Genomic DNA, 69,882 nt, shown 5'->3' on the forward strand with positions numbered 1-69,882 from the left:
GAGTCACAGGTGGCCTAGAGACCCAGGGCCCAAGCCCTGTGGGCCCCATTCTTGGTGCAAACACGGAGGAAATCATCTCAGAACGGAGGGGGGCAAGTGGAGCTGGGGCACCCGCCGAGGGCATGCGTGGCCATGCGTGGCCACCCCAGACGGTGCTCAGGCTGCTGACGGTCTCCAGAACCTCTGGGAGCAGTGGGTGGGGAAGAGGCGAGGGGGCAAGGAGGGCCATCCTTCTCGAGCTGAGTGTGCCGTGACCCTCCCTGTATCCTGGTACCCCGTGGCGACCAGTACGCTTGGGGGCGCTCAGAGGAGGCGTGCACAGCCCCCCGAGGATGGCGGCCAGGTGGAGGCTCTTCACGCTGGCTGGCTTCCCTGGCGGGGGGCCGGGAGGACGCTGGGTGGGCCGGCTCAGGGCACCGCGTGCCACCATTTGAAGGGGAAGGGCTTCCGGCGCACATTGGTGCCGCAGTGGACCTCCCCGAGCAGCTTGTGGTAGGATAAGTAGTCGTCAATGAAGACACAGCGGAGGCCCAGCGGCTCCAGCAGGGACCGCACCTCCTCCTCCAGGCAGCAGCGGCCATTGATGATGGGCCCAAAGGGCTTGGGGATGCCCAGGTGCCTGCCTAAGACCACCATGTTCACCTGCAAAGGGGGCGAGAGAGAGGCCTCGCTGCTGGGGCCGCACTACACCTGGGCCCCTTCTTGGTCCAGGGTCGGGCAGACCCACCCCCAGGGCCTGCTCGTCTCCTCTCATCCCTGGGCACCAAGCGTGGCCCTCGGAACTAGGGCCTCTGGAAGCAGCAAAGATACAGATTCTTATTTGGAAGAGAGGGTTGATAACAGGCAGGGCTTGGGATTTCCCTGGCGGTCCCGTCGTTAAGGTTCTGCACTGTCGTGTAAGGGGCATGGGTTTGATCCCTGGTCAGGGAACTAAGATCCCAACTAAGATGGCCAAAAATTAAAAGTAGTAATAATAACAGGCAGGGCTGCCAGTAACATACATGGTAACGTCACATCAATAAAAGTCACCCTTCCTCCAACACTTTCCTCCTATCAGAAGATTGGATAACAGCTCTGTTAGAACAAGACTTCACCGTCATCTGCCAGAAAACTTGTCGAGCAAAAGTGCCCATCCGCAGGTGCGCGGGTCACAGGTGTGGAGCGTCTGTGCAGAACACACCTGCTCAGCGGTTCCCGGAGCCCTGATCATGGTTACCGTCTCCCGAGCATACGCCAGGTGCCAGGTATAGCATCAGAAACCGCACAGCCTCGCTGTGAGGCCACACCTTGGACAGGTTACATAGCATAATAAGGCACACAACCAGAGGGCAGGGAGACAGAACTGTGACTCAGGCCTGACTCACGCCAGTGCCGCGTGCCCTTTCCTCTGCCAGAGCGCAGCGCTGCGGCTGCCAGGGGCTCTCAGGGGTGGGGGGAGGGGGGCAGCTGTGTTTGTCTCCCTGGAGGGGCCGTAACGAGCGGAAGGGAAGTCTGCCCATTGCAGCCAGCCAAGGCTTCTCAGAGGTAGCATCGGGCCCCAACGGCGGGCCCGAGGAGCCGTCCGTGGTGTTCAGGGGGGACACTGGCTCGCTGGGTCCTCTCGGGGTCGGGTGGGCGGTCTGACATGTGCCTTGCCCCTGGCCCCACTCCCTCCAGCCTGCCCTGCAGGGCCATCCACCGCCAGGACCGATGTGGAGCTTGGAGGTCCAGTGGTGTCAGGCCCATGGCCTTGCTGGGAGCTGCCTCACTGCCCGCCAATGGGCTGGAACATCAGGGGTGGAAGTGGGGCATGCAGAGGGGCACAGGGCGGGGGGAGGACCGGGGGTGGCATTCAGGGCTGTGGCCAGCCCGGCCCTGCTCCCCGAGGACTCGGGGGACAGCAGGCCGATCCATTTGCTCCCTGGAGACCCCAGGCAATGACCTCTGCTCCAACGGCCTCTCTCCACGTCTGACAAACGGGGGGTTAACCAAGCGTTCCCTGAGAGTCCTCCAGTGAGGACACACTGGGATCCTCTAGCTGGGCCTGCCCTGAAGGCGGGAGATTCCCATAAAGGGCGGTGTTTCGGGGTGGGGGTGCCTCCCAGCAGGTGTGGACAAGGCCACAGCCCAGAGAGGGTAACCACATTTGAAGCACTCAGAAGCCACACGTGGCGGCTTCCACGTTACACTGGCATAAAAGGCTTTCGTCGTCCGAGAAGGTTCTGACAGCGCCGCCTCAGAGCAGCGGTTCTCAGCCGGGCTGACGTTACCTTTCGGGGTGCTTTGCAACCATCCTATGATGCACAGGACATCCCCCACCCCCAGCAGACTGTCTTCAGCTTCGAATATCAGCGGAACCAAGGGTGTGAAGGCCTGTCTCCAGAGGCCCTACAGGGAGCCCATAGCGAGGGGTGAGGAGTGAACGTGGTCCTGCCTGAATCCAATCAGGATCTCATGATTCACACCCCGTCCTTGGCTTGTCCAGCGATGGGGATTCGAGCTAGAGGCCCCAGGCTGAAGGGGGAGGGTCTCCCGTCCTGGGAGCCCCCACTCGCTGTTGCTGATGCCTCCGCATCCTTCCCCGGGGGTGGAGGGGCACTCTGGGCAGCAGGGGCCCCGGCCGTGAGACCCCAGTGGCTCATCTGCTGCTCAGCTGCCCGCGTTGCTGACAGCCAGGGTGCCCCTGGGGAGCAGGACAGGGAGCCAAGGCCCCGAGCGAAGGCCAGGGGCACTGGATCCAAGCCAGGCTCCCGCTCTCCATTTTCAGGGGAAAAGTGCTCCGGCCTGCGGCCGCCCTGGGCACCACAGGGTGTCTGGCCGTCCGTGGCCTCCACTCACCAGATGCTGTGGCGTCCTCCTCGTGGGGCAAAGTGCCCCGAGGCAGGCAAAGTCATCCTGGTGGGAACTAGTGATGGAGATGCTCTCTATCTGCCCCCACAGGTGAGCCCTGCAGAGGCCCTCGGACAGGGAGGGCTTCTCCCCCAGACCCCTGACTGACCGCCCACCAGGACCCCCGCGCCCCCAGGGCGGAAGGAACCCCACCCCCCTCAGCGCCCTCACCATGTCGGGGAAGAAGGCTTCTGCGTAGGCGCCGTTCAGGGAGAACAGCTGTGGGACGTCCACAATGTCCTGCTCAGTGAGGCCCAGCTCCCGCTTCAGCACCTCCCGGTTCCAGTCAATGCACCTCTGGGGGGCGAGGGGAGAGGCCCCGGAGCCCAGGGAGCCGGGAAGGGGCAACGTCAGCTGAGTCCTTCAGCTCAGGCCACCCCCACGCAGGCCCCCTGCGCCCTTCAGCTGGTGTGAGCCTCACAACAGCTGTCTGCCACTGCTACCCCAGATGGGACCCTGAGGCTCGAGAGACCTGCCCAAGGGCACAGAGCGAGGAAGGCATGGGCCTGGGGTCTGCACCCCGCCGGTTTCTGGTTCCCTGAGTGCCTGCTGCCACCCCCCGACCACAGCCAGGCTCATCCTCTTGCCCAGCTCCGTGGGTAGGGGAGAAGGGGGCCACCTCCCACTGACTGCGTGGACTGTGCCAGGCCTGCCCCGGGCACACTCAGGTATGAGCCCCCCACTCCTGGGGCCTCCTCCCACCCCATCTCCTCACTAAGTCTCCCGGACCCCCACCACCCCATCCCTCACCCCTGCAGACCCCCACCTCTCCCGTCTCACAACACTTCTCGGGGGAGTCAACGTTACCCCATAGAAGCCCATCGTTTCCCCAGAATGGACCAAGGTCTCCCGTCAGACTAGCACAGTGGTGCCTATTCCATCAGACTGTGGGTTCCCAAGAGAGAGGCCCTGCCCGGCCCACAGGCCTCTGCAGTCCCCAGGAGAGTCAGGGGTCCCGGCGGAACCCCTCGCCCCACCCCAGCGGTTCCCGGGGCTGCTCCCCCCTCCGCTCCCCTCACCTGAGCATAGAGGTTGTCGTTCCTGAGACGCCTGTCTGCCAGCATCTCGTTAATGCTTCTCTTTACCTGGTGCTGTAAGCCTGCGAGAGAAGCAAGACTGTAGCCGGCTCAGCGAGTCCTGGCTCAGGCCACCTTGGGCCTGGCTAAATAATCTGGGCCACAAGCTTCTTCCACCCCAGCCCCAGGGTCTGAAGCTAGGACAGAGAAAACCAGGAATCGGAAACCCTGATGGGGCTAAGGTTTGGCATCACAGGGGACTGGAATGCAAAAGTAGGAAGTCAAGAAACATTTGGGGTAACAGGCAAATTTGGCCTTGGAATACGGAATGAAGCAGGGCAAAGGCTAATAGAGTTTTGCCAAGAGACCAGTTTTGCACTGGTCATAGCAAACACCCTCTTCCAACAACACAAGAGAAGACTCTACACATGGACATCACCAGATGGTCAACACCGAAATCAGATTGATTATATTCTTTGCAGCCAAAGATGGAGAAGCTCTATACAGTCAGCAAAAACAAGACCGGGAGCTGACTGTGGCTCAGATCATGAACTCCTTTTTGCCAAATTCAGACTGAAATTGAAGACAGTAGGGAAAACCACTAGACCATTCAGGTATGACCTAAATCAAATCCCTTATGATTATACAGTGGAAGTGAGAAATAGATTTAAGTGACTAGATCTGATAGACAGAGTGCCTGATGAACTATGGACTGAGGTTTGTGACATTGTACAGGAGACAGGGATCAAGACCATCCCCATGAAAAGAAATGCAAAAAAGCAAAATGGCTATCTGGGGAGGCCTTACAAATACCTATGAGAAGAGAAGTGAAAAGCAAAGGAGAAAAGGAAAGATATAAGCATCTGAATGCAGAGTTCCAAAGAATAGCAAGAAGAGATAAGAAAGCCTTCCTTGGTGATCAATGCAAAGAAATAGAGGAAAAGAACAGAATGGGAAAGACTAGAGATCTCTTCAAGAAAATTAGAGATACCAAGGGAACATTTCATGCAAAGATGGGCTCGATAAAGGACAGAAATGGTATGGACCTAACAGAAGCAGAAGATATTAAGAAGAGGTGGCAAGAATACACAGAAGAACTGTACAAAAATGATCTTCACAACCCAGATAATCACAATGGTGTGGTCACTCACTTAGATCCAGACATCCTGGAATGTGAAGTCAAGTGGGCCTTAGAAAGCATCACTACGAAGAAAGTTAGTGGAGGTGATGGAATTCCAGTGGAGCTATTTAAAATCCTGAAAGATGATTCTGTGAAAGTGCTGCACTCAATATGCCAGCAAATTTGGGAAAACTCAGCAGTGGCCACAGGACTGGAAAAGGTCAGTTTTCATTCCAATCCCAAAGAAAGGCAATGCCAAAGAATGCTCAAACGACCGCACAATTGCACTCATCTCACATGCTAACAAAGTAGTGCTCAAAATTCTCCAAGCCAGGCTTCAGAAATACATGAACCATGAACTTTCTGATGTTTAAGCTGGTTTTAGAAAAGGCAGAGGAACCAGAGATCAAATTGCCAACATCCACTGGATCATGGAAAAAGGAAGATAGTTCCAGAAAAACATATATTTCTGCTTTATTGACTATGCCAAAGCCTTTGACTGTGTGGATCACAATAAACTGGAAAATTCTGAAAGAGATGGGAATACCAGACCACCTGACCTGCCTCTTGAGAAATCTGTATGCAGGTCAGGAAGCAACAGTTAGAACTGGACATGGAACAATAGACTGGTTCCAAATAGGAAAAGGAGTACATCAAGGCTGTATATTGTCACCCTGCTTATTTAACTTCAATGCAGAGTACATCATGAGAAACGCTGGGCTGGAAGAAGCACAACGGGAATCAAGATTGCTGGGAAAAATATCAATAACCTCAGATATGCAGATAACACCACCCTTATGGCAGAAAGTGAAGAGGAACTAAAAAGGCTCTTGATGAAAGTGAAAGAGGAGAGTGAAAAAGTTGGCGTAAAGCTCAACATTCAGAAAACGAAGATCATGGCATCTGGTCCCATCACTTCATGGGAAATAGATGGGGAAACAGTAGAAACAGTGTCAGACTTTATTTTGGGGGGCTCCAAAATCACTGCAGATGGTGATTGCCGCCATGAAATTAAAAGATGCTTACTCCTTGGAAGAAAAGTTATGAGCAACCTAGATAGCATATTCAAAAGCAGAGACATTACTTTGCCGACTAAAGTCCATGTAGTCAAGGCTATGGTTTTTCCACTGGTCAGGTATGGATGTGAGAGTTGGACTGTGAAGAAGGCTGAGCGCCGAAGAATTGATGCTTTTGAACTGTGGTGTTGGAGAAGACTCTTGAGAGTCCCTTGGACTGCGAGGAGATCCAACCAGTCCATTATGAAGGAGACCAGTCCTGGGTGTTCATTGGAAGAACTGATGCTGAGGCTGAAACTCCAGTACTTTGGCCATCTCATGGGAAGAGTTGACTCATTGGAAAAGACCCTGATGCTGGGAGGGACTGGGGGCAGGAGGAGAAGGGGACGACAGAGGATGAGCTGACTGGATGGCATCACTGACTTGATGGACGTGAGTTTGGGTGAACTCCAGGTGTTGGTGATGGACAGGGAGGCCTGGCGTGCTCCGATTCATGGGGTCACAAAGAGTCGGACATGACTGAGCGACTGAACTGAACTGAACTGAAATCCTGGTGATGGATTATAAGCTCCTTGGGAAAGGACTCCTGAGCTCTTGGAGGCCCTAAATAATTGCAATGTGTGTGCATGCTAAGTCGCTTCAGTCCTGTCTAACTCTTTGGGACCCTATGGACTGTAGCCCTCCAGGGTCCTCTGTCCATGGGATTCTTCAGGCCAGAATACCAGAGTGAGTTGCCATGCCCTCCTCCAGGGGATCTTTCCAACCCAGGGATCGAACCCACGGTTCTTACGTCTCCTGCATTGGCAGGCAGGTTCTTTACCACTAGCGCCACCTGGGAAGCCTAATAATTACAATGCAGCCACCATTATTGAGCACCCGCTGTGCTCTTGGCCTCCTGTTATATTTATTATTGATGATCCTTCCAGCAATGCTGGATCGGGTTGGTTATCACAGCACATTCAGAAAGAGGAAACAGAGGCACTGGGAGGTTCGGAACGCACCCTTGAGCCCAGAGTCAGCAAGCGGAGGCCAGGCTCTGGATCCAGACCTGCCCTTGCTGAAGGCTGTGCCCCATGCCTTCCAGTGCTGCACGCCCCAGGTGAGGACACTGAGCTCCATGGTGGGGAAGGCGGAGATGCTCAGGGGCCAAATGGGTCTGTAGAGGGGCCTCCGCAGAGAGGCCCCGAGCACCCTCCTGGCTCCGCACCTCTCCCGCTCTGTGCTGCACAACCCTGGGCCAGCCGCTTCTCCCCTCTGAGCCTCAGTTTCCTCCTCCGTGGAAGGGGATACAGAGAAGAGGGCGGATGATCTGATTGGGCAAGCGGGCGGAAGTGTCTGCAGACAGGCACGAGGGAGGGCCCATAGCTTCCTGCTTCTTTCTCCTCTTGGGCTGTGGCCAGAAGCAGCCCTGCACTGGAGGGGGCCACCGTGCCTAGGGCAAGCCGCGGCCCATTGGCTTCCATCCCTGGCCCAAGCAAGGAAAAGCCCCCATCTTTGGCTGCCATAAGAGGGAAGATCAGATACGGACTCTGAGCTGAGAGTTGGCAGACAAAGGGCCTGTAAGCACAGCCTGGCCATGACTGGCATCAGCAGTGCCCAGGGCTGGCAGCTGGAGGACAGGGTCTGGTGGGGTAATGGGCTCGCTGGCACTCACCGTCAAACTGGGCTGCTTCCCCATAGCCCTCCTCTTTCTTCTCTTGGAACAGCCTGAGGCATGCACTGGGGCTGGCCAGGAGAAGCCGGAAGCCCTGGGACAGAGGAGGAGGAATGGCTCGGTAGACAGGTCCCCCTGAGGCATGCGCCCCCGACCCAGGAGGGGCCTGGGTTCCCAGGCCACACTGCACATGGCGCTCCCCTGTCCATCTCCCCCACCAGGCACAGGCATGTCTGAAGTTCTGATCCTCCAAGCCACGCCACACTTCCAGACCTTTGTCCATGACCTTCTGCTCGCCTGGAAGCCCTTCCCCATTTTGTCCTCCAAGAAACTCGACCACTGGTCACTAGGAGGCCTCCCCTCCTGGCTGCCTGCCCCCCGTGGGCTGTGCCCTCCTCCGTCACCTCTGTAAGGAAGTGAGTGTCTGACGTGTTGGCCCAGAGCCTGCCATCTGGAAATCTCACCCTGCTAGTTAACTACCCTTCTGAGCCTCGGTTTCTCCATCTATAACATGGGGGCAATGATGACAGTGCCCTCTTCTTGGGCTGCTAGAGGAGTAAACACTTTAAGACATGGACACCTAATACATGCTCAGTGAATGTTGCCAGTTATTACCAGTGCCATTCCTGGGTCTTGGCTGAGAGGTTCGGATCAGAGCAAATACCCAGTAAGTGTGAAAATGGGTACATGAATCATCAGAATATGAGTGCCCTGCTGACCTGGGCCCTGACCTCCTCCAGGAAGCCTGCCCCGATGCACACTGGCTGGCCCAAAGGGCATCTGACCCCAGGCTTTCTGTGGACGGAGGTCATGACCTAGCTTCAGGTGGCCTTGCCTTATCCCACCCCATCGGGTCAGGGTGGGGCAGGGTGGCTCGGGCAGGACGGGGGGGACTTACCTTTTGGTCGGAGGTGGGCACGAAGCTGAGGAACTCGTCCACGTGGCCCACAGAGAGCCAGTCAGAATAGACCTCCACGGGCGCCTGCACCTGCTGGGCACCCAGGAAGTCCCGCACCACCTTGGCCATGCGCCGCCCGCCAGACCTGCCGGGGGGAGAGCGCAGGGTGCCCTCGTGCCCGCCGTGTGCCAGCACGCTGCAGGCCCTTCCCGAGCCCCGCCCAGGCCTCCATCAGCCCTCTGAACAGGCCTCTTCGGTCCCCGCGTCCCAGCCCCCGTCTCCAGCTGCTTCTAGGGACCGTCCATCCTGAGCACCACCCGAGGGCCTGTCCCTCCCTCACCCCGAGGTACCCTCCCCTGCCCACAAAACAGTCAAACGAGAGCCCTCCCTCTGCCAAAGAGAACTGGAGACCCTCATCTCAGCTCCCGAGACGCAGAAAGGGTCAGGTCCTCACCAAGGCCCTCAGCCTTTGGTTCCCAGTACAACCAGAACCTGGCGAGCCAGCCCCACCTGCTCGGTCCAGCGGGTCCCCTTGGTGCCCGTCTCTCACTTTCTTCATATTTAACTCCAGGGCCACCTTCTTTCTCTCCATGGACTTTGGAAATGGCGATGACCCTTCCACTCATTCCCTAGCTCTGTTTTTCTTTATAGTCCTTGGTGCTATTTGGCATACTGGACATTTCGTTTGCTGTCTGGCATCTCACTAAGCTCCGGAAGAGCCTGTATTTCCCTGTATCCCTAGCACCTCTTACAGAACAGATGCTCAAACCTATTTGTGAAAGTCTTTCGGACAGCTGTGTGAGAGCCCACAGTCTATATAACTCGAATGCCTCATCGACCGAACTAGAAGGCGCCCCAACCCGCGGTGACACGTGACGACGTTGATTTGATTTGGGGGATGGGAACGTGGAAAATGTCTTTCCTGTATCTCTATTATTTTAACATAGTGTTGGCAGTTTTAAAAGACCTCTTCAAAAACAGTGAGATGGTGGAGAGGAATGAGACTTCAGAAATTATTCGTGGGCACAAAGCAGGAATTGGAAACGAATCAGGGGGAAGCGGGCAGAGCCCTAACCTAAGCCTGGCCCTCCCTGGGGCTCTGCAGCCCTCTGCCTGGTGGCCGGGGGATGGGCCGGATGACTCCCGCTCTAGGAAGCGTCGGACCTGGTCTCTGAGTCACATCAGAGCTGCCACCAGGAGGCAGCATCGCCCCAGATCTTTTTAAATGTGACGCGCAGAGCATGGAGAACCCGGGGCAGGAGGGCAGGAGGGCCTTTGCTGAGCCCCTCCTGCACGTCTGCCCGGGGCTCCTCACACTCGGCATCTTACTTCACCCCCGGGGCGACCCTGTGAGGTGTGTACAAGCAACAGGTCCGGGTCCTGCTCTGACCTCAGCCCCACGCACCCTCTGTTCACTCTGCTCCCCGCTGGCCTCCTTGCTGGTCCTCTGCCGTCTCCAGCGCATCCCCGCCTCAGGGCCTTTGCGCTCGCTGTTGGCACTCGCTTCACATTCTCCTCCCAAACTGCCCCGTCTCTGGCCTCTCACTTCCTCCAGGGAAGTGTCAGCCTCTCAGCGATGCTTCTTCTCTCTAGCGCACTGTATTTGGTTTGCTCATCTTTTATGGTGGTCTGTTGTCTGTCTCTCTCTGCTAGAATGTATGCAGGTCATCCGTTCTGTTCACCGCTAAGGTCGGAAGCCAAGACGGGAACGCAGGACAGCGGCCTGGAGTTAAATTTTGATTTGGGGTCCACACGGGAGTCTGGTTTCCGACTCTTGGCTCACTTGCGGTGTGATCCTAAGTGGTACAGGTCCCTCTCTGAGCCTCAGGGCCCCATCTGTCCACCAAGAGCTTTGCTCCTGGTTTTCAACACGATGGCCAATGGGCTGGGACCCAAATGTGCTGGAGAGCCTGCGTCTTCCTATCTGGGGTCCTTGCTCTGGGCCTGGGAGTTTCTAGAACATTTTTTAAATCCCCAGCACTGGGCCTCAGGCCTGGCGTATGAGAAGTCTCAATCCATACTCACTGAATTGACAGATGCGTCATGAACGAGTGTGCTCACTTCTCTTACCTAAACCCCAACTTTCTCATCTGTAAAATAGGGATCACAGTCCTCCCAGCCTCATAAGGCTGTTGTAAGGATTAATGGGTGTGATCTGGGTAAAGCGCCGTGTTCATGGCGTGTAGGTGACCAATGACTTTGATCCACTGAGTTCCAACCTGCTTCATGGCAGACCCACTGCTAGGGGTCCAGCTAAGTAATATCTAAGCATCTAGAAGGTGCTTAACCTGAGTCCTTTTATCCCCAGGAACAGCTATTACACAGCTTCAGTTCAGTTCAGTCGCTCAGTCATGTCTGACTCTTTGCGACCCCATGAACCGCAGCATGCCAGGTCTCCCTGTCCATCACCAACTCCTGGAGTTTACCCAGACTCATAGGACAGGGTTTTTCTTTTATAGCCCCATTTCACTGATGAGGAAACTGAGGAATGAAGTACAGAATAATTTGTTCATTTAATAATGTGCCTGATTTATCCCCAGTTCCTTCACCAGTGCCTGGCACATAGTTGCTGTTAAGTCGCTCAGTCATGTCTGACTCTCTGCAGCCCCCTAGACTGTAGCCCACCAGGCTCCTCTGTCCCTGGGATTTCCCAGGCAAGAATGCTGGATTGGGTTGCCATTTCCTCCTCCAGTGAATCTTCCCCACCCAGGGAGCGAATGCGTCTCCTGCATTGCCGGCAGAATCTTTACCACCGAGCCCCCAAGGAAGCCCTGCACATACTAGGCATATAATAAATATTTTTAAATGAAGTAATCAAGCACCTACGAGGTGCCAGGCCCTGTGGCAGGCACCGGTCAGGTGATGCACCCCAAATCGTATGGCCAGTGAGTGGCAGAGCCAGGACTCAAACCCAGGTGCACCGGATGTGCAGAGCCTGTGCGCCTTCCCCTCGGAGCCCTCTGGGAAGCTCAGGATGACTGCCCAGACAGGCAGGGCCTTCTGTGCCCGGGGCTGTGGGCAGGATCCGGCCCCAGGGCGGTGCTGGGCTTGAGTCACCAGCAAGATGAATTGGCTCCTCCAGTCCTGGCCAACCTCAGCCCGGGGCATCCAGCCCAGGCACCCAGCTTCACACCTGGGTTGGCACCAGGAAGCCTCACCTGACCCAGAACGCTGAGGCTGCCAAGGTCACCATTTGAGGCTGGGTGACCTTCCCTCAGCATCTGAGGCTGCTCCAGGCCCAAGGCCAGACAGCCAGGGCTTGGAGAGGCAAGCTGGGGTACACCTGGGCTCCAGGCCAACCCCACACACAGGGAAAGGCGGCCCCTGGGGCCTGTGGTGGGCTCAGTCTTTAGGCAGGAAGCAGGGGCTTACACTGGGATCCCTGGGCTACACACCCCATTCTTCAACTTCCAGCAGCCTGGGTGGGGATCCTGGGGACCCTCCCAAGAGGGTTTAGCCGACACTGTCATCTGTCTGGAGCCCTAAACCCTAAACACCTGTTTCCTGCTCGATGACAGCTGCCCAGGGTGGGGCCCATCGATCACCTCTGTCACCCAGGTGTCCTGACTACAGCCACGTGGTGATGCCTGCACCCTTTCCAGCTGTTGCCAGGACAACACTTATTTTATCTCCTCCCCAGAGAAGTCGAAGGATCCATTTCTACTTCCGTGCCGGATTATATATCACCTCCTCGCTCTTCTGATGTTTCCAAAGCAGCCAGAAATTTGCTTTTTATATGAAGGTTCCTGATATATATATATTTTAATGTTGGCGACTGGGTTTCCCACTGGCTCAGTGGTAAAGAACCCGCCTGCCAGTGCAGGAGACTGGGGTTCAATCTCTGGGTCAGGAAGATCCCCTGGAGAAGGAAATGGTGACCCACTCCAGTGTTCTTGCCTGCAGAATCCTACAGAGGATCCTGGCGGACTACAGTCCACAGGGTCACAAAGAGCTGAACATCGCTGAGCAGCTAAGCAGCAGCAGCAACGTTGGGGCCAATTATGCCCATAAAATTCTAGGCAGCTCAGAAGGCTGTGGCCACTAGTGTGTTCTTTCCAAAGATTCTGTGAGCTTTTCGATCTAAGATTCCAGTCCTCTGAGTCCTTGATTCTAGGAGTCCATGCAGCAAGTTAGGACCACTTCTCAGACTGGAGAGCTGTGTCTGTGTCTGTGGTGGGGGTGGGGGGTAGATGTCGCCTTGCATGCCCCGGGGCCCTCCCCGCTCCCCGGCTTCTCACCTGGGGAGGCAGCTGCCGATGAGGATCCGGCCCAGGGGATACTCCTTGCCCTCCACCACGACTGGCGGGCTGACGTCCAGGTTGCCGAAGGAGTCAAGGCCAGAGGCACCGGCGACCTGGATTTCCCGGGTTACGTATCCAAAGTCGGGACCCTAGGGGAGAACCGGGAAAATCCACACCCCCCGCCCCCCAAAGGAGGGGTCAGTTAGAACAGGAAGAGGCCGCTCTTGGGGTGGGGGCTGAGTGGTGCTTCTGCGGGAATCTACTCCCTAAAACAACCTCTGCTGGATTTTCATAAGGTCTCCCTAACCCTGAGCATTGTGCTATTGAAACCCCCCCCCCCGAAAAAAAACCCCGATAGATTCAGGCACGTGCACAGCTGAGCCGCTTTGCTGCTCGCCTGAAGCGAGCACAGCACTGGTCACCGACTACCCTCCAATAGAAAGAAAAAGTTAAGAAAGTAATTCCACTTGGTAAGCAATACCCAAGCCAACAACAGAACCGTAAGTAGAAAAATCTCAAATGCTTGGAAATGAGACAACACGTGGGTCAAAGAAGAAATCAAAGGGGAGATTACACCGTATTTTGAAGTGAGAGGTAATAAGCAAGCACGTTAAAACCTGTGGGCATGCCAGTGAGCAGCATTTCTTGGGAATGACACAGCTCTAAACACATTAGGAAGAGAAAGGGTTGAAAAATCTTCGTTTCCGTTTCCAGCTAGGAAGAGAACGGCAAATTAACCCTAAAGGAAGCAGAAGAAAGGACACAATCAAGACAGACCAGAAAGACAGTCGCTCAGTCACGACCGACTCTGTGTGACCCCATGGACTGTAGCCCGCCAGGCTCCTCTGTCCATGGGATTCTGCAGGCAAGAATCGTGGAGTGGGTTGCCATGCCCTCCTCCAGGGGACCTTCCCGACCCAGGGATGGAGCCCGCACCTCCTGTATCGCAGGCAGAGTTTTTACCGTCTGAGCTCCCAGGGTAGAGCAGAGCTCAGTGGAAAATACGATGGACGGGTCAAGCCCGGGGCTTGGGGTCAGGCCCTTTGTTGATGCAGACTCAGCCTGCAGGGCTCACGGTCACCTCCCCGGGACTCGCCTCTGACCCCTCTAGGATGGGGTGACGCCCCTGTTCTGTGTGACCAGGAGCTCCTGGACATCCCTAGCGGAGCATTGTCCTGGCGGTGGGGGAGGGCGCTGGTAAACAGGTGGAGACAGGTGCTCTGGGGCAGCGACCCACTCAGAAGGCGGCTTAGCCTAGCGGTCAAGAGCAGGGGCCGTGAGGCAGCCCCTCTGGTTCTACATCTTGGTGCCGCTGCTGCCCAGCTGTGTGGCCTCGAGTAGGTTGCTTAACCTCTCTGAGCCTCAGTAAGGAGGGAATAATAATCGTGCTGGTTCACAGGAGTCCATGCGGATTAAATGAGCAGCTGTGAGAAGCTGCGGGGAGGGCCTGGAACTCAGGGCGTGGTCGCTGGAGCGGCTCTTACTGCCCTCCTGTGCCCGGCAGGCGGCGTGGGGCCTGGCACGTAGTACGTGTTCAGAAAACACCGTTACCAAGGAGAGGCCCCGGCGCACGAGCAAGAGCTGTGAGGGTCACTAAGGATGCGTGCCCTCCAGAGGGCAGTTTGCTCTCCCCGGAGCTGACTCGTCTGTTCACAGCCCCTGGGGGAGACCAGCGCCCCTCCCAGAACAGGGGTGATTTCCGTTTCATCCACATGCTGCTCCCCAGCCTCCCCCTAACTCCCCCTCGCCAGAGCCCTGCTCCTGCGTCCCTTCGCAGCCCCTGAAGCATAGGGTCAGGCAAGACGGAGGAGCAGGTCCCGCGGGGCAGGCGCCCACGGTGGCCACACGCTGCCCTCTGCCACCTACCAGTATCCTCTTATAAGGGAAATCCTTCAGGCCTCTGTTTCGGGGGGAGTCGAAGACCACGGGGAAGGCTTTGTGTGGGGCCTCAGTGTAGCCAAACTCCATCTCATCCTGGGAGGGCGAGAAAAAGGCCTCCGTGACTACCTCGGTCTCACATTGAGAAGGGGCTGGCACCCCAGGCCCGGGGCGGGCAGGGCAGCAGACCTTCCCCAAGGCCTCAAGCGGGCAGGAGGTCCCTCAGGGACCCAGCAGGGGAGGGCTCTGCGCCCGGGGGGGAAGCAGGGGACACGAGTGATGCCAGCGGTGCGAGGAGGGCACTCCCAGGCCGCGCCCACCCGCGTCCTGGCGCCTGGCCCAGCTTCTCTAGGGAGACGGAAGCCGGGCGAGAGCCACAGAGGCCACTGCCCGGAGCCGGGGTAGGGGACGGGGCTCGGGCTGCCCCCGCGCCCGGGCTGCTCCTCGCCCACCTGGATCCAGCGGTCATTTCGGTTCTCAACCCAAGGGCAGACCATCAGCTTGCAGCTGGCCTTCAGCGCCAGATCGGACATGTCACTCAGAAACTTCGCGTTCGAGCCGTGAGAGTCTAGGACACTGCAAATCACAGGAGAGGGCGGGGAGGCAGGGCTGCTGGAGGCAGCCTGGGGGAGTAAGGAGGGGCCTGAGTACCCTCTGTGCTGGGACGCTGCAAATCACAGGAGAGGGCAGGGAGGCAGGGCTGCTGGCCGCAGCCTTCGCGGGGGGACAGAGGGGCCTGCCCCGGGCTGCCCCCGGCTTCAGACGCAGTCCCCACGCTGGAGAGGCTCGTGGGCGAGAGACAGAGACGGACCCCGTCTCCAGATCCTGTCAAGCTGGAGTGACGGGCAACGGCAGGCCCTGGGCTCTGGGCCCTGCTGAGGGGACCGGGGACCGAGTCTCATGGCCACGGGGACAGTGAGGGGGAGGCGCCCATTTCCTCCCGTCTCTCACAGCTGGCCTCAACAAAGGCGAGTGAGCAAAGGGCAAGAAAGGGCCCCTCCTGTCTGAACACCTGAGCCGGGCCACCAGGCAGACCCGCCTGACCTCAGCCTTCCTTCTGACTTAAGCTCCAAGTCATCTGCGGCCCCTTCTGGTGGTCTGACCTCCTCTGCAGGGCCCTGGAGTAGCCGTGCCAGTCCAGGCTGCCCTGCCCATCCAGGGGCTTGATGAGGATTCTGAGAGATGGCAGAACGACCAGGGACCCAGGTATGCCCAGGGCTCACAGACAGTCCTGGACGCTGAGTTCTCACGTGCTCTGCAGGCCCAGGGGCACAGCCCTGTCAGAGGAAGGCTGGGACTCCTGCCACCCCCAGGAACCTGAACAGGGCCTGGCCCCTCTGCCTGGGATAAACCCAGGATGTTCCGGGACTGCTCCAGGCAGGGCACAGTAAGGATGGGGAGCTGCGGCTGGGCCGCTCAGAGCCGGCGGGCTGATGGCTCAGCCAGCTCACCGCTGTCCCGTACCCAGGTGTGCCCGTGGGAGCCCCTCGGTGAACCCGGCCGGCGAGCGTGCAGGACCAAGCCCGGTACCGCGCTCTGCTCCCGTCTCTGGGAGTCCAGAGGCGATGGGAGAGCTGCAGGAGGGAGTGGCCTCACCTGCACACATACACCTCCAGGGGGGGCTGGGTGTTGGGGGTCATGATCCAGGGGGCCATCCGGAAGGCCACGGTGTCTGTGAAGAGGGGCACCTCGGGCAGAGTCTGGGGGGAGAATGGGGACTCAGTGGGCCCTGCAGGGAGCCCCATCGGGCCTCGGGAGCCCCGGCCCCTAGCCTCCCAGCCCTGGAGCCTCCGTGGGCCCTGAAGTTCCCCGACCCCGTCTCCGCCCCCAGCACCGCACCTACCTTGGTGTCTACCAGGCTGACGCTGAGGGAGACCAGCCCCAGGAAGTTAGCGTCGGGAAAGCTGAGCCCCTCCACATAGAGCTGGATCCTCCGCTCCCCAGGCTGACGGGCCACTTCGTACGACGGGTGCTGGGGTCCCAGCACCTGCTCATAGTCCAGGAGGGAATTCCCGCCTAGAGAGACCCGAGTCAGCACGGGGGCAAGGCTGGCGCAGGGCCATGTGGTAGCTGGGGGGCACCCACTATCACCGTAACTCTGGCTGCCCAGCGCTGACGCAGGGGTGTGGGGGCATGGGGCAGGAGACCCGAGGCCAGGAATGCAGGGGCGGAGCCAGTCTGTGTCAGAGAGACTCGGGCTCCTCTCCAGCAGTGTTGAGTGCTAGCTGAGTGACTTCAGCTCCACAACTCAACCTCTCTGCACCTCAGTTCCTCATCTGTAAAATGGGCTAACGTTACGTTTCTCACGAGGTCAGTGCAAGCTTTACATCGGGCAAGGAAATAAAAGCAGCTGGCCCCGAAGGTGGAAACAACCCAAATGTCCATCAGTGGATGAACGGATAAACAGAACGCCCACGTGCCGGCGTGTCCTTCATCCGTGAAAAGGAACATAGTAGCGATGCGTGCTGCAGCAGAGATGACCTTGAGGACACTGCGCTACGTGACAGGAGCTCGACACAAAAGGCAAATACTGTGTGGCTCCATTTGTAGGAGCAGGTCCGTAGGCTCAGAAAGCAGATTAGCCGTGGCCTAGGGCTGGGGATTCGGTGGCGCTAGTGGTAAAGACCCCACCTGTCAACGCAGGAGGTGTGAGAGGCACGGTTCAATCCCCAGGCCGGGAAGATGCCCTGAAGGAGGGCACGGCAACCCCCTCCGGTATTCTGGCCTGGGGAATCCCACGGACAGAGGAGCCTGGCGGGCTACAGTCTGTGGGGCCACAAAGACTCGGACGCAGCTCAGGGCTGGGGTCGGGGGATGGGACTGTCGTTGTTTAGCCGCTCAGGCGTGTCCGACTCTTGTGATTCCACGGACTGAAGCCCATCAGGCTCCTCTGTCCATGGAACTCTCCAGGCCAGAATACTGGAGGGGGTAGCCTTTCCCTTCTCCAGGGCATCTTCCCAACCCAGGGTCAAGCCCAGGTCTCCCGCACTGCAGGCGGATTCTTTACCGTCTGAGCCCCCAGGGAATGTCACTAAATTCTTTACTTGAAAATGGTTACTTCTATGTTCTGTGAATGTCATCTCAATTGTTTAAACAAAGCTCCTGGCGCTTAGCAGTTCTGGCCCGCCTCCTTTCCCCGCCCCTCAGGGTCGTCTGGGAAGCGGTACCCTAGCCTGTTCTTACAGCAGGAAGGCTTGTCAGCTCACCTACGGAGACGGAGCTCATGTCCCGCTATCACAGTGAGTATTTCCAAGCCAGACCCCCCCAACTTTCCACCGCGGGGGAGAGAGGCAGCATTCTGGCTCCTGCTGGAATTAAGCTGCAACGAGTTCTGAGTCAGTGTGAACAGAGAGAGAAGAGGAAGAAGGAAGAGGCAGGCAGGGCTCTTGCTGTTTATAAAGATGAGTAAGGGCACCTCAGAGTTAAGGATTGGTTTTGTTTGGTTCTAAGCCACAGAGTTTGATTAATAAACTCTCCGGCAGAATAACTGGATTCCAAAGGCAGGGCTGGGCCTTGGCTTTGCTGGTCCCTGCCCCCACCTAGCCTGGACAGCACTTGTCAGGCCTCGAGAGCTCAATCTGTGCTGACTCAGCAGAGGAGGGATGGGGTCGGCGGGAGGGCCAGGGCCGTGGAAAGAAAAGGGGCTTTGGTGCCCAGGAGACTGACTTGGAATGCCTGCTCCACTCCCAGCTGGTTGTGTGAACATAGGGAAGTGAATTCACATCTCTGAGCCTCAGTGTTCCCGTCTATAAAATGGGTCTAGCTTGAGACCCTCTTCCTTGGGCCAGTGGCTGCTTTTAAGTGGTAGTGAGAATTACAAAATGATGATGGAAGAAGGGAGAAATGAGGATAAGAGAAGAAAGAAACAATTCGGGAAGCAGAGGCTGGAGCAGGGAGGGAAGAGGCCCCTCCAGGCCACTCACCCCGGGCGCAGAAGACCCGCATTCTTTTGGAATCAGAAAGCGGCGTGTTCAAGACCAGCTTGTAGGTGTCAAAGAGCGCATCAGGGGCGTCGCAGGTCAGCACCACTGGGGACATGTCCTGCAGGTCTGGAGAGCGTGGTCCCCATGAGACAGCCCCGCGCCGCCCCGCGCGCCATCCCGGGCAGCCCGTCCCGTCTGTTGCTCACCATCCTGCGAGGCCAGCTGGGTGTCGGTGAGGTCCGTCCCCGTGGACCTGAGGCCGTCCCGGTCGCAGTTCACCAGCAGGATGGCCCCATAGCCCTCAGGGCCCCAGCGCCAGCTTTCCTGTGCAAAACGAGAGGCCTTAGGGCCAGCGGGCCCCAGCAGTCTCTGGGAAGGGGTTCTGGACATGGCTGGAGCTGTCTGCCTTGTTAGCTTGGAGTCTTGTATTCCAGGTTTACTTGAAGATTTAAAGAGGGAAAACAGATTTGGGGACCGGAGCTCCAGCTCTCCAGACCCAGAGTCACTCCATGCTTGTGTGGTGAGCAACCTAAACAGCCGTACACAGCAGCCTCTCCCAACCATCACACTGCAAAAGGAAGGGCGGCAGCGGCAAGCCCAGAAATGGCCTCTGCCAGTCTCCTGAGTTTTGGCCCTGCCTGGGGGCCGAGACTGTGAGCGAGTGAGAGAACTGCTGGGACTCTCCCCACCCGGGTCCTCTCCTGGGGCCTGTCCCAGAGGTCCCTGGTGTTCACTTGTGACCCTGCAGGCCCTGCAAGGAGGATGGAGCTGACAGGAGGGGAAGGTGGCTGGAGTCCTGCCTCTGTGATCAAAGCTCTTTCTGACCTGCCTCTGCTTTATTCTCAACAGACTCCGCAAGTCAGAGCTTATTTTCCCCATTTACAAGAGAGGGGAAAGAGGCTCTGGGGAGGTGAACCCTAAGTCACAGAGGTGGGATTCAAACTTGGGTCTGGGGGACCTCTGCTAACCTGCATGGCGCTCTTGTCCACCGTCTCTGTATCAGGGCCCAAGGCATGCTTTGCGTCACAGGCCGCACTCACTGCCTTGCTCAGCAGCCTTGTGCAGTGAGCAGCCTGCACACCCTTCCAGGGCGGTCCTGCCCCATCTTGTCCACAAAGTCTTGCGTGTGATCCAGGCTTCCTCCCTGGGGTCCTTCCTCACAAGTTTTACTGTCTCTCCTCCCAGGATAGGCTTCAGACACTTCCTGCGGGAAAATGCCTGGAGCCCACCCCACCCTCCCTCTCTCTCTTCGGAATCTAGCCAGGGTAGTCCACGCAGCCTCCTCTACCGGAAGCCTTCATTCAGCCACTTGACAACCTTTTATGAAGCACCTATCACGCTTAGGGGTCCAAATACAGCCCAGGAAGTAGAAAAGACCTCAAGCAAAAGATCCTAGGTGCAAGGTGGCACTAGAGACACCCAGAGAGGGTTAGCTATTTTCCAGGAGTCACACAGCACGCTGATCACACACGGTCAGGCCCACATGCTGGTTGGGAGTCCTCAGATGGCTTCCCCACACTGCTGGATACACAGAGCCCAGGAATCCATCACCCTTCTGGAGGCAGAGCCGCCCCGCCCTAGGACCACCCCCAGGTCTGCCTGTCGACCCTGCCATCTTGGGATAGCTAGAGGAGGCCCACCTTGTGGCCTTGGCTCCTTTTCACCTTGCCCGTGCGGCCAGTGTCAGCATCGAGGGAGATGTCTGAAAAGAGATGGGGAGAGGTTAGCTGGGCTCCCCGGTCCCCCGCCCCACCATAGTGTCCAGGTCGGGGCAAGCTTTGACCCCACCCCAAGCGCAGGAGAGCTGGGCAGCCCTGTTCTGGGGACCACACCCAACGCCTGGGAGGCCCGCCCCTGTGGCTCTGGGTTTCGAGGGACCCGACACTTGGGCTCCTGACTTTCTCACTCGTCTGCATGCCCTGAATTGCTAGCCCTTGGGGACCCTGACTCTGGAGGCCAGCACGAGGCCTGAGCTTCCAGCTGCTGGCTCTGCAGTTAGGGCCGCTGCGCGGGATCTGGCTGAACGCAGCGTGCATCTCCCCACGTTTAGTGACAAGCCTTGAGGCTCCGGGACTCTGGACGGAGGAGGCCTGCTGTGGTCTGGCTGGAGACCCGTGGGCCGTGCAGTTTCTAGGTTCCTGTGGCTGTAAGAACGGCTGGGGCTCCATGGCTGGGGGTCTGGAGCAGATGCATGGCCTCTGAAGAAGCCGAGCTCCTCGGTGGACGAGGAAGATGGCCATGGGCCTCCCTAAGCCCCTCAAGCAGCCAGCGTGGCGGGGAGAGGGCAGGGACGCGTGCTGGACCACACGCGGTACTTACCGGCGCCCGTGAGGTAGAGCACGCTGTGGCCCAGGACCCGGCCCACCGGCTGCCCGAAATAGGAGATCTTCACCTGCAGGGACATGGTCAGCCCTGCGGGGGTGGCTGAGGCGGGGGGCGGAGGGGGCACCCCAAGGGCCCTGCGTAGATGGGGGTTGGGGGCCCCAGCTGCTCCCTGCTGGTGAAGGCCCAGGGCCCACGGGCTCTGCGCCCGGATCCAGAGCCACTTTCTCCAGCTGGAGAGAGCGGATGCCTCCCCGCTGCCAGGGCTGGGCCAAGGGGCCAGGAGGGCCAGACAGAGTGGGGGTGGGTCCCCAGGGGGCAGCCGGACCCTTAGGAATCCATGGGGAGGCCAGGGTGAAAGAATGAGGGAAGGGGCAGTCGTCACCAATGACTCAGGCAAGGTAATCAGTCTCCCTAAGCCTCTGTTTCTTCATCTGTAAAATGGGAACAATGACCCTTCCCACCCCACGATCGCAGCCCATGCTCAGAGAGCTTTTCCCACAGCCCACAGGCCATGCAAAGGGCTCGACCTGGGCCTCTCAGAGAGCCCCCAGGCTGGGCCCCGTAGTCGGGGTTCAGAGGGGGAGTCTGAGCTCCAGGACCCCTGCTCTCAACAGCTGCACGGCCCTCACTTTCCCCGTGTCACTGGAGAAAAAGCTGAATCGGTGAGCCTGGGGTCACTGTGTGTGTGGCAGGTGCCTGAGGGCGAGTGAGAAGGCGTCGCATCGTCTGTGAGAGAGGTTTCCCGCTTCCTTAGGTGGGAGACGCGCGTGCATCCAGGTACGCACCTATGTCCGATGCATGCGTGCGTGTGTGTGTGCGCGCGCGGCTGTTGCTGAGGGCGCCTGTCTGCATGGGAGCGGGCGGGGCCTGTTCGGGGTCAGTGTGGAGCTGGGATCCAAGGGGGTGTCTGTGAACTTGAGGGGCGAGCAGGCAGGCTGTGCCTTTATGGGAGTACTCACTCCCGCGTGTGTGGATGCTGGCATGCCGGGTGGCTTTACAGGCTCAGGAGTCTGTGGGCTTGTGTCGGGATGTGCCGTGGATGTGGATTTGGGCGTCGTAGGCTTGTGGGGCTGGCTGACTAGGGTGGTGTGTGAGTGGGGCGTGTGTTGTCGGGGGCTCTGACCTTCTTCGGGGAAGGGACCTCTTACCTTGAGGTCGTTTAAAGCCTTACTGGCCGCATCCACGGATATGACCACGTCCACGCTGGCATCCAGGGGCCAGTGGGCCCTGCCCGTGGGCTCCGTCACCCGCGCTGGGTCATAGACCATGAAGATCTTCACCCCGGAGCTCCCAGACACCCCAAAGTTCTCAGCGCCCTCGGGCACATCACTGACAGAAAGGAGAGAGGGGAGCGTCGTGGGCGCAGAAGAGACCAGCAAGGTGGGGGGCTGCCAGGAGATGCAGACAGCACCCCTATGGCTGGGGTGGGGCGTGGGGTTGCCCCTGGACAGGAGGCCAACCCGGTTAGGCCCCAGGGCCCCATCCCAGCTCTCTGCTGATGCCCACGTGACCCACCCTGAGCCCATCACCCCTGGCTTCGGTCTCCCCATCTGCAACACGAAGGGCTTGCAGCAGAGCAAGGCTGCGAAGCTTTGTTTCAGGGGCAGAGTTGTTTCCTCGGACCTTGAATGGAACCCTGGGCAGAAGGCAGACAGAAGGGGCCTGGGGGTGATGACGGATCATAGTTTTTAACACTTCCACTCCCATAGCGGCCCCTGAAACTCCAGAGAGCAGAGATGGAACCCCTCTGGACAACCCCAACCCCACCCCTCTCCCAAAACTTCTAGCTCCGATGCTTCCAAACTCTCCAACCCAACTGGAAACCCACCTCTCACGTCCTCTGCTGCCGTCCCTGACCCCCTAGAGTGTTAGACAGCTTCCTCGCCCCGCCTGCGGGTGCTCCAGGCTGTTCCCCAACAAACAGAGCACGCTCTTCCTACGCTCAGAAGCGCTGGTCCCAGCCACACGCAGCATCATCCCAGACGGCACACGAGGCCCGCCCTGGTCAGCCCTCTCCCACCTGCAGCCCCTCCCCACTCCCGGGGCCTGCTCTTCCCCACTCACTCTGCTCAGGCCTCACTGACCTTCCCGATGTTCCCTGAAGCTGCCGGGCTGTCCCTGCCGCAGGGCCTTCGCACTGGCTGTTCCCTCCGTAGAAAATGCTTTTCCAGCAGATCCCACAAGTCCCCTCCCTCACCCTCTTCAAGGCTCAAATGTCGCCTTCTCCGTGAGGCCACCCTCCCCCCGAACACTCAGCCTTTCCCCGTCTCCCCTTCCACTCTCCTTACCTCTGTCATTCTGTTCTGATTCTTTCTTAAAAAATATTTATATTTATTTATTTGGTTGTGGTATGTGGGATCTTAGACCCGGGCTCCCTGTATTGGGAGCACAGGGTCTTAGCCGCTGGACCGCCAGGGAAGTCCCTCTGTTCTGATTCTTAATCACACTGTTAGTCGCTCAGTCGTGTCCGACTCTTTTGTGACCCCGTGGACTGTAGCCCACCAGGCTCCTCTGTCCATGGGATTCTCCAGGCAAGAACACTGGAGGGGGTTGCTATTCTCTTCTCCAGGGCATCTTCCTGACCCAGGGATCGAACCCGGGTCTCCTGCATTGCAGGCGGGGTCTTTGCCATCTGAGCCCCCAGGGAAGCCCCAGTCAGACTGTTACCTGCCGCTCATCTCTCCTGCCAGGAGCTCAGGTCCCTGAGGGCACGGAGTTTTCTCTATTTTGCGCGTTGCTGCAGCCCAGAGTCTATAACAGTGTTTGGCATGTAGCCCTTCTCATGAACACTTGTTAAATGGATGAATGGATTCAGTCTCCCCTACTCCGCCAGGGCATTCAGGCCCATCTCTACCCAGCAGAACAGCACTTGACTGACGCCGGGGCCCAGCGCAAACTTCTCCTGTTCCCCTGACGCCCCGCAGCCCCCTGGTAGCCCGGAACTCGGGGCTCCAGACAGGGAGGGTCGTGGAGCTCCTGGTGTGCCAGCCCCCAGGTGGGGGCTGCCCTCTTCGGGGCCTGCACGCTGCTTCTCACACCACAGCTGCTCCCAGCCACAGCGGAGAGGGGCCGGTCTTCTGGACCAAAGACCCAGAGGGGTGCTCTGCAAACTCGGGCTGCAGAGTACCTGAAGCCAGGCCGGCGGGCCTCCGAGGGTGCACCTGTCCTTCCTCGCTCCCTGAGTGACCCTGAGCTGTGCACCCCCCTCTGCCGTCCCTGGGGGAGGCCCCAGGTTTCCGTGAGGCCCTTGGCTGTGTAGAGTGTACGCTAGAGGGGAGCTGGACAAGGGAGCTACATGTCAAGCTTCTCCACTGCCGTCCCCCAGGACTGAGCCATCAGCCTCAAGGCCACCACCCAAGGTCAAGGCCACGTGCAGGTGTGCACCCGACTGCCAGAGGGGTCCTTCGATATAGCTCCTGTCTCCATTCTTTCCCGGACCCCTGAGAACCCAGCCAATATAAACCCCCCTGGAGAAAACAGACAGGCCTCCCTAATCCCCAGCGTGCACCGGGCCTGGTGACAATGGCGGCGACGATCACGGTTCCGATAATCCCTAGTCCCACGCAGGATCTGGTGCTTTGATGTACACCACAGCCCCACAAGGCGGTTATTATTCTCCTTGTTCTAAAGGTGAAGCTGGAGCGAGGGGCTGCCCCGGCGGTCCAGTGGTTAAGAGCCTGCCGGCCGACGCAGGCCCCACGGGCTTGGTTCCTGGCCCGGGAGGGTCCCCGTGTGCCGCTTCAAAGCCATGAAGCCCGTGCTCTGCGCCAAGAGGGCAGCCCTGCTCGCTGCAACTGGAGGAAGCCCGGGGGCAGCAGCAAAGGCCCAGAACAGCCAACAATAAAAATAAACAGTTTTTAAAATCTCTAAAGATAAGGCTTTATCTCGCTGAGTCTCGCTCCACTGAGACCGCTGACTCTAGAGAATGCCTCACCTGTGACTGGAGCCTACAGCGGCTGCAGCGCCGTCCTGATTCCGCACATGGAGTTGTGCCTGATTGGCTCATTCTTTCCCCGATAAATAAGCTGGCCTAAAGCCACAGTCACAAACGCATGTGGTGTGAAGGCTGAAGGGTCTTCTCATCTGCGCTCGAGAGGAAGAAGAAACCGAGGTGATGGAGACGCTGCCCTCCACCAGAAAGCCCCGGACGAGGACCTCCTCACAGCTCTGCGTCAATCTCAGCCCAACAGCTACAGACACCAAATTCAATCTGCATTATTCATCTTGTCTTCGTCAGTAAAACAATAAACGAAGTCCTGATTTGTAGACTTGGCCAATTTCCCTGGTGTAAACACTCCCACTAAGGTCAGCTTCAAGTTATCATCGCAACATCATTGAACCCAGAGTTGCAGAGAGATGCAAAAGAGGCCCCTACATGCCACTCTGCTACACAGACAGAGGGAGTGCTGGCGGAACGTAGGTGATGGCGGGAGGCAGGAAAATACCTGGAAACCGATGTGTGTTAAGTACTTTTTATCTTTTTTCCTTAAGTTCAGTTCAGTTCAGTCGCTCAGTCATGTCCGACTCTTTGTGACCCCATGAATCGCAGCACGCCAGGCCTCCCTGACCATCACCAACTCCTGGAGTTCACTCAGACTCATATCCGTCGAGTCCGTGATGCCATCCAGCCATCTCATCCTCGGTCGTCCCCTTCTCCTCCTGCCCCTAATCCCTCCCAGCATCAGAGTCTTGTCCAATGAGTCAACTCTTCCCATGAGGTGGCCAAAATACTGGAGCTTCAGCTTCAGCATCATTCCTTCCAAAGAAATCCCAGGGCTGATCTTCAGAATGGACTGGTTGGATCTACTTACAGTCCAAGGGACTCTCAAGAGTCTTCTCCAACTCCACGGTTCAAAAGCATCTAGTCTTTGGTGCTCAGCTTCTTCACAGTCCAACTGTCACATCCATACATGACCACAGGAAAAACCATAGCCTTGACTAGACAGACATTAGTCGGCAAAGTAATGTCTCTGCTTTTGAATATGCTATCTAGGTTGCTCATAACTTTTCTTCCAAGGAGTAAGTGTCTTTTAATTTCATGGCTGCAGTCACCATCTGCAGTGATTCTGGAGCCCCCCAAAATAAAGTCTGACACTGTTTCCACTGTTTCCCCATCTATTTCCCATGAAGTGATGGGACCGGATGCCATGATCTTTCTTTTCTGAGTGTTGAGCTTTAAGCCAACTTTTTCACTCTCCTCTTTTACTTTCATCAAGAGGAGAAGTGAAGTTCCTCTTCACTTTCTGCCATAAGGGTGGTGTCATCTGCATATCTGAGGTTATTGATATTTCTCCCAGCAATCTTGATTCCAGCTTGTGTTTCTTCCAGTCCAGCGTTTCTCATGATGTACTCTGCATAGAAGTTATATAAGCAGGGTGACAATATACAGCCTTGACGTACTCCTTTTCCTATTTGGAACCAGTCTGTTGTTCCATGTCCAGTTCTGAATGTTGCTTTCTGACCTGCATACAGATTTCTCAAGAGGCAGGTCAGGTGGTCTGGTATTCCCATCTCTTTCAGAATTTTCCACAGTTTCTTGTGATCCACACAGTCAAAGGCTTTGGCATAGTCAATAAAGCAGAAATAGATGTTTTTCTGGAACTCTCTTGCTTTTTCCATGATCCAGCGGATGTTGGCAATTTGATCTCTGGTTCCTCTGCCTTATCTAAAACCAGCTTGAACATCAGGAAGTTCATGGTTCACGTATTGCTGAAGCCTGGCTTGGAGAATTTTGAGCATTACTTTACTAGCGTGTGAGATGAGTACAATTGTGCGGTCGTTTGAGCATTCTTTGGCATTGCCTTTCTTTGGGATTGGAATGAAAACTGACCTTTTCCAGTCCTGTGGCCACTGCTGAGTTTTCCAAATTTGCTTGCATATTGAGTGCAGCACTTTCACAGCATCATCTTTCAAGATTTGAAATAGCTCAACTGGAATTCCATCACCTCCACTAGCTTTGTTCATAGTGATGCTTTCCAAGGCCCACTTGACTTCACATTCCAGGATGTCTGGCTCTAAGTGAGTGATCACACCATCGTGATTATCCAGGTTGTAAAGATCATTTTTGTACAGTTCTTCTGTGTATTCTTGCCACCTCTTCTTAATATCTTCTGCTTCTGTTAGGTCCATACCATTTCTGTCCTTTATCGAGCCCATCTTTGCATGAAATGTTCCCTTGGTATCTCTAATTTTCTTGAAGAGATCTCTAGTCTTTCCCATTGTATTGTTTTCCTCTATTTCTTTGCACTGATCGCTGAAGAAGGCTTTCTTATCTCTTCTTGCTATTCTTTGGAACTCTGCATTCAGATGCTTATATCTTTCCTTTTCTCCTTTGCTTTTCGCTTCTCTTCTTTTCACAGCTATTAGTAAGGCCTCCCCAGACAGCCATTTTGCTTTTTTGCATTTCTTTTCCATGGGGATGGTCTTGATCCCTGTCTCCTGTACAGTGTCACAAACCTCCGCCCGTAGTTCATCAGGCACTCTGTCTATCAGATCTAGGCCCTTAAATCTATGTCTCACTTCCACTGCATAATCATAAGGGGTTTGATTTAGGTCATTTATTTTTTGATTGATTTTTTTTCTTTAATTTGGCTACATCTCACAGCATGCAGGATCTTAGTTCCCTGAGCAGGAGTCAGACCTCCCCCCTGTACTGGGAGCACAGAGCTTTCACCGCTGAAGCACCAGGGAAATTGCCGCCATTGCCTTTTCAGGTTTTTCATCTTTGGTTCTGCTAGGTCTTCACCCAGCCCTCAGGGTTCTGGTGGTGGGTCCTCTTGTTATTACTGTTAAATAAGCTGCATTTAAAACAATGGTGGGGGCTTCCCAGGTGGCTCAGTGATAAAGAACCCACCTGCCATTGCAGGAGACGCAAAAGGCAAGGGTTCGATCCCTGGGTTGGGAAGCTCCCCTGGAGGAGGGCATGGCAACCCACTCCAGTATCCTTGCCTGGAGAATCCCATGGACAGAGGAGCCTGGTGGGCTACAGTCCATGGGGCTGCAAAGAGTCGGACACACCTGAGCAACTGAACAGGCAAGCAATATACAGTTCAATTTTAAATAATGGCTGTGTCTGACAACAGGCTTGCAAACTTCCTTAAAAAAAAAAGACAATCAGGTCCCCTTGGGGGCGCACCCCGCTACGCCGCTAAGTTCCGCCGCCGCCGCCGGGCCTTCCCTGGAGCGACTCCGCCTTTTACCAGGGTGACTGTGCGCTTCCTAGTTGTGCCGGGCACTCGTCCTCACTGTCTTTGCAGTGCTGGGTCTTTGTTGCTGGTGGGCTTTTCCCTGGTTGCTGCGAGCGGGCGCTACCCTCTGACTGCGGTTGGGCGTCTCTCATTGCAGTAGCGTCTCTTGTTGGGGAGCACGGGCAACGCTCCGCCTGCCTTCGCGCTTGGGTTCTCCGCATTCGGAATGCTCGGCCGGGAGCATCCCCGGGGGCTCAGTGCCTCGTCTCTTTCCCAGAGGCGCCCTGCCTGCCCTGTGTCAGGGCGGCACCACGGGCCTCACATCCCCTAACCGCGTGACCAGCTGCGTCTCCTTTCAGCCCGCGGCGCTTGTCACCTGACACGCCACGTTTACTTCACATATTTCCCTGCTGTCTCTCTCCCATTTCTCCCCCTAGAATGCAGGGAACTTTCCCGTTCTACTTTCACTAAAACTGGTCATCTCAGCACCCAGTGCGGGGCCTGGTTGTGGGCAAGAAGTACAGGAAGCCCTTGTTTTATGGACGAGGACAGGACAGCCAGGGAACGTGGAACGGTAACCAAGCAGAGCCTATGGACCTCCTGGAACAGACTTCCCCGCCCTCCTCCACATCCTCCATCTGCCTCTTGCTCGTAATAGAACTTTAGCCTCCTAGGCTTTCCTTGAGTTCCAAAGAATAAACTTAACCAGGAAATCGAGAAAATGCAGAAACGAAGGAAGACAGCCAAACAAGACCAATGACGACTTAGCCGTCCAAACATTCGAGGACCTCTACTCCTCCTCATAGACACAGACAGGGTTCTGAGCCACACCCTGGAGCGGCTTTGCAGACACTGAACCCCCCACCAGGTGGAAGAAGTTAATTGTATGCTGCCCACAAGCTCGGAGACCCAGGAGGCTGATGAGGCTGACTCACGAGAATGTCCACGATCACACACCCTACAGCCCTTTCCCTCACTCTGCCTTTAACACCTTTCAGTGAAATAGAGCACACCCTCTCACCTCATGCAGAAACTCAAGATGGCGTAAAGGCTTAGACAGAAGACACGACACCATGAAAGTCCCGGATGAGATCATCGGCGAAACATTCTCTGATATAAATTGTACCAACGTTTTCTTAGGTCAGTCTCCCAACCAAGACAATAGTAATAAAAACAAAAATGAATAAACGGGACCTAATCAAACATTTAAGCTTTTGCACAGTAAAGGAACCCATAACCAAAACCGAAAAGACAGCCTACAGAACGGGAGGAAATATTTGCAAATGATGCAACCAGCAAGGGCTTAATTTCCAAAATATACAAGCAGTTCATAAAACTCAGCAACGAAAAAAGAAAGCAACCCAACTGAAACAGAAGACCTAAGATAGACATTTCTCCAAAGAAGAAACGCAGATGGCCAACAGGCACCTGGAAAGATGCTGGACATAGCTGATTACTAGAGAAATGCAAATCAAAACTGCAATGAAGTATCACCTCACACCAGTCAGAAGGGTCATCATCAAAAAAAGCTACAAACAATAAATGCTGGAGAGAGTGTGGTGAAAAGGGAACCCTCTTGCAAACTGTTGGTGTGAATGTAAATTGAAACAGTCACTTGGAGAACAGTATGGAGGTCCCTTAAAAAAAATGAAGAATGAACTATCATATGACCCAGCAATCCCACTACTGGGCGTATACCCTGAGAAAACCGTAACTCAAAAAGACACGTGTACCCCGAGGTTCTCTGAAGCACTGTTTACACTAGCCAGCACGTGGAAGCACCCTAGATGTTCATCGACAGAGGAATGGGTCCAGGTGTGGTGCAGATACACCGTGGAGTATTATACAGCCGTAAAAAACGGAGTCAGGTCACTTTAGAGATGTGGATGGACCTAGAGCCTGTCATACGAAGTGAAGTAAGTCAGAAAGAGAAAACAATGATTCTATACTAGCCCGTCAATATGGAATCTAGAGAAAAAGTTACAGGTGAACCTATTTGCAGGGCAGGAATACAGAGGCTGGCTTAGAGAACGGATATAGGGGAGGACGGGGAAGGCGGGGCACTGAGGGGGCAGCGTTTACATACACAAACTGCAGTCCGTAAAGTAGACGCCCAGTGAGGCGTGAAGCATCACTGAGAACAAAGCTAGGGGAGGCGCTGGAATTCCGGCTGAGCTATTTCAAACCCTAAAAGATGACGTTTTAGAGTGCTGAGCTCAATGTGTCAGAAAATTTGGAAAACTCAGCAGTGGCCACAGGACGGGAAAAAGTCAGTTTTCATTCCAGTCCCAAAGACAGGCAATGCCAAAGAATGTTCAAACTAGACTTCATTTCACATGCTAGCAAGGACATGCTCAAAATCCTTCAAGCTAGGCTTCAGCGGTACCTGAGTTGAAGGTGTACAAGCCAGGTTTAGAAAAGGTAGAGGAACCAGAGATCAAATTGCCAACATTTGTTGGATCATAAAGAAAGCAAGGAAATTCCAGAAAAATACCTACTTCTGCTTCATCGTCTATGCTAAAGCCTTTGACTGTGTGGATCACAACAAACTGTGGAAAATTCTTCCATTGATGGGAATACTAGAGCACCTTGCCTGCCTCCTGAGAAACCTGGATGCGGGTCAGGAAGAAACAGAGCTGGGCATGGAACAGTGGGCTGATTCAAAACTGGGAAGGAGTGCGACTAGGTTGCATATTGTCGCCTTGTTTATTTAAGTTCTGCGCAGAGCACATCAGGCAAAATGCCAGGCTAGGTGATTCACAGCTGGAATCAAGACTGCCAGGAGAAGTATCAACAGCCTCAGATGTTCAGATGATACCACCCTAACGGCAGAGAGTGAAGAGGAGCTAAAAAGCCTCTTGATGGGGGTGAAAGAGGAGAGTGAAAAAGCAGGCTTAAAACTCAACATTCAAAAATGAAGATCATGGTATCTGGTCCCATCGCTTCACGGCAAATAGATGGGGGAAAAGTGGAAACAGTGGCAGATTTTATTTTCTTGAGCCCCAAAATTACTGTGGATGGTGACTGCAGCCAGGATATTGAAAGATGCTTGCTCCTTGGAAGAAAAGCTATGACCAACATAGGCAGTGTATCAAAAAGCAGAGACATCACTTTGCCAAGAAAGGTCTGTATAGTCAAAGCTATGGTTTCTCCAATAGTCATGTACAGATGTGAGATTTGGACCATAAAGAATACTGAGTGCTGAAGAGCTGATCCTTTGAACTGTCTTGCTGAAGACTATTGAGAGTCCCTTGGACTACAAAGAGATCAAACCAATTAGTCCTATAGGAAATCAACCCTGAATATTCATTGGAAGGACTGATGCTGAAGCTAAAGCTCCAATGCTTTAGCCACCTGGTTCAAAGAGCCGACTCATTGGAAAAGACCCTGATGCTGGGAAATATCGAAGGCAGGAGGAGAAGGGGACGACAGAGGATGAGATGGTTGGATGACATCACTGATCCATGGACATGAATTTGCGCAAACTCTAGGAGATGGTGAAGGACAGGGAGGCCTGGTGTGCTGCAGTCCATGGGGTTGCGAAGAGTCAGACACGACTTAGCAACAGAGCAAGCAAGTGGGAAACTCCTGCAGAGCACAGGGAGCTCAGCGTGCGCTCTGTGATGACCCAGGGAGGTGGAGGGAGGCTCTGGAGGGGGGTATGTGTACACACACAGCTGCTTCACCTTGATGTACAGCAGAAGCCAGCTCAACATTGCAAAGAATCATATGCCAAAATGAATAAATAAATAAGTCTACGAGCAAAAACTAAAAATGCAATTACCGTATGATCCCACATTCGCACTCCTCGGCACACATCTAGACAAAACTGTAATTCAGAAACATACGTGCATCCCTGCATTCACAGCAGCACTGCTCACAGTGGCCGAGACATGAGAACAGCGTGAGTACCCACCAACAGGTGAACGGATAAAGAAGACAAGGTACATGTACACAGCAGAATACTACTCAGCCATGAAAGAGGAGCTTCCCAGGGGGCACAGTGGCCAAGAGCAGTCCCGCCAGTGCAGGACACACGGGAAACCTGGGTTCCATCCCTGGGTCGGGACGGTCCCCTGGAGGAGGGCACGGAAGCCCACTCCGGTGTTCCTACCTGGAGAGTCCCATGGATAGAGGAGCCTGGCGGGCTGCAGTCCATAGCGTCTGAAAGAGTCGGACACGACTGATGAACTGAGTGCACACAGCCTCAAAGAGAATGAAGCGATGCCTTCTGCAGCAGTGTGGTGAGACGAGAGATTATCACACCAGGTGAAGCAAGTCAGGAAGAGAGAGAGAGGTCCTGCATGATACCACTTACACGTGGACTCTAAGTTATGACACAGATGAGCCTGCCTGTGGAGCAGAAACAGTCACAGACACAGAACAGGCTGGTGGTTGCCTGCGGGGAGGGGTCGGGGGAGGGCTCAAGCGGGAGGCTGGGTTAGCAGATAAAACAGACAGCAAGGTCTCACTGGATAGCGCAGGGAGCCACCTTCAGAATCCTATGATAAGGACGCCCCTGGGGGTCCAGAGATTAAGAACCCGCCTTGCAGTGCAGGGGACTTGGGTTTGATCCCTCGTCAGGGAACTAAGATCCCACAGGCAGAGCGTCCAGGTGCCTCAAGGGAAGATCCTGCATGAAGCAATGCCGCTGAGACCCGAGGCAGCCAAATAATTAACCAGTTTAAAAAATACTCCATGATAAACCATAATGGGAAAGAATATGGGAAAGAGTGTGTCTTCATGCATTACTGAATCACTTCGCTGCACAGCAGAAACTAGCTCATTGTAATAAATCAACCAGACTTCATCCAGAAAATACTAGGAGACAACACACCCAGCACCCGTCTCCATTACCCTGTCTTTAAAAACCTTTCCCTCCGCACTACCCAGGACTTCAGGTCTTTCAAGCAGCAGCTTCCTGGACCCCTCGCTGTGCCTGCAGTTAACTCTGCGCTTTCCTTCACCACAGCCCCATGTCAATAGGCTGGCTTTCCTGTGCACTGGGGAGCGGGCCCAAGTGTGGCTCGGGGGACAGAATGGCTTTCCCTGGACCACCCAGCTGGCAGGTTGGTTGAGCATGAGTTTGAATTCAATCGATCCAGCCCCAGGGCCCCTGCTCGTACACCCCAAGAGCAAGTCAGCAGGAGCCCAGTGCGTCTAGCTGACTGCAGAAGGGTTTCCAGCTCCGTGGAGAGCCTGTCACTGCTGACACAGCCCTTTCAAGGGAAGCAGGGCTCCTTGGAGCCAATCCCCAGCTTTGGGCACAGGTTGCCATTTCCAAGTCACAGCCCTGGGCACACAACCCGTTATTTGGAATCTTGGTAGGACATAATAATAATAATGATGTAAGAAGGGGTGGGAAGGGATAAATTTGAAGACTGGGATATAAACACTACTATATATAACATGGGCTCTCCTGGAGGCTCAGAATCCATCCACCAATGCAGGAAACTCAAATTCAGTCCCTGGGTCAGGAAGACCCCCTGGAGAAGGAAATGGCGACCACTCCAGGATTCTTGTCTGGGAAATCCCATGGACAGAGGAGCCTCCGCAGGCTACAGTCCATGGGGTTGCAAAGAGTCGGACACAACTTAGCAACTCAACAACAGCAAATGTATAAAATAGGTGACTAATAAGGGCCTGCTGTATGGTGCTCAGTGCTCTGTGATGGCCTGCAGGGGAACGGAATCTGCGAGAGAGTGGCTCTATGTGCATGTGTAACTGAGGCACCTTGCTGTACAGCTGAAACCGACACGGCATTGTAAATCAGCTCAGTCGTGTCCGACTCTCTGCGACCCCACGGACTGCAGCCCGCGGGGCTCCTCTGTCCACGGGGTTCTCCAGGTGAGACAACTGGAGTGGGCTGCCGTTCCCTTCTCCAGGAGACCTTCCCGACCCAGGGATCGAACCCGAGGCTCGTCGGTCTCCGGCACTGGCGGGCAGGTTCTTTATCGCTAGCAGCACCTGAGATCAGCTCTGACTCCAATAAAACCTTTAATAATAACGTAAGGAGAGGGGCCGTCAGGGCCTCCCGAGCCCAGCCTGGCCCCCTGCAGTCTGGACCTACCTCCAGCCTTCCCCCGCCGCTCCCATCCAGCTCACCCCTCTCCAGGTGCTGGGGTCCTGGTCTTCTTTCTCCCTCCAGGGGCCAAGGGAGTCGCTACAAGGATGGACGCTGGGGAGAGGAGGCTTCCTGCAGGAGGCGCCTGACGGGCAGGCCGGAGGGAGGCCGGGCAGGTCTCCCTGCTCTCTGGGAGGCGCCTGTTCAGGCCCCACTCCTTCCCCCATCCAGGTTCCTTCCCTAGTGCTGCCTCTCAGGGTGAAAAAGACAGGTGTCTGCGGTTGGCCCAGCAGGAGGAGTTTTTGTTGTTTTGTGTGTGTGTGTGTGCGCGTGTGTGTGCGTGTGTGTGCATGTGCGTGTGTGTGCGTGTGTGTGCATGTGCGTGTGTGTGCGTGTGTGTGCGCACACACATGTGTGTTTGCCGACCTCTGGGGAGGGCCTCTGTCTCCCGCATCTACAGGCTGTGCCAGGCCGGCCCCTGGCCGTCCAGATTCTCATTCCCTTGGTGTGCCCCCTTCTCCCCTGTCCCAGGCCTTCAGGACGGGCTCTCAGAGCCTTTCCTCCCCTCTCAGACTCCTGGGTCTGTGGGTGGAGCTGAGCATTAAGGGTCGCTCTGGGGGTGGAACAGGCAGGCGTCGGCATTGGTGGGCCGCAGGCCGCCCACAGTGGGACTTGTCTCCGCTGCTCCTGAGCTGATTTGTGGCTCACCCGATCCACGAGCCAGAACCACCTCCCGGCACTCTCACTCCCCACCAACTCATCGGCAGCTGTGTGGTCCAGTCTCCCGGACCAAACCCCGGCATGCAGCTCTGGCGTGTCTCCAGACCCAGAGTCAAGTAAGGACCTGGCTTTGAAAGTGCCCCTTTATTAAATGAAGGGACTAGGTCACTACCATGCCAGAGACACCAAGTCTGCCGGTATCATCACTGCCATCAGCTTTATGCCACTGCCACTGCCAGGCTGATGAGCCTGTGAGCGCGTCCTCCGACGCACAGCTGGGGTGGGGATGGGAGAGGCAGCCTTCTGCACTCTTCAAAATGAAATGAAATGAAAGTCGCTCAGTCGTGTCCAACTCTTTGCGACCCCATGAACTGTAGTCCATGGGATTCTCCAGGCCAGAATACTGGAGTGGGTGGCCTTTCTCTTCTCCAGGGGATCTTCCCAACCCAGGGATCAAACCCAGGTCTCCCCCACTTCAGGTGGATTCTTTACCAGTTGAGCTCCTCCAAATGCCACCCCTTCCGTGGAGGAGACCATGGGCTGTGTGAGGCGTATGGCCTGGGATTCAGTTACTCTGCTGCTCTGAGCCTCGATTTCCCTCCTCAGTAAAATGGATGTAATCCAAAGAGCTACTTCCCAGGGCTGCTGGGCAGATTCCGTTAGAAAAGTACTTGGCATGGGACTTCCCTGGCGGTCTGGTAGTTAAGACTCTGATCTTCCAAAGCAGGGAGCATGGCTTCAGCCCCTGGTCGGAGAACTAAGATCGCACATGCCTTCTGGTGTGGCCAAGAAGTAAACATTTTTAAAAGGAGTGAGACATACTGAAGTGCTTGGCATACAGTAGGTGCTTAAGTGTTTGGTGCCATCACCGCTGGTACTATCACTCTTCCTGGAGCCCCCAGCAGCCCAACCCAGTCGGGCCAGGACCCTGTCTCCTTCCCGTGCCCTGCAGCCCTGGTCCAGACTCTCCTTGCAGCCCCTTCACAGTCTGTGTCACCCAGAACAGCGCCCTGACTCATCCTCACCCTGGGCCCCGGCTCAGAGCAGGGCCGGGTTCACCAGGTTAATCAAGCGGCTGCGAGGAGCATGGAGTCAGCTCTTAGAGGATCTCACAAGGGAGGCACAGAGGATGGGGAAGGGAGTCAGAGCAACAGTCATTCCCACCCGGCTCACTCGCTTTAACTGCGTGCATGCCCACCCGCCTGGTCAGGCATGAGGACAGCACGCTCCACGGGTGATACTGGGTAGGGCAATACCAGGGTGGCATTTTCAAGCACGTAGTATGTGCCAGGGGGCTTCCCAGGTGGAGCAGTGGTAAAGAACCCTCCTGCCAATGCAGGAGGTGCGAGAGGCATGGGCTTGATCCCTGGGTCAGGAGGATCCCCTGGAGGAGGAAATGGCAACTAACTACAATATTCTTGCCCAGAAAATCCCAGGGTTGGAGGAGACTGTCGGGCTACAGTCCATGGGGGTGAAGAGTCAGACATGACTGATCACGCACACCCTGTGTGCTCGGCACGTTGTCAGGTTCTGACACCTGTGATCTTATCTACACTATATAGCAACCCTCTTAGGTACGTGTGGCTGTCCTCGTTTAGCAGTGGAGGAAATCTTTTCAGCGAGGCTGAGTACCCTTCCTAGGGCCACACAGCTGGCAGAGAATGGAAGGGGTAGCAGGCTTGCCTTCTCTCCTGCACTGTCCCGGCCAACATTAAAAGGCGTGTGCGTGCCCTTAGCGTGTTCCTGGTGGGGACTGGAGGAAGGAGATAGCCAGAGGAGATGTGGGAAGCGAAAAGGGAAGCCCTGAAACCTTGCCACACAAGCTATTTTATAGGATCCCCTGGGAGCTGGCAGGATGTGGGGCTCTAAGGCAGGAAGACCACGTGCCCTCCACCCCCTCCACACACCCCAACTTTGCAGGGGTGAAGTCCGTGCCAACCAGTAGGATGGTATGACTTTCCAGCCCCTTTCTACCCTTAAAACAATGAGACTCTGGAGTATCTTTACAGGCCTTGGGTGAGAGAATGGTCCCAGAGGTCATCCTGGCCAGCTCCCTGCCCACTGCAGAACTCTGTGCTTGAACATTTCCTGTGACAGGGAGCTCACTACCTCCACAGTTTGGTGCTTTGACAGCTCAGGGAAAGAAATTAGGAAGTCTTTCCTTTTGCTCGGCTGCAACCTGCACCCAGAAGCTTCCTCCTACTGGGGTGCCACAGGCCACACTTCATCTCAGCTACTCGGAAACTGACCACCTGCTCCCTGGGGAGGGGAGAGACAGGGCAGTCATGGGGCCTCTCCCATGTTGTCCACCCCATGCTTGGACCACACCAGCACCTGGGGATGATCCTGGGGGTCAGGGGGCCCCTCTGCCCAGCCGACGGTCTGGGCGGGCAGGGCAGACTGGTGCTGACCCAGCCTCCAGCTGGGGGAAAGGGTATGGGCTGGCGGCAGAGAACCAGGGTGTGTTGGAGGCTTGAGCAAGACACTGTGCTGGAGAGAGGCCGGGACGGAAGGGGACTAATGCGACCGGATGGAAAGGCTGAGGAGCAGGCTGGTAGGCAGCCCTTGGGCAGAGCAGACTGGCCAAGCCTGTGGCTTCCCCTTCACACCTGATCAGCCACATGCCTGCCCGGGAAGGGCCGCCCTCCAGGTGTCCTGGAGTTGACCTGACAAGTCCTGTCCGGCGCGGCCAGCTCTGGGGGTCCTTCTGCTGGGGGCCGAGATCTGCTATGGCCAACAGTCCCCGGAGGCGGCCAGCCCTAAAGGACACAACTCCCTCAGGAGCTCACGAGGGCCGCTCCGCCTCAACACAGATTTCCTGAGCACCCGCTGTGGCAGGGGCCACCTGGGCACAGGAAAGCAGAGATGAATCACCCTAGCCCGCCCTCACGGGACCCGCCCAGGGCAGGCACAGCACGGTCTCCAACGTGCTTTCGCGCTGCTCTGATTCCATCCCTGAGGCCCCTGCCTGCTGAGCAGGGCGGTGACCAGGCTTCTCATTTTACAGGTGACAGGAAAGTCACAGGGAGGCCACACATGGGGCGGGGCCTGAGATTTGCCTTCACTCAGGTCTGACCCCAAAGCTCATCCTCTGCCCTGCGCCCACCACCCCCGCGGAAACCCAACCACACAGAGGATTCCCCAGCAATGAGCGGGCTGTGTGACTCTGCGCAAGCCTCTCGGCCTCTCTGTGTCTCCGTCTTTGTCCGCAAAACGGGGATCTCAGGAGTCGTCACCGCGTAAGCTCGCTGTGAGACTTGACTGAGAGAGTGCCGTCCGCGTCACGTGACACTCTCGCCAGGGGCCTGGGCAGCAGGCAGACCTAGGGAAGAGGATCCTGGCTCCCCCTTCACTCTCGGGCCTGGCCAGAAACCAGGAGAGCGATTCAGCAGTGAGCGTCCACATCCTGAAGGCTCTCTTAGCCCCCAGACTTAGGTGGGAGGCCCTCGGGGGTGGGCATAGGTTGTCTCGTCTCCAGGTGCCTCAGCACAGCACAGAGCTGGACAAGGAGCAGCTGTCTCAAAACGTCTAAGGGACCGCAGCGGGGTAAAGGGCACAGACGGCTCAGAGCCCTATGTGGCTTTCTCTATGGGCCTGCCCAGGTGCTGGCTGTGGCTGACACAGCTGGGGGGGGTGATGAGGCTGGCGGATGCCCCATCACAGGCTGGGATTGCCCCCTGCGTGCAGAACCACCCCAGGGGCAGCTGCGTCATGCCCCTTTCTTTCCTTTCCAGAGAGACCTGACGCCCTGGCATTGCCCAGCTAAGGCTGCACCCAGGGAGCCTCCACAGAGGGCCTGGGCCGGGCCCTCCTCCTCTGGAACCCCTGCCGGCCCAGGGATGGAGGCTGGAGATGGCGGGGGGCAGCTTTCATCCCAGGAGAGGCAAACAGGGGCTGGGGGCAAGGACATCTCAGAGACGAGCCCTGAATGGAAAGTCAGAATCGCGGCTCACTCCTCTCCGCTCAGACTGTCTCCCCTTCTGCTCCAGAGGGACTGCACGGCTGTGCTCCTCAGACCATGCCGCTGCTCATCTGTGGAAAGGGGGCCAAACTCACAGGCAATGTCACCCCTTCTAGCACACGGCTGTGCTCCTCAGACCATGCCGCTGCTCATCTGTGGAAAGGGGGCCAAATTCACAGGCAACGTCACCCCTTCTAGCATGGGAGGACACAGGCACAGAGAGGCTGGGTGACTAGCCCAAGGTCACACAGCCCGCAGGACCGCGACGGGTCATCAGCCCTCCTGCGCTCAGCGGTCACCAAGCAGCTGCATCAATGGGACCTCCTCCTCGAGGCCCAGTCAGCGTGGGGTCCAGCCTCCTCCCTCGTCTGTGTCCGGAAGCCCCAGCCTCCTCCCCCCGATGCCTGTCAGCCTGGCGCAGACCACAGCCTCAGCAGGCTCTTCCTGAGGAATTCCTAACCTTCCCTTTGCCCACGCTCCCAGCAAAGTGATGGAGACCCAGGTGGGAGCCGAGGGGTCCTGCACATGGTTGGGAGTGTGCGTTGGAGAAGCGCTTGGCAGGGCTTCAGGCGGCCTTGGGCTCAGACGCAGGGTGGCGGGGTTCTCTGCTCTGGGCCCGGGTGCACTGCAGACTCAGCTTTGGTCTGCCCCTGCCAGGCTCCAGCAGGCCCCAGCTCCCTCACCCCGGTGGTGGCGTTTGGGATCCCCACCACCACCCGCAGCCCACAGCTGAGGCCCCTCCTGGGCTCCCCGGGGGCTGAGGTCCTCGGCTGGGTGTGGCCTTGCCAGTCCCTTCCGGCCCCACACCCTACACCCCACACACCTTTGAGCATCAGGACCACTTGGCGGAGGTCCTGCTTAGAACCCACAGCAAAGCGAAAGAAAGCGTCTCTGGACCAAGCAAAGCGGAGGACCACACATCACAGGGGAAGCGTCTGGGGGCCGAGGAGGCACCTCCATCGGGGGTGAGCCACCACCGCCCTTCCCTCCTCTTCAGTCTTTTCTCAGGGTCCACCGCCAGACCCTGCCCGCCCAGGGAGAGAGGAAGCTGGGAGCTGCGGGGGGAGGAGAGGGAGGTGGGGTTGGAAGAGGTGGGAGCAGGAGGCGGAAGAGAAGCCGGTCAGGCACGGGGGAGGTTCCGAGACCAAATGGCGGGGAGGAGAAGCGGGGCGAGGGTGGCACCGGGCAGCGGCTGTGGGGAGGAAAGAGAGACTGACAAGCTCTGTCTCAGGACAGGGGGCGGCGCGGGGCCAGGAGGCCGGGGCATCCGGAGACTCCGGGGCTGGCTGACCGCCGGTGCCCTCTCTGAAGCCAGGATTGCACATTTCAAGAAGTCACTGTCCATCATTTCGGATCCAGATTGGGTGTGGCCGCTGCTGGCTCCCAGGACCTTGCAGAGAACCCCGACCTCATACCTTCCAAGAACGCTCCAATCTGAACGCTAGCCTCACTTCCCGGAAAGAAATGGTACAGTCACAGGAGGGAACGAGGAGGAGGGGGGTTTCTCCCTGGAGCTTAAACCCGGGCCCCCGCCCGGCACCGGGAGCCTGTCGGTCATCATGAGCTAGTGTTGGGCACCAGGCCTGTAATCACCCCACGAGGAGCACAATTACGCTTCACAGTACTTCTGCACAAGTTAAAAGCATTAATTTACTCAGTATAAACATCAGAAATACACAGACCACAAGTTTTACAACTCCGTTTAGGCATGTCGGGTTCTTGAAAAGCAGGGAACCCCAGAGAAAGAAGCGGTTTGGATCTTTTCTCCCGCTCACCTGAGAGGCCCTGAAGAGACCCTCCCCACCCCCCGCGCCCGGGCTCTTGGAATTCCAGCCATCTCGGGTCTAAGAGTCTATCTGGGTTTGAGGCTTGTGCGGGGCTGGGGGAGGCTTAGAAAAAGCTCCAGGAGACCATCCCAGCCTCACCGGGCCAGCCTTCCCCTCCATCCCCAGGGACAAATGTTTGCGTGGTCTCCAGCCCGGGGCTCTGATTCTGGGCAGACACGGAATACCGGCCGGGATCACTAATGCATTCCCGACGCCACGTCCTGCTTTTTGGCAGAAGTCCTCCGGGGACCGCCTCCAGGCAGGGAAAACAGAGACGGTCCGGGCTGTCTGGCCAGACGCAGGGGGTCGCCAGCCCGCCAGGTTGAGAGAGCAGGGTCTGTAGCACACGGTATTTCTAGGGCTCCTCAGCCTGGGGCACCCCAGGACACACTGTTCTCCCAAAACAGGTGTTTCCCCAAATAACCAGTCTGGAGCACACACGGGGGTGTTAATCGCTTCCCGTGACATCACTCCCACACGCCCATCCCCAGCAGCTCCGGAGGGCAGGACCTCAGCCCAGGTGACTGGCACTCCCCTCTCTGGGGGGCGTCCCCCTTCTCCCAGCAAGGCCAATCAGAGGCCCCTAGCTCAACCTCAGCTGGGGTGGGAGAGCCTCGAGTTCACCAAGTACAGCCCCTTCCTCTAGCCAGCCAGGGCCCCGGAGTGGGCTTCAGGACCCCCTGCTCCCGTTCTTCTTGGCCACGTGTGGGATATTCGTTCCTGGACCAGGGATCAAGCCCACAGCCCCGGTGCTGGCAGCCTTAACCGTTGGACCGCCAGGAAGTCCCAGGCGCCTCTTCAAACCTTCCGAGGGGGACGAGCCACGCCCCTCCCTCCACCCGTCTCGACGACTCCACCTCGCCGGGTCCCACCTATCAGAGACCTCAGAGGCCAGAAGTTCTTCTCAAGGTCTACTTTGGAAACAACTTGTCGCAGAACTAACTTCTGTTTCCCAGAGCCCCTCGCGGCTGTGACGCTAGTCCCCATCAGCATCCAGGGTGAGGGCTCCTGAAGGACCTCGGGCGCGGGTCCCCCACGCTGCTCACCAGGACCCCACAGCAGCCCCTGCGCGCAGAGTCGGACCACCAGGCAGCTTCCCTGCGCCCGCGGTGGGGCTGCAGCCCTCCCTGGGGATGCCAAGGGGCTTGGTGACCCCAAAGGAGGTTTCCAGGCGCATTGCCCCGCGTACCCACCACACAGCCCATCTGCCTTCTGCTCCTCCACCCTCTGAGACATGATGGGAGGAAAGCGGCCCCAGAGAGCTGTCAGAGCTGTGGCACGGCCCCTCCCACAGGGCAAGGGCCCCACACAGGCAGGCTCACGTTTATTGCCCTCCCCCAACCCACTATCGGCATTTCCCAGGTGGCACAGTGGTGCAGAATCCCTCTGCCAATACGGGAGATACAGGAGACCAGGATTCCATCCCTGGGTCGGGAAGATCCCCTGGAGCAGCAAATGGCAACCCGCTCCAGTGTTCTTGCCTGGGAAGCCTCATGGACAGAGGAGCCTGGCAGGCTACGGTCCACGGGGTGGCCAAGAGAAGGACCCGGCTGAGCACACGCGCACCCTCAACTCATTACCATCAGTGATCTTGCTCCCCCATTTGTCAAGTGAGGAAACAGGCTCAGAGAAGCATGGCAGCTTGCTAGGGCCCCCCAGCCACCAACGGAGCTAGAAGGAGACCCCGAGTCTGTCCAAGCCAAGTGTGGGTGCTTTACCACCAGCCTGAACTGAACAGGGGACTCAGCTCACCCTGCCGGGGCCCAGAGAGGGCCTGCGGCTTGGCACACGCCAGACAGCAGGTCAGTGGCAGAAGCAGAAGCAGACTCCCATCTCCTGGCTCCCAGTCAGAGGCTTCTCAGAAGGGCCTGAGGTTCTGCAGTTCCCTTCTAGAAGCAGCCATCCCCTGGGAGAAGAGCAGGGGTGGAATAGGAAGACGGGGCTCACTAGAGACCCTGTCCCCACTCTTGATGGTAAAGCATAGTCGCCAGATAAAGTACGAGCTAAATCTGAATGTCAGTTACTTTTAAAAATACAAGTATGTCCCACGCAATACACTAAAAAAAGTTATTTTTTAACCTGAAATGTAAACTGGGTGTCCTGCATTTTCATTTGCTGAGTCTGGCAACACTGTGTTTAGAGGACAGGAGAAAACGGGGTCTTCGCTGGCTGCCCAGATGCAAGAGAACTGCCCCAGGCCAGGGCCCCCAGGACAACTGGGAGCTGAGGCCTGGCCCCTGGGGCACCTGGCTCCCCGCGCCCCCGAGGTCCCCGCCCCAGAGCCAGGGCAGAGGCGGCAGAAGGGGCCCTGGGGGCGGGGGGCCCCCTGAGGCCAGGTGAAGCTGGGCCGGCTCAGATCCCAGCTTGTACCAGACCCCAGCTCCCACCTGCTCTGGGAGGCAGACCCTCCTCGCCTTGACTGTGCCCTCCCCGCCGACGGGGCTCTGGGCGCATCTGGTCTAGCAGGACTAGAGTTGTGTCAGAGCTGAGAGGCCCCCGGAGGCCCCCAAGTCCAGCTCCCCCGCGGCTAAGCGGGGAAACACACTGGGCTGGGTCCTGGGCCCTGCCCCCAGCCTCATCCCCATCACCCTCTTGCAGACACAAGCGCCAGGCTCCTCTGGGCGCCTCCCTTTATGCGCAGACAGGAACAGACACCCCGGGCCTGCTCTCAGCCCTCTTTCTTTGCCAGCACGCTCACTCCTTCCCCAGCTCGTCCCTCCTCATCCCAGTGGTCCTGGCTGGCCTCCAACCACCAAGCTGCCACACGCCGCCCCTCCGCCTCAGAGAGAGGGGCTGTCGGCAAGAAACGGAGGGCAGAATCAGCAACAATTCGTTCTGACGCTCTGCCCGTGTTCCGCTGGGATGTCAGAACGCAGAACCCAGACCCCAGCGCGCGGCCCCAGGGCTCAGAGCTGGAACCCTCGCCCAAGGGCTCGAGGCCAGAGACGGGACCCGTGCCGGAGCCGGGGCCCCAGCAGGGACCTGCAGCCTCTCCCTCTCTGGGTGCTACAGCAACTCCACCGGCTCTGCCTTCACAACGGCCCCGCGCCAGCATCCTCCACAGTGCCTGATTCGGCCTCCGGGGGCCACCCGCTGCTGCAGGTGCCCAGCCCCGCCCAGCCCTCTGCCAGCCAGGTGGGCGCCCCTCGGCTCTCACCTGTGAACGTCCAGGTGTGTCTCGACCCCCACAGCACACACGGCGTAGCTGGGCTTCTTTGGGGACAGCCGCACGGCTCTCTGCTGGGCCATCTCGACCCACTGGCGTCCAACCGCTGTGCACCCTGCTCCCCGGCTCCGCTCCCAGGCACCTCGTTGCCAGGAAGGGGCGTGAGTTCTGACAGGCTGGCGCTTTCCTCCTCCCTTTTAATTTCATCCTGTGACCTGAAGAGCCTGCCCGAGCCTGGTCCCCACCTCCTGGCCCCATGCCATCCCTCTTGGCCTGTCAATCCAAGAGGCTCAGGGAGGAGGTACCAAAAGCCTCCCTGGGGAATGGGGAAGGGAGGCTTCAGCTGAGGCCCCCGGCGGAGCAGAGCTCGGCTGCCAGCAGAAGACAAGCCCCCCCGCCCCCAGCCCCTGCCCCCTGCTCCAGCTTAGCTTCCATCCTCAGACTCTCGGCAACTGAGTCCACGCAGCCAGGACGCGGTGATGGCAGCCGTTTCCGAGGGCCCTGCCTGAGCGGCCTGCAGATGTCGTCTCATAGGCGAGCACTTCACTGACCAGGGGTTCTTGCAGAAACTGTTGCCCGTGGGCTTCCCTCGTGGCGCCGATGGTAAAGAATCCACCTGCCGTGAAGGAGACCCAGGTTCAGTCCCTGGGTTAGGAAGACCCCCTGGAGAAGGAAAGGGCAACCCACTCCAGTATTCTTTCCTGGAAAATCCCACGCGCAGAGGAGCCTGGCAGGCTACAGTCCACGGGGTCACGAAGAGTCGGACACGACTGAGGGACTAACTCTGCAGTTCACTTCAGGGCCTGTGGCCAGTGATTTGTTACGTGGGTAAATACTGAAACATCTCCAGTTAATAACTCTGGGGTAACAGAAGACCTATTAATACATCCCTGGTCAATCAGACGTTAAGGAATCAGTGCATAAAAGCACAGAGCGATCAGGCTGTCCGGGTTCAAATCCCAGCTCTGCCACTTAACAACCTATGACCTTGGCAGGTTCGCCAACGTCTTTAAGGCTCCATTTCTCCACATGTAGGATGATGATTGTAGCCTGGTACCTGCTCCATTGGACTGATGTGGGCATTACCTGAGCTAAGTGTAGGAGGGTTCACGCAGTGCCCAGGGCCTAGTATCCACTAGAGGAAATGCTGGCAGCTATGACTGGTCTCCTCATTTCACAGGAAGAGAACCGCGGCTGCCAATCACACCACTCGTCAGCACCAGAGCCATGGCCAGACCCACTGACTCAACACACCACGCCATCCCCAGGGCTGACGCCTTTGCCCCCGACTCCAGAGACGGCGGGAGCCACCCCAGGTCGGCCAGCCTGTGGGGGAGGACACTTGGAAAGGGGCTCAGAGCAGTGGGCTGGGTTACGTGTTTCTGAAAATCCCCTCCTTGCCACTCCAGCAAGCACTGGCCTCCACCTGTTCTCAGTGTTGGTGGAATTTCATTTGTTCGCTTGACAAACATCTATGGAGCACCTAGGCGCCCCTTTAGGCGATGGCGGCGAACTGTGAACAAAACAGACCACCATCCCTGCTCTGGTGCCATTTATATCCTCAGACAAGTAAAGGTGCGTAAGTAAGGTGTGGGAGACGGCAAGCAGTGTAGCGATGCTCTTCTGCGTTACCCAGGCAGGAGCTGGTGATGGCTTGGTCCTGGCGGTAACTCTGAAGGTGGTGAGAAGCGGCTGAATCTTGAATGCATTTGGAAGATGGAGCTGAGGTTTGCTGACGGGTTGGAGGTGATGTGAGAGAAGGAGAGGGGTCAGGGGTAAATGGGGTGGTTTGCGTCCCAGTAACTAGGTGGCTAGAGCTGCTGTCAGAGAGATGGAGAAGGGGTGGGCAGGTTGGGCCGGGGGATCAGCCATTCAGGGTTGGGTCTGCCAGACACGAGGCATCCGTTAGAGTCCTGAGTGGGGACAACTAGTTTCAGAGGACACGCTTCCTCCGTGCTGGGCAGAGGACACGCTTCCTCCGTGCTGGGCATGGGCGGGGGCAGGGGCACTGAAAAGGAGGAAGCTGCCCCAGGAATTACAGGTTCACCCTTCAAAGCCACAGGTCCTCTCACTCCAGGAAGTCACTGCGCAGAGTGAACATCCCACATCCACAGGTCCAGGGTGGGAGGATGAGAAGCCAAGAGAGACAGAGAGAGGAGAAACGCCTTGTCCCAGGAGCTGCCGTGCTGATGGGGAAGGAGGGGGACACAGTCCCCGCCTCCAGAAACAGCAGCCTGATTAGGGAGAAGGGGATCACAGGAACGGCATAAACGTTTATTTGATCTCCAAGGGCTTCCTGGAATGGCCTGGCTTGCGGCCGGCATGCCTGATTGCAGATGTTCCCCTCTTCTTTTTGCTGCACTGAGTCTTAGTCGCCGTGTGCCGGGTCTTAGCGGTGGCATGCAGAATCTAGTTTCCTGACCAGGGATCGAACCCATGCCCCCCGCTTGGGAGTGCAGAGGCTTAACCCCTGGACCACCAGGAAGACCTCATACCTATTGCAGATGCTCTGGATCTGCGAAGTTCATCCCACCCACAGGCTCTCAGGCAGAGTCTGGGTTTGCCCCCACAGGAACGGAACCTGGCAAAGCAGCGCTTGAGGGGTACGTGATGGTGTTGTTTCCCTCACCTTCACTCCTCCGCATCAACCAAGACCTGAGCCATTTTATCGGTAATGCAGTGTGGAGCGTGAAAAGCGGGTTCCTGAAGAGTATGTGGGGATATTCTCATTAGAGAAGGATGGCTGGGTGGGTGGATGGGTGGGCGGGTGGCGGGGGGGGATGGATGGGCGGATGGGTGGATGGATGGGCGGGTGGGTGGGTGGGTGGATGGATGGATGGGTGGGTGGGTGGATGGATGGGTGGGTGGGTGGGTGGATGGATGGGTGGGTGGGTGGGTGGATGGATGGGGGGATAGATGGGCGGATGGGTGGATGGATGGGTGGATGGATGGGCAGGTGGGTGAATGGATGGATGGGTGATTGGATGGATGGGTGGGTGGATGGATGGGTGGGTGGGTGGATGGATGGGCGGGTGGGTGGGTGGGGAGGTGGATGGATGGGCGGGTGGGTGAATGGATGTATGGGTGGGTGAATGGATGGATGGGTGGGTGGATGGATGGGTGGGCAGGTGAATGGATGGGCGGGTGGGTGGGTGGGTGGATGGATGAGGGGATGGATGGATGGGTGATTGGATGGATGGGTGGATGGGTGGGTGGATGGATGTATGGGTGGGTGAATGGATGGATGGGTGGCTGGGTGGCTGGGTGGGTGAAAGGATGGATGGGTGGGTGGGTGGGTGGATGGATGGATGGGTGGGTGAATGGATGGATGGGTGGATGGGTGGGTGGGTTGGTGAGTGGACAGAGGGGTGAGAAGGAGGAAGGCAGGTTGGAGCATAAGGAGCTGCCTGCGAAGGTGACGGTAACAATGGTGTTGACCCAGTGCCAGCAGTGGGTGGTGGGAACACGGACGATGTCAGCCGACGGCAAAATGCCCGCCAGTGCATCCACAGCTGCCGCCACGCGCCAGGCACTGTTCTGGCCCTTCCATGGGTCCACTTATCTAATCCTCACAGTAATACTAGGTGACAGGTTCTGATGAAGCCTGGATCCCAAGTTCAGACCACAGCCTAGGTGTGCAGGATGTGCCTTTTACGGGTGGTAGGCAGCACAGGGGAAGATCAGGTCACCATGTCCTAAACAGACATGTTCTCAGAGCTGGAGGAAGGTAAGAGGAAATAGCAGAGAGGGGGCAGAGAGGCTGAGACGAGCACGAATGTCCCCATTTTACGGGTGAATAAACTGAGGCACCGAGAAGTTAAAGCCCCCTCCAGATCTGCAGCTGGAAAGTGGTCAGTTTGGGACCTGAGCCCAGGCCTTCTGACTGCAGATAGACTCGTCCTGTAGACCAGGCCCTGGGGAGGCAGAATGCGTGTCCTTCCCACCCTCTTCCTCATGCTTGTGCACTGTGTTTGCACAGATTCTGTGAGCAAATATTTTTACTTTTGAAAAAAACAAATAAAGTCTCTTTTGGCGAAAAAATAAGGAGCGTTTCCTGCTCTTGGCCTCCCTGCCCACCCCCTTCCTCTAGTTCTCAGAACACGTAAGATACGAAGACCCGCCCAGGCCCCTGCCCTGCCCACAGCCCACAAAAGGTGCACACCCAGGCTGTGGTCTGTTTGAGCTTGGGATTTCAGGCATGACTGGTCAGATTTGGGAGGAGGGGCGGTGGGAGAGCCGAAGGACATCAGGACCCCCCGCCCTCTGGCCAGCAGGACACAGCTGGGCTCGCCTCACACACGCCTGGCAGGGGAGGAGGCCTGGGGACCGCTGGGCGACCTTGGAACAACAGCACGGCTCCAGGATGTCCCCGGAACAGCCCAGGGAAGCTGAGGCGGGAAAGAGGTCTGGGGGCGGAGCTCACACCCAGGACCTCATTTTCCCTGCTCTTCGACAGTTTTGAGGGGCACTTAACATGTGCCAGGCATTACTCATCATTGAGAAAGACCGGCCGAGCCCCGGTCCTCAGGGCACAGAGAGCAGCTGCAGGAGTAAACGGGGGCCGGAGGCTGGGGTGTTGGGAGGAGGCGAGAACGCACAGCAGAGGGCCCCAGGCAGAGCGGACGGGTGCTGCCGGGAGCAGTGTGATCAGGGAAGGCCGCTCTGAGGAAATGGCACTGGAGCAGAAATCTGAAAATGAGACCTTGGGGATCTCAAGGACTCTTCCGACCTCAGATCACCCAGGATTCCATTCTGCCTGCACAGTCTCCCTGTTTACAAAGTAGAGTTGTTCAGCTCTGAGTTCCCAAACTCAAAAGCCTTCAGGGGTCAGGTAGATAACAGGTGTGGAGCTTCCAAGTGTGAAACAATAGGGGTGAATGTCAACTGTGGAAGACAGAAGAAAGCCCGCTTTGACCAGTGTATTGAAATTCAATATTTCTCAGAAACAGAACTCTTTGGTTCAAGCAAAACTATCTCATCGGCAAGTCAGAGCTGACGCCTGGGTCTTTAGCTCGAGACCCCAGCATTGAGGGTTTATGAATTGGTAGGGGCTGCGTGCTCAGTCCCTCCAGTCGTGACTCTTTGTGACCCGTGGACTGCAGCCCACCAGGCTCCTCTGCCCGTGGGATTCTCCAGGAAAGAACACTGGAGTGGTTGCCATGCCCTCACCCCAGGGGATCTTCCCCACCCTAGCATCGAACCCTCATCTCCTGCATTGCAAGCGAATTCTTTACCCACTGAGCCACCTGGGAAGCTGATGGGGAAGTCATATGATGCCCATGGGGATAAACTACCTGGGCCCAGGTGAGTCTTGGCACCTTCAGGGCATGGAACCCGCCAGTCTCAGACTTTGTGGCCAGTCAGAGTGGGTTCTGGACGGTCGCCATGGTTGCTGACCCCAGCTGTGGGCTCTCCCTCTCTGGTGGGGTGCCCCTCAACATGCACACACACAGAGTGTGTGCCCGAGCTTACAGGGCCAGCCTTAGAGGGCGGGACGGCTGAGGAGCGCGCAGAGCTCAGCTCCTAGACCCCCGCCCTGTGGCCTTCTCCAAAGCCCACTCTCCTGAGCCCCACGGGGACAGCCCCTCTGCCCTCCAGAATCCTCGCTGTCAAGCTGGAACGGCTCCTGGAGACCATCGGGCCAGCCCCTCCATCCTCCAGCTGGGTGCGCCAAGATCCAAGGCTTTCCTTCCTTATTCAATCCTTCACTGGAAAACAAACATCTACTGGGTGCTTTTGGTGTAGAGGTGCTGCTCTCGAAATCAGAGCTCTCGCCATCTGTTGAGTCCTCCCAGGTCCTTATATATGAATCACCCTTCTGGGATCTCCCAGGCCACCCCCAATCCCTTTCTGTGCCCCTGATACCCAGAGTAGGATTCTGGACCCTCAGGTGGGTGGGGGAGGTGCCCCAGGGACTCTGACTCAGCCACAGTGAGAAGGCAGGAGACCCACCGATTCCCGCAGGGCCAGAGGGCCGGCAGCTAGTGGCTCTAGTGGCAGGAAGTCGTGAGGGCCATGAGTCACCCAGTCCAGTCCACTCTGTCCCCGCAGAGCCCGAAACCCCAGCCCAGGTCACCGGGGACCTTCGGGAATCACCTGCCCTCTCCTGGGCTCTGGGACATCCGTGGCTCCACATCGCAGCGTCAGCAGAGCTAATGACACCATGTGGGCGGTTGGGCTGGGCAGGGTCCAGGCCTGGTGGGGTGCTGTGGTCAGGCCACATCAGCCCCGCCTGCACAGGTGGCTGCTCAAGCGCTCAGCAGCCTCCCGAGCGCTGGCTTCTCACCGTCTCAGCAGAGGGTGCTGTCTCCACCCCAGGAGAGCGAGACCGAGGCCCAGGCAGCCGCGCTGGTCCTCTTTCCTCCCCACCGGAACAGCTGTGATTGTGGCCAAGAAAACAAGGACATACCTCATTCGCTCTTTTCTATGGTAAATGAAGATTATTTCTAAATATGTAATGGTCATGCATAAATATTGTAGTGTTTAGAATTCAAAAAAGAAGTCACCCTGCCTGACCTGTCAGCTCCACTTCCCAAGTCTGTCTCTGCCCCACCCTCCCCTGTCCCCAGCTTCACCCCACGGCCACCTTGGTCCCGGCCTCCGTCGTCTCTCTGCAGAGATCTGAGCACGCTCCTGGTCCCCCGGCTCCAGACTGACTGCACCCCATGTGGTGGGCAGCAGAGATCCATCTGAAACGTGCGCCTGAAGACTTCGTTCCCTGAAAAGACTCCCACAGCTCCCTGTGGGCCCGGAGAAAGAAAGGTGGGCAAAGCCGAGATTTGGGGGTCCCATGGTTTGGGGTTCCAGTCTGGGCTCCGTCGCTTCTTAGAACTTCTCTGAGGCTCCATCTCCTAATTTGTAAAACCTGGAATAATGCAGACGTTATCAATGACATCTGTAAAGTGCCTGGGGGTACAGCTGATCCTCAAAACCCAGAGATTTCGCCTGGCATTCAAGACCGCTGAACCAGCACCCTGATGACCCCTCCCTCACTCAAAACCCAATCCCCGTCTGGACCGTTTTCCCTGGGCCGCCCTCCCTCCCTCCCGGGGCCCCGACCCCATGACCCTCCCATCAGCAGCCTCCCCCCTCCCCCTCACTGCTGTTTCTCCAGCGTCCACTCCACACAAACGTTCAGCGTAGCTGCTTCCTTCATGGATTCGTGGCCCACATCCTGATAAAAAGCATGAGACAGCTTACAAAATATAGCCTGGATGTGATGTATCTTTTAAGTGACAAAATGAAGTCAAAGTGTGTGGAAAGAAAGAGAGAGACAGAAAGAGGCATCCTATCTGGTGGGTAGATTCAGCTGTGAGTCTCCTGGTGGCCCCGGGAAAAAGGAAGATACAATCAGTTCTGTGAATCGTGGTGCTCAGAAGGTAAAACTTAAGCTGTTGAGGATGAGAAGGCTGGTTCTTCCAGGCCCTGAGAACTGAGGGAAACACCCCCACCTGGGGTGGAGTTTAATATTAATAAGTGGGGCAAGGGTGGGATATTAAACCAAGCGACTCACAGCATCCTTATGGTCGGGTCTGGCTTGATCCACAGATGGACTGGGGAGGGACTGTCTGCAGAAGTATCTGCTTTGTGTTTTTCTGACTCTCCTCCATGAGCATGTTTGTTTTCTCCGAACTTCTGATCAAATAGGAAGAGGCAGAGAGTTGAGGGATATCGTCTTTGATACTGAATCTTCCTTGAGCTAAGAAGGCAGAGATCCAGCATCTTTCAGGGTCAGCCAAGCTGGCTACTGCTGACACCCCACTGTGAGACTAAGCCTGGGTCTGCGCTTTCTCCCAGCTTCCCCTGGGCTGGAGAATTGTTCCTGGAGAAGGGCGTCGGAGCAGGGATGCCTGACAGTGCGCCCCTGGTGCACAGCTGCACATTTCAGTGGGCCCTTCCAGAAAACTTGGTCCGCCAGCCTCACAGAACACACAGAGACAGGGAGCCCCAGAGAAGGCGAGAAAGACACAGCCAGGCGGGGGCAACGTGGGGTAAAGGACAGAGAATCCCCTAGGACTAGAGACGCGGCTCCTCCGGTCATCTGACGCTCCTCTGACCTGTCCGACTGCGGTCCTTTTTCATTGTAGTGTTCATTTGTTTGCTTGGCTCTCACGTATTTGGCCGTGGCGGGTCTCCCCGCGGCATGCAGGGTTAGCTGAGGCATACGATCTGTTACCCATGGCACGTGGGCTCGAGTTCCCTGACCAGGGAGCGAACTGCATCAGGAGCTCAGTTTTAGCCACTGGACCGCTAAGGCAGCCCCCCAGTTGCTGCTTTTACCATCCATGTTACTGTGAGACATCTTCGGCCAAGACCCCCGGTGGAGAAACCAGTGAACAGAAGCGTTCAGCATCATTTATTCAAGAAACATTTCTTGGGCATCTACCATGGGCCAGGCTGTGAGTAGATGAAAAAGCCATGGTTCCAGTTTGTCTTATAGGAAAGCACGGTTTGCGGGGAAGGGGGACGTGTGAACACACTGTCTGTAGGAGCCCCACGGCCGACGTGCCGAGCACCCAGGACGTGCGCTCGGAGGGGAGGGGTGCTCGCTGGGGCCGGCCCTGCGCTCAGCGCACAGCCGGCATCTCCTCTCTCCTTGCATCAAACCTGGGAGACAAGCAGTACTGTTGCCTCCGCTTGGCAGGGGAGGAAATTTAGTCTCGGGGAGTTTAAGTGACATGTCCAAGGTGCCCTGCTATTGAGGATCCACGGGACTCGCCTGCGGGACTCAGACCCTCTGTCAATCAGCTCGGTCTGCTGCCTCCAAGGAGGAGGAAGCCAGGCTGCCGCGGCCACCGGCCTCAGCCTCTTCTGTTGCCTCCCACGCGCCCCCAGCTCCTGCCCCGGGAAAGGCGACGCTGTCCTGTGTCTGGCCTCCTGGACCCAGAGCAGCCCTGACGCCCGCACAGAGGCCTGATGGCAGGAGGACCCAAGAGACACCAGGTCCCAGCACCTCACACTGTTAAGGTCCCTTAGACGCCAGCCACCCAGCTCCGGCTCCCTTCAAGCCCTGCAGCCTCCCAGGACGGGGATCTGAGCCGTCCAGCCCCTGCTGGCTTTGGCGCGGCCAGAGCCCTGGGGCTGGGGGCTGGCCTGGGAGCAGAGGGGGCCCTAATGGCTAGGCTGGCGGAGTAGGGGCACATATACTTCTAGAAATTCAGGAGAAAAGGGGGCTGGAGCGGTAACCTGGAAACGCAGGAGGTCACATCTGAAACAGATTAAGACACTGGTGACCGAGCAGGGTGGTAGCAAGCCTACCTGCTGCCCCCTCCCCACTCCGGCAGGCTCTGCAGCCCTACTGTGGGAGCCAGCGCTCCTTGGATCCCCTCAGAAAGCCACCGGCCTGGTTTGTCACGGGTGACATGCCCAGGGAGGGCCAGCAATGGATCCAAGGCCACCCAGCCCAGCCTTACCCCACATGCAGGAAGGAAAGAAGGGGCAGTGGGAGTCAGGGGGTCAGCTGTCGCAAAGGCTCTACCATCGCTGGACAGAGCGTGGGCCCAGCCTTGGCTGCAGGGCCGGGGGCAGCCCCTCGACCGCTCTGGGGCCACTTTGCCTCATCTGCAAAAAAGGACTCACGTGCACACCTGGCTGGAGTGCCGGGGTTTGTAACACATCCCCACTGACATCCTTCAGCTGGTGGCCGTGCCTGTCCCCACTCTGCAGAGGAAGAAACCAGTGAGATTTCTAAAGCGCCTGATGCCAGCCAGCTTCCTGAGCTTCTGAGGCTCCCTCCTGGCCCCTTGTAGTCTACCGCCTCCAGGAAGCCCTCTCACGTGGTTCTTGCTCCCAGAAGTGTTCTCTTCTCTAAGTAGCCCCTACAGGCTCTGCCCTGGGAAACCACCTGCTTCGACCTCATTCTCATCCCAACTCTGGCATTTCACAGGGACCGGGAGCTTCCAGGCTTTTGGAGCCGGGGATCAGGAGGCTGGCTTAAACTCAAAAGTCTAGGCCGTCAGTGACATGAGAGTCTGTGGTCGCCTGCCTCACAGCCGGTCAGCAGGCCCTGGGCTCCCCAGGCAGAGGACCCAGGCATCCCGTGAAGAGCCCTGGGGCTTTCTGGTCCTCAGCTTCTTGGCGCTGGCACTGAACTGAGCCCCGCCAGGGGCCCCAGTGCCCCTGTGGGCAGAGCCCTGACCTTTCCCCACCGCAGCCTGGCACCCCCAGAGAGGAAAGAGACAGGGGAGGGGGCAGGGAGACAGAGCAGGAAAGGGTTCTGGGGGCTCTGGGACTCCTCCTGCTCGCTCCCCAGTGTCTCTGTGCCTTTTTTTCATAAATGAGATTTTATTGGTTGTTTTGAGGACCAGTACACAGACATTTCAATTTGTACCCAATTTTTAACATATGTACCAAAAAAAAAAAAAAAAATCACGTAGCTGTGATTCTTCTCTGAATAGTTATGCCAGTGGTTTTCCAGCTTAAAATATAGAGGCAAATTTTCCTTAACAGGATAACAAGTACCAATATCTTCAAACATTGATACTCTGTTACATCAAAAGTCCCATGGATTCAGTTTAATATCATGTACACTACATACCCAAATTGTCAACCGTTCAGAGCACAGTGGGCTTCCCAGGTGGCGCTAACGGTGAAGAAGCTGTCCACCAGTGCAGCACTCATAACAGGCGCAGGTTGGATCCCTGGACAAGGAAACTGCCCTGGAGGAGGGCCTGGCAGCCCACTCCAGCACTCTTGCCTGGAGAATCCCATGGACAGAGGAGCCTGGTGGGCTTCAGTCCATAGGGCCGCACAGAGTCAGACACGGCTGAAATGACTGAGAATGTACGCACGCACAGCACATTAACAAAATCACTTAGGAAAACTGGGCTACCAAGACCAAAGGCGTTACAGAGTGCACAGAATCTTGACGGGGAGAGCAAGACCGAGTGAGTGGTTTGCGATAAGAAACAACCGTACCAAAACCAGCGTGAAAGTGAAAGTGAAGTTGCTCAGTCGTGTCTGACTCTTTGCGACCCCGTGGACTGTAGCCCACCAGGCTCCTCCGTCCACGGCCTGGGTAGTGTTTAAAGTATTCAAGACACTAAATGCACAGCTGACTCCAAACTGCCATTTAGTACGCTTTGTATTACAGTATATAAAAGCTACCCCCTCATCTGTGGGAATCTTAAGCCGATGCCCAAGACAATCAAAGCCTCCCATATTCAATATCCCACCATTTTCTGGTTGTACCAAGAAGTAAACAACCAGCAAATTATTTCAGTTCTAAACAAAATGCATCTACATTTTAAAAATGGGATGAGATGGGTTTATTTCCTTTTTTAAAAGGTAAGTTTCTAGAGCTACTAAAAAAACCCTGAATTTACAAAATAGTTGATAGAAATATTCTTCCGGCTTATACAGGAAGGGTGACGGGGCCGCTGATGGGAGTGGGTGTGTGATATTAACCAGGTTGATGGGAGTGGGTGTGTGATATTAATCAGAATTAATCTCTCTCTCCTGCTCCATCGGAGGCTGGGCTCCCCTCGCTTTGGGTCTTTTCGTCTTACGCACGTCGCCTCCTTTAGTCTCCTGACGGCCACTTCCGCCTGCCTTCCCTTTGCTCCCCTTTTCCCTTTCGTTTGGACCTTTTTGTCTGAAGATTTATCCTTTCCTGCCACCCTTTTCAGCTTGTTTCCGCTTCCGCAGGAGCCTGTTTAGCTGACGGCCTCTCTGATCTCCTCTTGGGCCCCTCCCCTCACTGGAGCCCATGTTTTTCTCGGGCGTCTTGGTTGGGTGGGGGTGCGGGGGCGCACGCTGAGAGCCTTGGAGAAGCCGGGCTGCCTGGCCACGGCTGCCCAAGCCCTGGGACCCTCGGCGGGGGTGGTGGGAGAAGCCCGGTGCCTCTCAGTCTCTTGGTTTCTGTCCCTCCCTCTGTCCTTCGATCGTCTCTCCCCGCGTCTCGCTCTGTCTCTGCTTCCCCCCACTCTCTCTCTCTATCCTGTTCCCCGATTCTCCTGGTCCACACCCTCAGACAGGTACGGACCACCTACTGGGCCCCTGGCCCCCATGCAGGGGACACCGTGTCCTCCTCGACACCTCCCAGGGGATCGCTGTGTTTATCCCCACTGTGCAGGTGAAGAAACTGAGGCTGGGCACCATCAGGTGACTCGGTCACATAAACTGGGTCCGCCAGTGCTGGGGTGCAGGCAGGAGGATCAGGGCCGGGAGACTGAGGCCCAGAGACGGGCGGTGGCTGACTTGAGATCACACAGCAGTGAGCCGCCGGCCGCGGCGAGGGGCCAGCTCCCCCGGCACCCTGCCTGGCTCCAGGGAAATCACGTAAATCTCAGGAAGTCTTTGGCAAGGAGGCTGCAGGGCTTACCAGATGGGCTGTGGCCAACGCCCCCGGCCTCATCCTGCCTGCCTGCTCGCCGCCCACAGTCTTGTCCGGGGCTGACCGCGGGAGCTCAGCCCCTCTCCTCCCGAGGCGGGCTGGGACCTGGGACTTGCACCTGGGGCCCTTTGCTGCATGCTTGCACCTGGACAAATGTCTCATCTCCTGGAGCAACAGAACACAAAGACTCTATATGGGGCTTCCCTGGTGGCTCAGACAGAAAAAGCGTCTGCCTGCAGTGTGGGAGACCCAGGTTCGATCCCTGGGTCAGGAAGACCCCCTGGAGAAGGAAATGGCAACCCACTCCAGTATTCTTGCCTGGAAAATTCCATGGATGGAGGTTCCTGATGGGCTAGAGTCCATGGGGTTGCAAAGTGTCGGACATGACTGAGCAACTTCACTTTCACTATAAGGGACTAAAATGAACCTCACGTGCGGTTGGGGGAAGTTATGGACAAGATCAAAAAGACCAAAAAAAGCCCCAGCTGCCACTTCTGAAGCACAAGCAGGTACGTGCATGCCCCCTGCACTCAGCACCACTACGGGGTGGGCAGACCACCTGAGCCACGCCTCCAGCTTGACCCTTGGACGCGGTCCTAGCCTTGCCCCGTGTAAGGAACTGGACTGAGCAAGGGAACCTGCTCCTTGTCCCCAGGGCCTGCTGCGGCAGCGGGGGCCCCGGCAGAGCCTCGCCTGTGCTCCTGGTCTGGCCTACGCACCGCTTCCTTTTGATCGGGGAAGGCCAGGAGCCCAGTGGCTGGCGCTAGGGAGCAGCCCCAGCAGCAGCGTCCCCGGCTCCCATCTCTGCCCTTGCACCTGGCCTCCCATGTGGAGCCGACGGGAGGCGGGCTGGCTGTTCCTACAGCCCTAACTCGTGTCCCCAGCCTCCCCCGAGTGCCCGGGCCCCTGGGGGGGAGGGGGAGGGGAGGACACACCGGAGACTCTGAGCCCTTGCTGCAGCTCACCGGGTCCCTCAGACCCAGCAGGGCCGGCGTGGGCGAACAGAGCCCGGCCCAGAGAGGGCCAGAGGCCGCCCGGGGCTACACAGCGCGGTCAGGACGGGCCCGTCTGTCCCCCACCCCGGGGTGACAGCACGGTCAGGACAGGCCCATCGGCTGCCGGGAGCCGCCACGGGAGATGCCACCCATGACAGGGTGATGTGGAGGAGAGCTGTTACGCAAGGCTTCAGAACTCAAGGGGCTCCCTAGGCTTTCTCGAGCATCTACCCCAGAACCAGAATCCGTCTGCTTCACTGTTTCGTGACGTTCCCCAACTCCTCTGACATTAACAGGGGGCTAACCCTGACCACTTTTCTCTGGAAAAAATCAACTTAGGGCTATAGCTCATAAGTCTCCTGGACATGAGAGGAATATTTCAAATCAAACCCCCTCTGTTAGCATTCTAGCTTGCTCGGCAGGTATATCCAGACTCTTGCAGCTACGCATGTGATTATTTACAGCCTCCCAACTGTGAGAGGCACGGAAAGCCTAAAACATAGAGCCTTTGAAAGAGTTAAAAGTTATTGGAGTAGTGCTAGTGCTGATGTAGGATTTCATTACTGGGCCAATGCTTGCTGCTAAGTTCCCGTATCTCTTCTCCACTGCGCACCTGGGAGTGCATTAGTTAACATAGTGAGAATGCTAGAAAAACAAGTGTAGCCTTGAATTTAACCACATCAGACTTTTGAGCTAATTGGTTCTTTTTTGTAACTCACTGCACCTTTGCTCTGTGAAAAACGTAACTGTTTGGCATTTTCTGAGGCTGACATAGATTAGAAAGATAAAGAAAAAACAGTTTGAGGGAAAATAAGTTTTCTGGTTGAGCAGCCTTTATCAAAAGAGGGTCATAAAATGTTCACAGGCCTCCAAGGCGAGAAGATACTGTACACAACATCATTTGTGAAAAAGGTATGCAGAAAAATCCTGGTTTTGATAAGGGCAAAACTGCTGGAATGTTTGGGCTGACTCTGTGTGACCTTGCATCTTTCATTTCCCTCTATGTATAAGGCAAGGTATAAAAGCACCTTTTGAAAAATAAAGCTTTTGGGCCTCGCAGAAGCTTGGTCACCCCGTGTTTTTTCTTCTATCTTTCTCTCTCTCTCTCCCTCTCCCTCTCTTTTTCAGGCTGATCCCTTGGAGCATGGGGGCTCCCTGCGTTCACTTATCTGCCTGGGTTTCTAAGACCTGAACGGGAAGACGTTCTGCGTGTTCACTCCCTCGGGAGACCGGGAGGGCACCTGTGGCCTCCGTGAACAGGGCAAATTTCTTGTCTTGAAGTTTTATTGATTCTCTATGTAAACCAAGGAATATCAGCCTCTTTCTCTCCTCTATTTTCTTATCTTCAACTTTCTTTCCTTCTCTCTCTAAATCAGTCGCCAACGCGTTTTTCCTCCGGGTTTCCCTGGATCCTGTGGGGGCTGGACCCCGGCAATTGGCCAGTGCCCCCCAGGGTCACACAGCTCAGACAGGATGGGCCTGTCCGCCCCCCACCCCGGGGGGTCACAGCACGGTCAGGACAGGCCTGTCCAGCACCCCCTCCCTGGCCCCTTTCCTCCAAAGGCTGGCCTCTACCCCTCATCCGCTCAGAGCCTCCTGAGCCCCTGTCAGGGTTGTCCCTGACGTCCCCAAGGGTGGTGGGGGAGTCTGGTTCTGCCTGATGTGGCACACAGTGACCCCGGGACAGGTGAGGGGTTCTAAACCGACCCAACTTTGCAGGATATTCATCAGGCCTGGCCTCACCCCTAATCCCCACCCTCCCAGGCCATGTGACTCACCTTCACCAAACACCAAAAACCAGGTTCCAGGGCTGAGAATCAGACCATGTCCTGGTGAAGCCACCCAAAACCAGGGCAGAAGCCAGGGGGAGGTCAGGAGTTGAGCACACGTTCAGCCAAAGGGGCTTGTAGCCAAGGAAGCATCTAGAAGCCGTGCTCACCGAAGATTACAGACCCAGCCCAGAAAGCAAACATGGGGAGAGCTTCTCATCCTGCCTGGGCTCTGAAGAAAGTTCCGATTAAGCTTTTGTAAAGAAAATCATGTTAGCTTGGCGAGAAAAACTAGCCTTTCTTCCCTCCTCATCTGAACGTCTATCTCCTCCTCCAGAGGGGCGCTCCCTTTGAGGCCACATCACAGGCTGTGGAGCCCCAGCACAAGCAGGGCCCAGCCCCTTCCTTATGCTTCCTGATTTTCTAAGCTGGAGTAGAGCTGGTTTACAATGTTGCGCTAATTACTGCTGAACAGCAGAGTGATTCGGCTGCCCACCAGGCTCCTCTGTCCATGGGACTGTCCAGGCAAGAATACTGGAGTGGGTTGCCATGCCCTGCTCCAGGGGATCTTCCCAACCTAAGGACCAAACCCAGGTCTCCTGCACTGCAGGCGGATTCTTTACTGCTTAGTCACCAGGGAAGCCTGTATACCCATGCTCTTTTCCATTATGGTCTGTCATCGAAAACTGAGTGTAGTCCTCTGGGCTACACAGTGGGATCTCGCTATTTATCCGTTCTACGTATGAAAGCTTTCATCTGCCAGCTTCAGCCTCCCAGGCCATCCTTCCCCCAAGGAGAGGCCCCTCTTGGCAATCTCCAGCCTGTTCTCTGTGTCTGTGATTCTGTTTCTGCTTCGTAGGCAGGCTCACTCGTGCCGAAATTTAGACTTCATGTGTAAGTGACATCAGGCAGTGTTTGTCTTTCTCTTTCTGACTTGCTTCACCTAGTGTGACAATCTTCAGTTGCATCCAGTTTCCTGCAAATGGCATCATTTTGTTCTTTTTAATCGCTGAGTAGCTCCTTTCTGTGAGCTTCCCAGGTGGCTCAGATGGTAAAGAATCTGCCTGCAATGCAGGAGACGTGGGTTTGATCCCTGGGCCGGGAGGATCCCTGAAGGAGGAAATGGCAACCCAATCCAGTAACCTTGTCTGAAAAATCCCATGGACAGAGTCTTGCCAGTCCGTCCATTATGATGCTCCAGGAATCAGCTGACTTTAATTTTCCATGTAGAAGAGAATATCCATATCTCTGACGAAGGACTCGTGTCCAGAATACACCAGGAACATCTACAAATCAACGAGAGAAGGATAAACCACCGGCCCTGCATGGTAGGGTCAAGCTCAGAACCCATGCCCCACAGACGTCAAGGAGGAAACTTCCAGAAGCTTCTGAGCTCACAGCTAGCCTCCCCACTGCTGCCCCAGAGTCCCCCTGCCCCTGCCCCCCCGCCAAGGCACGCGTGGCCGTTCCTCAGGGTAGACTTGGGGAAGTATCAGCGGAGGTGTCCTTGGTCAGAGACGCCTTCCAGGCTGTGCCAGACTTGCCACCAGGTGTCCAGTGCTAACAGTGAGGAGGCCGCGGGGGCTGCTGCCCACCCTCAGGCGGGAAGAGAGGCCCCTAAGAGCGCCAGCTGGTCTCCCTAAGAAGCACGCTGGCAGAATGGAGGGGGCACTGGGCCAGGAGTCAGAGCCTTCGGTTCCAGGCTTCACGCCCTGCAGACTGGCTGGGTGGCCTTGGGCACCCTCTGTACGACCCTGACCTTTACATCTGTCCAAGGAAAGGATGGGGTAGCTCCGATGTGCGGAGCGCTGTCCTGCACTGACTCGGTGAGGGGAGGCCAGGCCCACCCCTCCTGCCACCCCGGCAGCGACGCCCCAGTGCCCCCAGCCTTGGGGACTCCCTGAATCCAAACAACCCACGGCTGGGGTGGGGCTGAGTCTGAGAGCCAGCCAGCCCCAGCGCAGGCCTGAATCACCCAGCCCGACTCTGGCCTTCTGCCCTGAGCTCTGGGTGCCAGCTCGGCCTGGCAGGGCGGGCCTCTCGTTCCGAGCCACTGCTCTCCTTGAGTGCCTGCTTCCTGCCCCATGTCTGCTGAGCCCACATGTGGCCCCCTTCGTCCCGACATTCACAGGGCTGGTCCCCAAAGGTGGCCCCACCCCCAGCGGCTGCCCGCAGCACAAGCCCCTGGGTGCTGGCTGGGAGGAGAGAGATAAGGGGGGCAGTGGGGATCCAGTCTGAAGAGGGCACAGCCCATCCTCAGAGGGACCCCGGGAACGAGAGGGGTGGCAGACTGCTCCCTCTCTGATGGCGAGGCGTGGCCCTGCCCTCTGGAAGCTTCCCTGCTGATGGCGAGGCGCGGCCCTGACCACACAGGCCCCTCGTCCGACGGGGGAAACACCGCTCCTGCCTACAGGAGGTGAGGGTTAGGCAATGCCCAACTCCCTCTTTTTCAAAGCTTCTGATTTCACAGGCAGGAGAGGGACAGCCCCTGTCCTGGGGGAATCTCCCGTCTGCTGGCGGCGGCGCCCTCAGGAAACCGACTTCCTGCCCGTCTGCAGGACCTGCCCTGTCAGTCGGTCACTCGTACGCGGCACACGCGCTCAGCCCTGGACCTTGAGTCTCATCAGCATCCAGGAGCAAGGCCAGCCAAGGATTGACCCCCTCGTTTGACGAATGGGGAAACTGAGGCCCAGAAGGGGAGGTAGCAGGGCCCAGGCCACATGGGAGGCAGGGCTGGAGCCAAGATCACCCCCGGAGGCAAGGAGGCGGCGGGGACAGGGCGGGTGACTCAGAGAGCTGGTTCCCGTGCCCTCGACCTGGGAGGCCAGGCCGCTGGACGCCCTCTGCCCCACTGGCCCTGCCACAGCCTGACTCGGGGCAGCCCAGAGCCAGCCTTTCTCAACCCTGTTTGGAAAACACGTTCTATCTCAGGGAAGCCTGCTGCCTGCCAGGCCTTTGCGAGCCTGGTTCGTGGGTCTGATGCTGGGAGCCTGGGGTGCACATTTTGTGTGAGCCAAGGATGAGGCCCTGCTGGGGCACAGCCCTTGCCCAGGCACTTCCCTGAAAGTCACGGCTGGTGGAGGCTGGAAATCTCCGACGATCAGAGTCAGAGGGACCCCAGGGCTGAGCTGGCCCAAGCGCTGCCTGTTTTAGAAGGGATCAGGGAGGGCTGCAGACAGGTGGTGACCTTTCTCAGGTCGCACAGCATACCAGCAGCAGAGACTGGGCCTGCTGCCCATCCCTTGCCCTCGGCCGTGGCCCTTGCCTTGGGGCAGCAGGGGGCTCTTTGTCTCACGCTGTCCTTGTGCCGACAACTCAGGGGTCAGAAAGAGGGTTGATACTGAGGGTTTTCAGGGATCGTCTTGGGGCTGGACCCCCACTCCCAGCTCAGCCCCCGAGCCTCCCCTGCGGAGGCCCACCCAGGTCCTGGCCGCCATAGGAATTCACCAAGGTGGAGGTCGCGCAGCTTGGGGGGGTCACCTCACTCCTCTGCCCACCCCTGCGCGGTCAGCCGGCAGGATGCCCTGAGCAGGGGAAAGGCTCGTCTGGAGGAGGAGAGAGACTTGCTGCTTATTGAGCGCCTCCTGTATGCCCACCCAGAGAAAACACTTGAGCGTGACGTCCTTCGGCCTCCTGCCGTTGTGAGGTGGGCATCTTTACGAGAGGAAACGGGGGTTCGAAGACATTGAGACACTTTGCCCAAGGCAGTTGGATCGCCAGCCCGGCTCCGTCTGCTTCTGAAGCCCTAGCTGAAGAAGGCTCACGGACCAGACTCAGATTTGCACAGCTCCGAGGCTGAGAGCAGAGGCGTGGGTTCCACCTGAACTCTGCCGTAGGCTGCTGTGTGACCTTGGCCGTGTGGCTGGCCCTCTCTGAGCGACTGCCAGAAGCTGGTCACTGACATTCTGTGATACAGGAGTCCAGTTAGTTTCAGAGGTTCAGACCATTGGTCAGAAAGAGAGCCAGGCCAGGAGAGGGTTTGAGCGTCTGGGCTGTCCCTCTCTGCCAGCTCTCCGCCAAGGTCATTTCTCACTAGCAACAACATCGCTACTACCAGAGTGGAGGCGGGCTTGATGAGACCTCGCTTGCAGAAAGACACGGCAGGCTTCCGTTTCTTGTGTTAGAGCTCAGGGGTGTGATGGAGGCCGTCTCTGCGCTCAGTGATGCCATGTGAGGAACTGGAAACTGGCCGTGGTGGGAATATTCACACCGTGGAAACTGGTAGTCTACAAATGAGTGGCGTGTGTGTGTGTGTGTGTGTGTGTGTGTGTGTGTGTGTGTGTTTGGTTGTTTTGGAAAACCAGCGGCTAAGCATTTCTAGCATACCTCTGGCTGTATGGATAAGTCACATTTTTCTAGAAATGTGTCCATTTCATCTTACCTTTCACTGTATAAGCACATTTTTCTTTTCATTTAAATTTATCAACTAAAGAACAAATCCATCAGACTTCATCTAAATTTTAAACTTTTGTGATTCAAAAGGCGATATCAAGAGAGTGAAAAGACAGCCCTCAGGATGGGAGAAAACATTTGCAAATCATGTTCCTGATTAAGGTCGAATAGTCGGACTATATGAAGAGCTTGCACAACTCAACACTAAAAAGAAACTCCACTTACAAGATGGACAAAGGGTCTGAGCAGACAGTTCTCCAAAGAAGAGACACAAATGGTCAATAGCACAGAAAAAGGTGCTCAGTGTCGTTGGTAGTGTGTGTGTGTGCACGCGCGTCTGTAGTCACTCAGTTATGTCCAACTCATTGTGACCCCCTGGACTGCAGCCTGCCAGGCTCCTCTGTCCATGGGATTCTCCAGGCAAGAATACCGGAGTGGGTTGCCGAGCCCTCCTCCAGGGGGTCTTCCCGACCCAGGAACTGAATCCAGGCCTCCCGCATGGCAGGTGGACCCTTTACCGTCTGAGCCACCAGGGAAGCCCAAGAACACTAGTGTGAGGTGCCTAGGCTTCTAGAAGGTTCCTTGCCTTCTCCAGGGAAACTTCCTGACCCAGGAATCAAACCAGGGTCTCCTGCATTGCAGCTAATTCTTTACCAGCTGAGCTACCCAGCAAGCCCCATTTTAGGTTGTAGGGAAACAAATTAAAACCACAGGGAGATGTTATCCCACACCCATTAAGATGGCTACTCTCAAACAACAGACGATGACATGTGTTGGCGAGGATGGGGAGGAACTGGAACCCCTGGACACAGCTGGTGGCGCGCTCTGTCGCGGTGGGGTGCACCATCTCTGGTCTGGTGTGTACCATATACAATGGTCTGCTGCTGCTGCTGCTGCTGCTGCTAAGTCGCTTCAGTCGTGTCCGACTCTGTGCGACCCCATAGACGGCAGCCCACCAGGCTCCCCCGTCCCTGGGATTCTCCAGGCAAGAACACTGGAGTGGGTTGCCATTTCCTTCTCCAGTGCATGAAAGTGGAAAGGGAAAGTGAAGTCGCTCAGTCGTGTCCAACTCCTGGCGACCCCATGGACTGCAGCCCACGAGGCTCCTCTGCCCATGGGATTTTCCAGGCAAGAGGACTGGAGTGGGGTGCCACCGCCTTCTCCAACACAGTGGTATAGCTGCTCGGAATGCAGACTGGGGCAGCCCTGTGAGAGTCTGAAAGCGCGCTCAGCCCTCAGGAAGAGGAGGCTGAGGGAGGAGGTGTGAGGGGGGGGGACTGTGGCCCTGGGGACTCTCGTGACGAGCAGGCAGCTGCCTCTCTGGAGGCTGGGCTCTGGTGTGCCTGCCTGTAGGCCTGTGAAGGTCGGCCTCACAGACGGCTCCCAGAAACCCCGTGAGACACAAGCGCCCCTCCCGGGGATTCAAAGGCCAGGTCTGAGACGATGGCCGTGTCCCCGCCCCAGGCACCAGGGCGGCTCCCTTGGGTTTTCCGGGCACATCTTCTCTCTCCCGTGCCTGCTCATTAGGCCCCTTTGCTCATGCCTCTCTCTTTTTTCCAATGAGTCTTTTAAAATTATTTTTAAATTTTTTATTTTTTATTGGATCTAGCTGCTTCACACTGCTGAGTTGGTTTCTGCTGCACAGCTAAGGGAACCAGCTGTACAGACACATGTATCCTCTAGGCCATCACAGAGCATTAAGCTCCCTGCGCTGTATAGTAAGGTCTCATTAGTTACCTGTTTCATACAGAGTGAAGTAAGTCAGAAAGAGAAAAACAAGTGTGATATATTAACTCATACATGTGGAATCTAGGAAAATGCCCCAATGAATCTTAACCGAAATTTATCGCTTTTTTCACACAGAGACTTTGATTTGTTAAGAATTCCGTTTTGTGTTTTTTAATAACTCTCATTTTTGCATTGACGTCTCTTTTCTTTGGGTCAGTCTTATTTTTCTAATCTCTCAAGCTGAGTTCTTAATTCATTGATTTGTTATCTTTCTTGTTTTCTTCCACAAACATTTAAGGCTATGTATTCTGTTTTAAGAGCCATTTTTAGCTGAGTCCTGAGTTTTCATATGTTGTCTTTTTATTATTGCTCAGTTCAGTTCACAATTTCCATCCAAGTCTCTCTTGATCAACGAGTTCTTTAAAAGACTTTTTAAAAATTTCAGACAAATGGAATTTTCCTATTGTCCTGACTGAGTTCTAAGTTCATTGCATCAGAGTCAGATGAGGTGGTCAGGCTGATACAATTTATTTCGGTTTTGTTGAGACCTGCTTCGTGGCCAATACTCACCATTGGTTTTCACAGACGTTCCCTGTGCTTGGTTGTGTCTGTCCACAGCTGATGCACAGTTACACGCACGTTGATTGGATAGAGTTTGTATCTGTGCTTGTCAAATCTATTGGCTACTGGTTTTTTTGTCTGTTTTATCAGTTAGGGAGATGTGTCAAAGCTTCCCACTCTAGAGGACTTGTCCAATCGTCAAAGTTCAATACACTTTGTGCGTGCTAAGTTGCTTCAGTTGTGTTCAACTCTGTGAGACCCCCTGGACTGTAGCCCATCAGGCTCCTGTGTCCATGGGATTCTCCAGGCAAGAATACTGGAGTGGGTCGCCACTTCCTTCCTTCCCTGAATTTCCCAATCCAGGGATCAAACCCGACTCTCCCAACAGAGCTAGTGGGGAAGCCCTATTGCATTTATACGTCAATGTATAATTACATATTATTGTATACAATATTATATATCTTCTAGCTCAGGAGGTAAAGAGTCTGCCTGCAATGCAGGAGACCCAGGTTTGATTCTTGGGTTGGGAAGATGCCCTGGAGAAGGAAATGGCAACCCACTCCAGTCTTCTTGCCTGGAGAATCCCGTGGATGGAGGAGCCTGGCGGGCTACAGTCCACAGGGTCCCAAGAGCCGGACACGCCTGAGCGACTAAACCACCACCCAGTATATACGTACAGCATATATAACAGCTTGATGAAATAAAAATTCATATTCTAAGCAAGTCAAGGAAATGTTAAACATGAAAATCTCTGCCCTTTAGCCTGCTCTCTGCCCTCTGCTGTGCTTTGTATATCTGCACTACGCCTTGAGCAAACCTGCTCCCCAGCAGAAATACCTGCTCGACCGTGAAGAACAGCATTCTCCTAGCACTAACAAGCCTCCTTAAAAGACAATATTCTTTCTTATTCCTGTGAAGGGTCATGATGACCCACCACTCCATGCCTGTAGATCTGGCTTGTGTGAGTTATCCACGTCATTGTGCAGTCCTCTGTTTCAAAGGCAAGTGTGACAGAGCTCTGCCTCTCGGGGCGGACCAGCTCTTCAGAGTTTCCAGGTCGTAATCCTCATCGTGGCTTGAACAAAATTTCCCATTTCTTTGTTAGACGGATTGGTTTTTTAATTTGTTGATAGACCATGTTCTGCCCCCTTTGGCCGCACCGCAGAGTTATTCAGCTGCGCGAGAATCTAGGCGTGCTTCTTGCAGTCTCTTCTGCTATGGTCTACCACAGGCTATTGAATACCATTCCCTGCGCTATACGGACAGATCTTTTCTTTGACAGTATACATCCATTATAATGTAAAAAAACATAATTACATTTTTGTTTCCTAATAACGTTTTATCCGCAATTAACAATGCGGCACCAGCTTCCTCGGGCTTGGCTTGCCTTCAGCTACTTCCTTTATTGTTCTTTTACTTCTCAAACTTTCTGTGACTTAGTGTCTTGGGAGTTTCTTTAATGCAAAGGAGTGTTTGTTTTTACCCATCCTGACCGTGCGTGTCTTTAAACTAGATAATGCCGTCCAGCCCTAATTGTTGCCGTTGCTGACTCACTGTTCTGTTCATCAAGTGTTCAGGTACCTACAGTGTGCCTAGGTGCTAGGTTCTAGGTGCTAGGCTTTGCCGGTGAACCAGCAAGCTGAAATCATGGCCTCCAGAGTCAGAGTCTCGTTGGGGGAAACAGACAGTAAACAAATGCCTAACACGGGCACTGTCCGTGGTCGAGAAGCCCAAGCAGTTTATACAGATACTCGCCCCTCAAGGAGCTGAGCTTCCCAGGTGGCTCAGCGGTAAAGAATCTACCTGCCAATGAAGGAGACGCAGGAGACACGGGTTCGATCTCTAGGTCAGGAAGATCCCCTGGAGGAGGAAATGGCAACCCTCTCCAGTATTCTTGCCTGGAAAATTCCGGAGGAGCCTGGCAGGCTACAGTCCACAGGGCTGTAGAGTCAGACACGACTGAGCAACTGCTTACACTCTCACAAGAGGATAGAGCTTAAGCGTGAGGACGACTTCCTTCCGAGGCGTAGAAGATGGAGACAGGGCAGAGAGTGGTTTTAGAGCACTGTGTTGATGTCCTAGGGCAACCCTAACAAAATACCAGGAACTGAGAGGCTTGAACAGCAGAGATCTGTTGTCTCAAGTTTGGGAAGCTGGAAGCCCACAGCTAAAATATCAGCAGGGTTGGTTGCTTCTGAGGATTGTGAGAAAAAGATCTTTTCCAGGTTCTCCCGCGTGGCTTGCAAATGGCCATCCTCACGCTCACATGGTGATCTTCCAGTGTGGGTGTCTGTCTCCAAACTGCCCCTTTTATTATTAGGTCACTGTCATATTGGATTAGGTCTCACCCTTCTGAACACCTTCTAACCTGATCGCCTCTGTGAAGACCCTATCTCTAGACAAGTTTGTTACTGAAAGGTACGCGTTGGGGAGTCTGGCTGCTGGCCGCTCAAAAGTCAGTAAACAGGTCAGGTTGGTAGAAAGGAAAGTTTGATTTATTTCAGATGCTGGCAAAGGTGGGAGGCGGGTGGTGGACATCTGTCCCAAGCCCCCCTCTGCGTCCTCCCCACCCCCGAGCAAGCAGGGGGTGAGAACTTTTACAAAGCGGGGAGGGGGGTGCGTGCAGAACCGGCACAGCCGTCTCTAACAGTCGTCTTCAGATCGGTCCTCAGCGGCCTCACGAGCGTCATCCTGATTGTTTTAGGTACAGCTGACCCTCAGCTCTGGGAGCGCTTGCTCCCGTTTCTTTGCAGTCAGTTCTCAGAACTGTGGCAGCTCCATTCCGGCCACCAGGCAGTTACCTTCTCCACTGGGTGTGTCGGTATCGGTAAGACAGCTCTCCGCATGTGGCTCAGAACATCGTCTACAGCCCTCGAGAAAGAGCTGAAGCTCCTTGGCTGTGTGATGACTGCGCTGCTATTCTCCAGCCTCTTAGACTGTTCTCCTCTGTTTCAGCGTTTCTCACTGCTCTGATTAAACGTATTCTTCGACTAACATTCCCTGCAGGCTAAAGGCAGGCAGAGGATATGGCGTGGCGGGGGGCAAGGACCGTGGGGTCCTGCTCCGTTTGAAGACCGCATTCTGAGGTTCGAAGGGCTGGGACCTCCACACATGAATTTGGGTGGGGAAACAATTCAGCCCATAACAATGAACCCACATACAGCGGGTCAGCCAGCCGATCGGGACCAGCATCAGCAGTGATGAGACGTGCTGATCGATGCCACAGGGCAGGGCAAGGCTGCTGCCTGTACCAGGGCCAGGGAGCCCCTCTGGCAGAGATACTCGAGCCGGGAATCGGAGGGAGTGAGAGAGCAGGCAAGGGGTGTGTCTGGGGCATCCAAGCGCCAGGAAGGGCAGCAGGAGGGGCAAAGCCCGAGACGGGGGCTTGGTTAGCACGTTCAAGGACCTGCCGGGAAACCAGCATGACGGGGGAGGAGGAGAAGGACGAGGTACTCGGAGATGAGGGCAGAAAGGTAGCCGGTAGAACTGTGTGATCTTGAGGTCAAAGGAACAGTCTCAGGTGAGGGATCATTGGAAGAATTTAAACAGAATCCCTCTGCAAGCTTTTCTGACCAAGGGGGGAAGCAGAGAGACCAGCTGGAGGTGGTGTGAATAATCCCAGCCAGAGACAAGCAGGAGCGGGAAAAGCGGGCAGATTGAAACCATGTTTTGGAGGCAGATCCGACAGGTTCACTGACAAATCAAATGTAGGGTGTGAGAGAAAGACAGGAGCCAAAAACAACTCTCAGTTTGGGGTGTAAGTAACCAGAAGCACGGCTCTGGGGGAGGCGTGAGTTTGCAGGGAGGGTGGCCTTCCAGGTGTTGACACTGTGGTGCCTACCAGACCCTCCAGTGGTGATGTGTGGGAGGGGACGGGCCGCCGTGCTGGAGTTCAAAGGGGAGGGCTGCGCTGGAGATTGGAATATGGGAGTTGCTGGGCAGTTTTGAAGCCCAAAGACTGGGTGAGAGTTCCTAGGAAGTGTTGGGAAGAGAGGAACAAGGCGCGGGGGGCTTCCCAGGCAGCTCAGTGAGTCAAGCGCCCGCCTGCCATGCAGGATACGCACGTTTGATCCCTGGGTCAGGAAGATCCCCTGGAGGACTGCATGGCAACCCACTCCGGTATTCTTGCCTGCAGAATCCCATGGACAGAGGAGCCTGGCAGGCTACCGTCCGTGGGGTCGCACAGGGTTAGACACGACTGAAGCGATGAGCACGAGGCCCAAGGGCCACATCCTGCAGC

General features: G+C 56.4%; 1 protein-coding gene across 1 annotated transcript; it reads right to left on the minus strand.

Annotated features, from left to right (window-relative positions):
* Positions 1-408: 408 nt before the first annotated feature.
* Positions 409-43,946, minus strand: PADI1 (peptidyl arginine deiminase 1). The gene is made up of 16 exons (XM_052658619.1): positions 43,855-43,946; positions 22,088-22,268; positions 20,934-21,006; positions 20,255-20,316; positions 18,821-18,938; positions 18,615-18,740; positions 16,535-16,707; positions 16,288-16,391; positions 15,144-15,267; positions 14,680-14,787; positions 12,811-12,962; positions 8,573-8,717; positions 7,675-7,768; positions 3,888-3,967; positions 3,040-3,165; positions 409-642 (listed from the first exon to the last, which is right to left on the minus strand). Exons 1-16 carry the CDS (start codon positions 43,944-43,946, stop codon positions 409-411), a joined length of 1,992 nt encoding a protein of 663 aa, XP_052514579.1.
* Between the last annotated feature and the right edge of the window lie 25,936 nt (positions 43,947-69,882).

Source organism: Budorcas taxicolor, chromosome 2 (genome assembly GCF_023091745.1).
Source record: "Budorcas taxicolor isolate Tak-1 chromosome 2, Takin1.1, whole genome shotgun sequence".
NCBI classification, from domain to species: Eukaryota; Metazoa; Chordata; class Mammalia; order Artiodactyla; family Bovidae; genus Budorcas; species Budorcas taxicolor.

Excerpts from the sequence above, each read along its gene's own strand:
- PADI1 (XM_052658619.1), bottom strand. The coding sequence starts at position 43,946 with ATGGCCCAGCAGAGAGCCGTGCGGCTGTCCCCAAAGAAGCCCAGCTAC. Across the intron at positions 18,939-20,254 it reads AAAGGAGCCAAGGCCACAAG|GAAAGCTGGCGCTGGGGCCC; the intron begins GTGGGCCTCCTC and ends CGTTTTGCACAG. Across the intron at positions 3,968-7,674 it reads GGAAGCAGCCCAGTTTGACG|GCTTACAGCACCAGGTAAAG; the intron begins GTGAGTGCCAGC and ends CTTCTCTCGCAG.